General features: G+C 49.7%; 2 protein-coding genes and 1 long non-coding RNA gene across 4 annotated transcripts; all 3 read left to right on the top strand.

Annotated features, from left to right (window-relative positions):
- Nucleotides 1–27,245: 27,245 nt before the first annotated feature.
- Nucleotides 27,246–34,337, top strand: LOC127020056 (uncharacterized). 2 transcript variants are annotated; one of them, XR_007767007.1, is made up of 3 exons: nt 27,246–27,295; nt 28,413–28,629; nt 34,277–34,337. It is a non-coding gene; the product is annotated as an uncharacterized LOC127020056 (long non-coding RNA). The 2 variants fall into 2 exon arrangements; XR_007767008.1 differs by lacking the exon at nt 34,277–34,337 and adding an exon at nt 31,908–32,113.
- Nucleotides 34,338–38,381: 4,044 nt separating this feature from the next.
- Nucleotides 38,382–44,513, top strand: A4GNT (alpha-1,4-N-acetylglucosaminyltransferase). Its single transcript, XM_050902618.1, has 4 exons — nt 38,382–38,433; nt 41,464–41,684; nt 42,504–42,935; nt 43,902–44,513. Exons 2-4 carry the CDS (start codon nt 41,568–41,570, stop codon nt 44,511–44,513), a joined length of 1,161 nt encoding a protein of 386 aa, XP_050758575.1. The 5' UTR covers nt 38,382–38,433; nt 41,464–41,567.
- A 5,673-nt stretch (nt 44,514–50,186) lies between these two features.
- On the top strand, nt 50,187–62,321 carry DZIP1L (DAZ interacting zinc finger protein 1 like). Its single transcript, XM_050902617.1, has 13 exons — nt 50,187–50,663; nt 51,598–51,682; nt 52,590–52,714; nt 53,096–53,257; nt 53,490–53,627; nt 55,414–55,444; nt 56,277–56,321; nt 56,793–56,929; nt 58,098–58,290; nt 58,678–58,882; nt 59,676–59,827; nt 61,226–61,365; nt 62,193–62,321. Exons 1-13 carry the CDS (start codon nt 50,187–50,189, stop codon nt 62,319–62,321), a joined length of 2,019 nt encoding a protein of 672 aa, XP_050758574.1.
- Nucleotides 62,322–69,990: the final 7,669 nt, after the last annotated feature.

Below are 69,990 nucleotides of genomic sequence, written 5' to 3'. Positions count from 1 at the left end.
CGTGCAAAGTTTTCCACAGGAACCTGAGCTACCAATCCTTTGGTATCCCTGGAAAATCCTCCTTTCCTATACAAGAATAAGAGGATCACAAAGGAGGCGAGCAGAAGCTGGTTCAGACAAACAGAAGGACATGGGTTCCCCTGCATGCTGTCTGTGCCAAAGGATATGGTGACTGCTGAGAGTCTGCTTGGACTCAAGGGCAGAGTAGACAAGCTCATGGAGGAGAAATCCGTGAATAGAGAGAAACTACACACAAAGAAACCAGTGCCGTTGGAGTCTGAGGGAGTGTTTGTGGGGAGCGCTACCTGGCTCAGAACTTAATTCACATTGAAATAGATCCTTCGCCCAAACAAACTCTAATCTGCCAAGGTCTAGAGAGACAATTATGCTGGTACAGGCTTTCTCCCTGTCCCTGGTTGGTCCAGGTCCTCACAAAATCCACTAAAACTCCTGTGAAGGTAGGTTAGATCCTTGCTTACTAGCCATTATCTTCACAGCTGGGAAAGACCTGCCCTCCGACGGTCATTACACCGTATCCAGGTGAATGCAAGTGGATGTAGCCTCCTATTTTCAGTACACAGAAGGAATATTCCTGCCAAGTGGTATCCCTTACAACTCTTGCAACACCGCTCGCCGTGAGTGCAGTTCAAGCGTTCATCGCTGCACAGGTTGGAGGTCAGAGCCAGGAGGGGGACCCGATGCAAGCAGGTCAAGAAGACGAAACAAGTCTTGTCTCATTAATATGGAGCAGGGAGAAAGGTGGGTGGGAAGCTGGGGAACATCAAGGATTTGTTGAGTGCTACACAACGGTGTTCATGGCTCTGCAGAGAAGACGAGCAAATACTGATGATTTCAGGAGGCTGAGAGCGATCCTTTGGGGAGAAATGGGCATTTAAGAAAGCCAGATTTGGTCCTCTGTTAGTGAGGACCAGTGTCTCGGAGCTCATTCGGAGCTTGGCATCGAGAGGAGGGGAACGCCTGGGGCACACACGAGTATTTATCTAGCTGGAGAGAAGATGAAATCGTCCATTTACCACATCTCTGGCTTCTGGTGAGCCAACTGCTCCAGCGTCGTTTGTGTCCCTGTTTATTGACAGTATATTAACTACTGGGTGAAATGATAGGCCTCAGCAACTTCACAGTGGCCTTCACACTATTTGCAGTGACTGCTAAATACCGCAGCAGATAATGTTATTTATTCAGCACATTGCTAATGTCAGATTACAACGGGACCCCCGTCTGGAAATGGAGAGAACCCCCTGCAAGAGGCTGGCATGAATTCATTACAAATCAGTGCTGCTCGAATAAAGCATCTACGGAGAATATCTAAGCAGTGACCTTCATACAAAATGTATCGCATAACACTTTCTATTAAAATAATCATAAACACAGTAAGCAGTAAACAAAACAATCAAAATGTGTCTTGAAAATAAATGCAGAGAGGGGATGGTAGATGGAAGAGGGATTAAATCTCCATTTAGGTATTACAGGCAATGAAGGTTTTTTTTCTTTTTTCTTTTCAAACAATGTTTCCAAAATCAATAACGGGGGGAGGGAAATGGTGTGATTAGTAACATGGTGAGTAATTGCACCAGTTTGTCACTGCTCGTGTTCAATGTTAGAGCATCTATTAAGAAAGGAGGCTGTTGGAACCGGCCCCAGTCAATATTTGTCCATACCACAGAAAAAATCCTGCAGTCTGGCTAAATTCTGTATGCTTTTTGATCTGATGCTTTGCCTCTGCCAACATCTGTCCTTCTCATCGTGATTAGACCAACAGGCTTCAAGATCAAATCACCATGGTGCCAGATGACACACGTAGACGCAGAGCAAGGTAATGCCGTTCTGTGATCTACGTGATGGGAAAACAGAACTACAAAGCGACTTGCCAAAGGGCAGCCAAGTGAGATGGCTGAGCTGAGTGTTGTACCGGACCCCTGCACCCCTGCCGGGGACCGTGGCAGAGTCGAAGCCGAAGGAAGAGACCCTTTCTGTCTTTCTGAGATGCTACAAATGAGGTCTCACTTGAATTTTCAGATGCAAGTCTTACTACGTTCAGACCCATGCTGTTAGGAAAGGTGATGCCCCGGAGGAGAAGGTGAGCTGCCTTGTGGTTCCTTCATGCATTGTGTAGAAATACCAAAGGCCGGGATCTACTGAAAGTCTCAGGCTAGTGGCCGCTCACTGCCAGATACAGCAGGCTGTCATTAAAAATGGAGAGCTCGAGAGCATGCCTTGAGCAGGAGCAGTGGATGATGCCTTATTATCTAGCTTATGGGTTTTGTAGGGCTCTCCTTCACTATCAGTAACAACCATGTGGTTTTACCAGTGCCCAGCTTGCTTTGATCTCCTTAGAAGGCATTCTACCCTGAGCAGAGCCATGTTCTGTTTTTCCCTGATTTTCCATGTGTTTCTTCAAAATCTTCCATTTTTCCTTCTAGACCTGTTCTATAGCCTTGCGCACGACTGCACTCAGAATATCTCGCCTGTAGTTGCTCCAGTCACTGCTTTTCTCTTTCATACACCCAGGCCTTTGCTCTTCGGTTGGATGATATCCCCACCAGCTGGACATCCAGCCCTTGCCAGGAGACCTGCAAAACCACGGGAACGATATCAGGATTCGGGATGGAGACTGTTCCTGCTGTCTCAGTCCCCTCTCCCACCCTCATCCCACCAGTCTGAGTGCACCGACGTTTTCATTCTGCATCCCCCTCATTTCTGTTCCTGCAGCTCCACACCGCCTTCATTTCAGCCTTCAACATAATCCCTAGAAACACATTCATTTTCAGTTTGGTCGTACCTAGATTAGCTACAATCTCTAGCTACATGAGGAAAGAACAAGGAAGAACTGAGGCTCTAGAGACAGCCTTTTGTTAGAGGTTTTAATATATTTTGCAAGTTCCAGTTAAGTTTGAATTTCTCAATTTTAATTTTCTCTCTACAGTTCCTGACCTCTATGTCACATCCCTCTTTGATGATCACTCTTTTTTCTATCCTTTCTGCAGGTTCTCAGCTTACTGCTAATATATTTTTAGAGATGGTTAGTCATCCTGTCATAGCTGGAATTTTTTGCAGACATATTTTCCCTGTTACTTGTCAGACAACTTCCAGACTGCCTCCTAACTTGCAAGCCCCCAAGTTTTCCAGCAAGTTTCTAACAAGTTTCGTGCATTTCCCCAAGTTTGCCCTTGTGAATTCGAGAGAGATCTACAGTTACTGCCTTCCCCTCCACTTTCAAATGACCTTCTCATGGTTAGTCACCACAGTTATTTTCTATGACCAATTCATTAGCTGTAACCAAGTCTAAAATGGCAGTGAATTCGTTGAATTGGATCCTATCCGAAGAAACCACCTCATCACATCCAGTCCTATCTACAGATCTGGGGTTGTTCTCCTGACCTCCTCCTTCCTCTGTATGCCAGGAGGTCCCAGGCTGTCCTCCATCTCTGGCTGCATCCCCAACACCCACATCTTTTCCCCCATGAGATGCACCAGGCGATGCTGTAGTTACCAAGCAGTGCCCATCACATACCCGCTAGCAGAAATGTTCACCCAGCCCTTCACTGTCTTCTCTGTTCCTCACACCATCTCATCTGCTGCCATTATGTTCCCTCCTTTGCCCTTATCTGTAATAAAAATGTTAATGGTATGATCTCATCTAAGGGTTTTTTCCCTTCCTTTAGTGGCAATGCTCAAAGAATGAGGCAGGTTTGACATTTGCTTTTAGACTCTCTTTTCAGTGATCCCATCTCACTGAAAATCATTCACCCTAAGAAACCGCTTTTTTAACTGAGTATTATCAATGAGTAACCATAGATGCTTTCCTTCTGATTAGCACTAATGAATCTAATAGCATGCTTTTATCAGTATTCCTTCACATTATATAGTTTATTGATGTACTTTGGTACCTATTTTCTATAATGAAAACTATGAAATTGCATATCTATCATGACTAAGTAGTGATGTAACTCAGAGCCAACTTTAATTGTTGATTCTTTCAGTGAGAAGGTGATCTTAGAAGCTATAACTACAAAAAGCCATAGAGTTATTTTTTCCTAATAAATAACCCGCTTTCCCATAAAGGTAGAAAATTCAAACTGATAAAGGAAAATAAATTTTCATATACAGCATAATTAGTTCGTGGGACTTCTCACCACACAAAGTCATTCAGCCCAAGAACATTGCAAGATTAAAAAAGCTCAGGCATTAACTGGGTAGTCAGGAGCCCACAGTTATTATAGCTATAGCTGAGAAGGGTTTGGAAGTGATATGAAGCTGCATATCTCAAGTTTGTTACTCTCTTCCAGAGAGCAGGATGAGTCTTAAGGTGGGGCAGGAAAATACCTAAAGGCTGAGGGTCCTGTACCACTTTCTAAAGTATCTGGTGAGAAGCAAGGTCAATAACTAGCTGAGCATCTGACTTACCAAAGCGCGGATATCCCCGTTATCTGCTGTTTAACTCCAATCCGGTGAACATATTTCCACAGGGAAAAAAAGTCTCAATCATTTAAGCTGCCACTGCTGCATCCTTCTGTTTATAATGAAATAACTTCCTTTAGTTTCTAATACGTTAAAATGAGTTTTTTATAATTCTTATTTATGACATGAACTCAGCTTACAGTATTAGAATAAATGCAATAAAACAACTGGCACGTTTCAGAAAATTGTGCAGTTTCATCTAAACGCTGTATTTTACATTGCTTTTAATCTAAAGAAAACATTGGGGTCTTTGTAAAATCTGAGCTTTTTCTGACTTTTGTAAAATGGGAACTCTTTCTCACTTTTTTTTCCCCAAATCAGTAGGTTTTGGTGCTGAGGTTTTTAAGCAAAGGAGAGGATGATTTTAAGGGCTAAATGATACTGGGTAAAAAGGTGTTTCCAGCCGAGCAGCGGGGCAGGTGGACTGGGGGCTGAGGGGTTACGGTTGCTCACAGTCATGGTCAATGCAAAGGTGGGGGATTCAGGTGATGGCTTGACACGTGTCCAGCAGCTAATCCAAACCCACCCCGGCTATAAATGCACATTCCTGGCTGGGAGACCACCGGCAACCAATTTTTAAGACACTCATGACTCTGGGGACAGGCTTTTGACTATTTAGGGTGGCTGTTCCTGCGACATCAACGGTCAGAAGTTCACTGGACACACCAAACCGCGGCTGTCATTCAAGAGGCAGATGGTGAATAGACTGCTCACAATGCAAACAAGGGGACAAAGTCTTCGTCCCACTTCCTTCTGGGTTTTCCCCTAATTCCTGCTATGACTTTTGGCTCCTGTGCCTTGCTTGGCCCTGGCCTGCCCTGGAGGGACACAGGGGACCTGCCTCCTCTGGGTCAAGCCAGCTGTGCCACATCTGGCGGGTGTCACGGCTGTGACGGAGTAACCCTGACATCTAGTGGCTTCCAGAGCCCGAATCCTGCACAGCCCGGAGCCGAGCGGAGCGGGGCTGAGCAGGAGGCACCACAGGCCATCTCCGAAGGCCACCTTCCACGGATGCAGCCAACAGCCTTACCGCAGGGCAAACAAAGATGCCGGCAACCATCTACCGCTCCGAGGGACGTTGTTAATAACGGCATTGCTAATAAATTATTTGGTCCCCTGTTGTTTTTTCAACAGGCTGTTGGGTTTTGGCTCTCTGGCTCCAATCTTCCCTGTGCCAGGGCAGGCAGCCCATGCCAGGGCAGGCGAGCTTGCCCGGGGAGCTCATACTTGCCCGAGGGATGCTTTTCCATGGCCTCCTTGGGAAGACAAAGCGTGGGACAATGGGTTTCATTAGACAAAGACCTGTGCAGCCTCCTGTGCCTGGAAACGCTCCAGCGACATTACAGGAACAGGCAGAGGAGATGCCAAGCAGGGGGGACAGGGAGTTTTCAGTGTGACCTCTTCCCATATTAATAGGGAAGGAGAAAGAGGCACTCTGTAAACCTGAGCAGAGGCCCCAGCTTCCCGCTCGTGCTGCCAAGGTGGCTTTTGTAGGAGGCATTTTATAAAAAAGCCGTCTCCGAACAGAAACACCCGCTGTCGGCTCTCAGCCGGGAGTGACGGAGAGGTGCCTTTCGGAGATACAGGTGATCTGGCTGCCCTCTTGCAGGCGGTCAGGCAAGATGGTGTCTCAGGGCGCTCTGCTTTTGGCGTCCCTGTCCCCTGGCTGTGCCACCAGCTGGATTTCCAAACCCTGCTGCCTGCCTGCTGCCACATCCCCCAGACCCTGCCCGGGTCCCCAGATGCCATTGCCTGCCATCAGCTCCATCTAAGACAAGCTGGAAATCCTCCCCAAGCCCCATCAGACAACAAAATAATCGCAGGGGTAGAGACCACCCAGAAACAGAGGCAGCGAGGATGACCGGCTAGTAGGGATAGGTTTTTTTCACACCACTTCCAATGAACACAGCAACCCCTATCCACATAGAAATGTAAGTCCCGCAGTGTCCGCTGGGCAAAGAAATTCACACAACAGCAGCTTGAGAAGCAGAAAAAAGCAGCGAATAGTAATCACAGAGAGATTCATGCGGGCTGGCATTCTTGTCGCTGGTCCCCTGGTACCTGCACGCACTGCAGCATTGCAGGCAGGGGCCAGGGGGAAGCTAAAGGATGGCATTCACACTTTTGCCACCGTTTTTGCCTGCTGACACCAGATTTCTCAGCGATGCTGGAAAGCCACGACCCCAACGTTTCAAGGCACTTTCAGGAATTTGTAGCTGAGGTTGTGCTGCGGCGCTGCCCGCCCTGTAAGCCCTGGGTTTGGCACTGACCCTGTACCGTCAGCTGGGGAGGGCTGTCGTGGTGTCGTGGTCTTCCTAAAACTGAAGCTCTGTGCCCACATGGGCCAACACGGCAGTTTTGGGACAGTCAGACCTTGTGGGTGCATGAAATCCTGCTTGCACGGGCACCCACGGCAGCATTTCCACGGCGCTGGTTGCTCCCGCTGTGCTGAGGACAGTGGGACTCGCCACAGAGCATGAAATCTCGGTGCATGAGGGCTTTACCACAGGGAAAAACTCTCCGAGGGAATGCAGGGAGCACAAGTGAACTTGCAATTCGCCTGTTTTGAGGACACGAGGATTAAAATGAGGATTTACTCTGAGGACGGTTAAGGGATGCTCTTCCAGGAGCTTGCGCTGCCCAGCTGTCTTGTTTGCATCTGACCCTCAGCCTCGCCACGTCCAGCTCGTCCTCGCGTGGCGTAGCAAGGAGATGGTGCTGCATCTGCAGGGAATTTCTGCGCCTTGTTCCCGGCATGCGGAATGAGGCCGTGCATGTCCCGGGGGGTCAAAAGGATGGACGTGACGTGGCCAGGGGTGTGAACGTGGGCTTCTGGGCAGCCAGCGCTTTGCCCCATCCCTGCTGTCCTTTCCAACAAGGTCCCCGAAGAGGGTCCCCATTTCCGCAGCCGACACGAGCCGTCCCCCCTCTCCTCCTGCCGCTTCCTCTCCCCGTGCGGAGGATTCGCCGTGATTTTCTGCTTACTTCCAGCTGTGTTTACAGTCACAGGATTTCTTACTTCTCATGAAAGTCACTCCCAGGGTGAAATTTGAGTTTGTAAATTATTAAAATGTTATCAAGAGCATGCAGACTTACCCATTTTTTTTTTCCTGTTGGTGAATAAGCTGATGTATAATTCAATTTTCCCCCCACAGTTTCTTCAGTAATACTTAAAAATTATACACACACACACAGAGATCCAAACCTTATTTCCATTTATTTAGAAGTCTCTTTGGGCCAGAGGCTTTATCTTCCTCTCTTCCTGCACAGTGCTGAGAAAACTTAGGGTGTTGTCATTATATGAATAATATATAATAATAATAAATTCAGAATTCTTAGTTTCTGAATGTATCTTCATAATAAAGTATTTTAAGTGTTCGTTTCTGAGAGAGAAAAAGCAAATGAGAGCACATACATGGTACACAATTACTACTGTTCGTTATTACGCAGAGCAAGAACCAATACTTCTATTTACAGTTTCCTGACAATATCTCCTTTACAAAAAACCTGATTATAATTTTGCTAGATTTTAATTCTTTGGGCTGAAAATTCTTTGGCTGGGTGCCTAGCAGGGTTCAGCTTTCCTTGAAAAGTGAAGTAAGCAAAATCTTGGTTTTTCCTTCTCACATTTAAAGAGTTATAGAACCTTGAGGAGTTTCCGTGCTCCCAGGCAAAAAAGCCCACGCTGTTTGGCAGAGCGGCCGAGGTCAATGGTGGCCTCTTGGAAATTCAACCAAACTTAGTCCAAGCCAATAGCTCCTGAAAAAGCCAGTTTACACCATCCCTGTAGCTATTCGTTGGTGACTGGACGCTGAAACCTCAAAGGCTGGGCTCTAACCGAAGGAGAAAAGCAATGAAGAAATGGGAAGGAGGGAGAGAGGGCAGAAGGATGAAGGCTTAGCAGTGGGGCAGGGCAGAGGAGGAGATGGCACGTGGTGGGATAGGAGCTGAGGATGCCAAAGAGCATGACTTGGGATGAGGAGATGAAGCTGGGAAGGGGTGAAGGAAGACACAAGAACCATCTTTCTTTTGTCCTTCCTTCCAGGGAAGAAAAAATCACCTTCTGGTTTCTCCATGAGCTCCGAGGGGTACACTGGAAAGAGAGCGTTGTTGCTCTGTGCGTTGGAAGCCGCTCTTCCAACGCCCTGCCTGAAGGTTTCCTAAGCACACACATGCACACGCTCATGCAGGACCTAAAGAACGACTGCCATAATGAAATGTTCAGAAATCAGCAGTTATCCAGGCTCCTTCCCTAGCCAACGTGATGGGAGAGAAGCTCTTCCAAGAGGACTCATCCTACCCATTCCAGGAAGCTGTCTTCGTACTTTCTAGAGGCCAACAGGCTTTTCCCCACTGGAAATGACCCAGCTCAGGATATTCAGCTTTCAGAGGGCTACCGCTGGGTCTGCAGGGTGAAGAACTCCATCCTTGGCTCTGCAGATGTGCGAGGCATTTGCAGTCCCAAATAGGGTCTGCTGGAGCCGTGCTTTGAACCAATTGCACTTAAAATTGCAGGGACACGTGATGTCTCGGACACCTGGGTGGCAGAGGAGGCCCCCTCAGCTACTCAATGCTTGTGAAAGTCTGAGCTTTGCTTTCTCTGGCCGATCATTCACCCTTTATTTCATTTATCCTTCCCGTTCAACAAGTTTATTACACACTGTCTAGACCCTAACCCAAGGTGCTTTAAACAAATATGTTCTCCCAGCTCCACGATGCAGACGCGCTCCAGGTTGCCCTCCCGTGTGGGAGGAGACCCTCCTCGTTGGTGGCATTTCCCAATCAGAACTGCCCCGACGATTTCTACCTCAAAAATCGTTTTAGCTCATCAGCTTCATGCTAAAGTAGGACCTGTCACGGAGCTTGTGCTGGGAGGTTTAGTGATATCTACTCTAATCTCGTGTTCCCCAGGAAGCTGCTCTAATCCACTCGCCGCAGCTGTGTAAGCTTTCAGCAGGTCATCCAGCCGAGGAAGGGGATTTTCTCATCATTGTGAAGGTTTTCCTGCGCCCCGGGACCCAGATCTCCAGAGGCAGGCCACCAAGCGTTTTGGTGGCACACGTTTGCAGAGCTGACACATACGCTCAGCCGCTCCCCTTCCGAGGCCAGAACAGCATCCTGGAGGGAAGCTGGAGCATTAGCAGAAGCTTCCCCCATTACACATCTGGCAAGACTGGCGCTTTGGGAACATCAATGACACGCTTATGTGCGAACGCTACCCGGGAACACGTTTTATAGTGAAATGTAGCTTGCTAAATGCTCTCATGTGTTTGGTTTAAGAGGCTCAAAGACTGCCAGAAAGCTCACCAGCAAACGTGGGCTGTCCATCGACACATGGCAGTGTGATGCCTGCGGTAGAAGAAAAATTGGGAGAGGATGATGTGTGGGGCTGTAATTAATGTGAAGTAAGTTGTACTCAGCTTTCTGAGCAAAGAGCACCCGAAGGACAGCCAGCGAGGAACAACTCTCAGGTCAGCCTGACATTTGCTGTCCTGTGGGCAAACATTTCTAACAAAAATTGGACTCCTTGTCCAGAAGAGTATTCATAATCAAAATTGATGAGGAGAGGAGATTGTTGGCTGTCTCCATCAACAGCAATGGACACCGCCATTAAAGACAAGAAGTGAAGGATTTTTTTTTTCTCTTTCTAATGGAAACCAATCTAACGAGACGCTTCTCATGTTGCTGAAATAACAAATAGGCTTTTTATTGCATTTCCCATCCCGGTTCTGCCTTTCCCATCTCTCGTTAATGAATCTTTTAGTATATGATAGGAACTGCAAATATAGATCACCAGCAGGCTGGGACCTGAAATCCATATTCCTAAAAAGGCATCCTTTTGACCCAAACAGGTATCTCCTCCTTGTAATAGACTGTTCTCCTGTCAGGCGGACTTGCAAGAAGAAGGAGACAAATAACATTGATGCAAGCCATTAATTGCTTTTCTGTTTATGGAAGGCAAACTTGGATGCAGACTCTATCTAAGCATTTAATTACAAGCAGAAATTACTTTTCTCTAATGAACCTAGAAATGTTAAAGCACGCTGGCCGTCTTTCACGCAAAGAAAGTAAATATTTTTGCAACCATGTCAAATTTTTGTGGCTTTTTTTTTTTTTCTTCCACTCATTTGCTCCCTTTCTGTTTGTTAGCTTTTTGGCAGCGAGAAAAAATAATTAACCAGAACAATATGATGCAGAGAGGCATCACAAGCACTGAAGTCGTTTAGCCTAGAGAGGAGAATGAGAAGTGATTTGATTGTGAGGGATATCATGAGAAGTAATAAGAATATACTGTCGTTTCCTATAAGCAGTGGGGATGCTCAGCTGGAGTACGGTCCTCTGTTAGAGCAAAGCAACGATAATATTTTTAACTCAGAGCCTGGTGCTGGCATGGCAAATGAAGAAGACACCTAACTAAAATTCAGCACCTGCTAGGTGCAAGGTCTGCTAGTGTCCTTTCAGACTTCAGAATTGAGTAATTTCTACTGGAGGTGCAAAGCTGTTACGCCGAGGCCTGTCCTTCTACTTACTCTTCAGAAAAAATGCTGATTTATGGCTGTGGACTAGCCTCTAAGTCATTGTTTACTGTGATATCTGCTTTCCAGATAAATGAATAAATTGGTTAAATGGGAGTTGCTCTTTACGTGAAGAAAGCCTTGTCAGTAAACATGCATTATTGCTGTGATTAGCTCGAGGAATCATATACATTTTTCATGCTTTTCTAGTTGCACACTTCCTCTAATTCACTCCTAAAAGTCCATCTGTTTAAATGAGCTTGCAATGCCCGCTAATCAATAGTTCGCACTCCTGTGGGCTGCTGGCGGCGATGCCGGGGGGAGTGCTGCGGCGCGCCGGGAGCCGCTGGGTTGGGGGCATAGAGAGGACCCCCCACCCCAGCTAGGCAGACCAGAGGCTGCCCTGGGAAAGCAGGAGAGAGCATGAGACTGGTCCCTTGACTAAATTGCTGCTTAGCTGGGGCTTGACCCCAAAATCTAACGACAAATCACTGCCTGTCCGCTCTGGACTTCTCGGGCTCCCTCGCCGTGCTGTATTCTTGCAGGGCAGGAAAGCTTTCATTAGCTTTCTTGCTGATAGCCCAAAGTAATAGCCTGTGGCTTTTAGGGCAGCCTCGATGGGATTCGAGACCCCCAAACCTCTGCAGCGAGGGGAAAGCCTGTCACCTGCCAGCCAAGGAGACACCCCTAAGTCCCCATGGCTGAGTATAGCCCCAAACGCCAAGGCAGCCACCACCACCATGCCGCTCCAAAGAGGCTCTTGGGGGTGGCAGCCCCGAAAACGAAGGTCTGGAGGCAGCACGCCGGCCTGCCTGGGACCTGCAGAGTGCCAGGGACACAAGCTGCCTCGTCCCTACCCGGCAGGAGCACAGCCGGTGCGTTAGGGCAGCCGTACCGGGCTGTAGATGGATGGTTTTGCAAACTGACAGGGCAACTGCTGTTTCTTTTTGAGCCTGTTCCCACCTTCGGTTCAGCGTGAGCCCGTGTCCCAGCCTGGCGGAGGATCTTCTGAGATGCATGTTCCTTAATTGCAGGAGCATCTGCCTCACACCAGGAGCAGGAGGGAGCGTGATTTATTTCGCAGGCTTTTGGGCCACCATCGCGAACGTTTTGCTGCAGACAGGGAGGCTGCAGAGCAGCTCCGAAGCAGCTCTGCATCCCGCCAGCAGCAGCACAGATTTCTCTCTGCAGCCGCAACAGCTTCGAGCTGGGTGAGATGCGCTCGGCCCCTGCACCAGCGACCCTCATTTTCTCCAGCTGAACCTGCGGAGCCTATAAAAAGATCAACGTTGTGTTTACTTGAGGCTTTGTAGGGACTTTTAGCATTTCAACAGTAGTTATTTGTCACGAAAGGCTGATCGGAGAGGTGCTGGAGGGCACAGGGCTGCTGCTGAAATGTGCAACTTCGGCAGCATGAGAACGGGAAAGTTGGTCTCAGCTTGCCAAAGAGGCAAAAATTAATTTAATGTGACTGCAAATCTAATGAGAACCCATTTCTTTCTCCATCCCAATTTAGGGTTGCTAATACCGTGCACGTTTGCATGGACTTAGTTGAATGTCCTTGCCTCTGATGCTCTTTGACAAGGAAGGCAGTTTGCCGGAGTTTGTCGAAGGAACAGAGCAACTTTGGAGACCCAGACCCAAAATACAAACTTTCCTTTGAATTACAGCCTGTGCATAATGTTTGCCTCATTTGTTAAAAGCCCGGTTTATTTGCCTACTTGAGCTCATCAGTGTAAATATTTGCCCTCTCTCGTCACACTCATTAAATCCTTTGCATTTGATCTGGAAACGAGAGGAGGCGGTTTGCTATGGTGTACATGCCATCGCGTGTGTTTGCCTGCGCAGGAGGAGCTGGCCCAGCCCTCGGTTCACGCCGTGTTTGCTGAGCTGCTCTGCAGCGTCGCGGGTTTGCAGCCCCGAGAGCCGCGCCGCTCGGGGACCCGTTTCCTTGTTTATTCAATCGATTGGGTTTGTTTGGTGAGAAATCCGCGTTTCCTTGTACCAACACAGGCGTGGGCTGGGAGCACGCACGGGCTCGGCAGGGACGTGAGTTCCTTGGTTTTCCAACCACACTGCATTTCATGAGAGACTCAGGAGCCTCTTGAAGGCTCTCCAGAAGGGAACGGTGTCAAAACCTAGGTTTAATGAAACATGACTGAAGCCATTTCCCTCCCTGCTTTTCTGTCTCTTATGCACAGAAAGCTAGAAAGTAAGCCCAAATTCCACCCGAAGGCAGAGCGCTGCAAATGACATTCAGGCCAGTATAAAGCATTCACATTTCTCTGCTGGATGGGTCTTATTCTTGTTGGGGGAGAGGAGAATGAGAAGTCCTTTGCTCCAAACACTTCATGCTTTTCCTTCTCCACATCCCTGTTTCTTCACCGAGGAACGCCGAAATCATTGCTGGGGGCGGCAGGAGTAAGTGCAACATCACATCCCCCTTCTCAAAAAGCTAACGAGGACTCAGCGTCAGCGGGACCAGCGCAAGGGACGGTTGCAACGCAACCACCAGCACCCCACCGTGAAGAGGAGAAGAGACACGTGTCCCTGGTGCAGCCCGGCCCCGCGGCGAGATCTTTGCACGATGCCATCAAAAGCCCAGATGCCGTCTGTCCCAAGCAGCAGCGGGTTGATTCTTACACCCAAAGGTATTCAGGGCAAATTTTTTAGTATTAGAGCACTAACACGCTCTCATAACTACAAGTGGGCCGTAGCAGAGCGTTCCCAAAAGTGTTATTTCTCAACCCAGATCTTTTAAAGAACCAGTCACACTTTGAGGAGGGAGCGAGTCCATTTTCACCAGCAAAGATCTGAGGGAATACAGGATATAAGGCACTTTCTGATACCTCTGAGCTGCTGTTTGAACGCTAAGTCCAGACAAGCTTGAGGAAGGCAAGATTGTGGAGCTTACCAGAAGATGTTAATTCTCTCCCTAGTTCTGAAATTTAGCTGCAAAATATTTTAGGGGCATTTTTTCCCCTCACATCCAAGCTGCAAGCATGGATTCCTTTCTCTGATGTAACGTTTCGCTAAGAATAATTTGCGATGCAAGAAGTTCTACTCAGAAGACACTTTGAAGCTGAACAGCTTTTTTTAACTTCAGCAAAACCAAAGCACGATAAACAAGCTGTAACATTCGTATATCCCATATAAAGTTTTCAGCGCATATTCATTTAGTCCCTTTACGGCTTTCTTCTCATGCCTGTCTGCAAAACCATTTTCCGACAGAAGGTGTTGCGCAGCAGCCCCCCAGTCCCCGCATTCCCTGACTGTCAGTGGGTGCCTCTGCCCAAATCGGTGGGACAAACCGGTGTTTCCTGCAGAAGAAATACAGCTTAATAACATTTCAGATGATGCACTTGGTGATAACAGCGCCATTACAAAAGCGGGGAGGGAAGGCGCAGAAGTGCTCAAGGAAGAGAGAAAAGCTGTTAAGGAAGGTTTGCTGCTACCCTGCAGGCCCTTTACGGCTGGAAGCTAAACTGGTGCCTCCTGTCCTCCTCCCCACGACACATCTGCCGGCGCACGGGCATGTGGTGCTGGGGGGATGCCTTCCCTTTCCCCAGCAGCATCAGGAGCCACCGCCTGACTTTGTCGGCACACCACTCACGTAGCACACTCGCCATTTGACTTTCTCCTCCAGAATTCCTCCCAAGCCTCCCTTCCAGCTCCACATCTTTGGTGTCCGTACCCGCATCCCCACCAACCCCGACACCCACTTTCCTTCCCCGGAAAGGAGCAGAAGACCCCCTCTCCCACTCAGACTGATGCATTGAGACCAGCAGAGACCTGCCATCCCTCTTCCCCTTATTTTCTCTCTCTTTTCAAAAGATTTTAGGACCTCTGCTCCCCCTTATTTATCGCTGTGTTATTTGCCATCAGTGCTAACTCTCCTGGGGAAGTTTTGCTCTTGGTGGTTGTACAGGGGCGATTGATTTCTCCTGATGCAACTGTCTCCCTGCCCGCTGCTTGCACCACACCACGGGGAGGTGAGCCTCCTGCTTAGAGAGATGCTTCCCCTCCAAAAGAGGGGGGGTCCTGCAGACCCCTTCAGTTTTTCCCCATAAGCTGAAATCGCTCTCAGAGCCCTCTGCCCCCTTCCCGGCATCCCAGCACTGCTCACAAATTCCAGAACTGCCCCTCTCCGCCCTGTACGTTTTTATCGCAGCTCTTCCCAGTTAGCTGCTCAGGCACACCCGGGGTTGCTAACAGGCCCCATCATTCACCCCCGTCAGGGCTGCTGGTGCCTGAGATCCAGCTCCTTCATTACAAGCCGCCACAGGACCTTTTCTCCTCCACTCTTTCCTCTTTGTTCAAAGGTACCGTTTGCCTTCAAGGCGAAAGGAAGCGCTTTCAGGAGCACAGACATCCAGTAAAACTAATTTTGCATTGCTTACCAGGGCGAGGCAATGCAGAGCATCTTTCCTTTGGGGACATCAGCTGTGGCCCTTTGGGGACATCAGCTGTGGCCCTTTGGATAGAGTCCTCGCAGGTGTTTGCTGACCATGTGTTCCCCTCGCAGCTGATGGCCAGTTGCGCACAGATGTCACCTTAAACTTTTGTTCTCGCTGTAACTGATCCTGGAGAAGAAACAGTTTTCTTTTGTTAGACATGTGGCCAAAACCTCTCTGCAGGGACGCTTTGGAAACAGCATCTTCCGTGAAGGCTGTGTTCAATCTGATATAATATCCTCCGTTCCCCAGAGAAGGTATTTCACAGAGGTGTTTCAGAGCTGGCCAGTACCATGAGTATACAATTACTCTTCCCCTCAGTTGAGAAATGTTTGGTTGTCCTCCGCGTCCTGAGATTTAAGGTTTGCTACTGACTCCAGCCAGGTTTTTCTGCTGGCTTCAGGCCAGCTCTAAAGTGAAAGGTTAAAATTGGGTGCTCCCGGGGGTCTGCTTGTGTGCAGCAGGGAGGACCCGTGCTGTGCTACATGAGGATGATCTCAGTCTATAAAGCATCACTGTGTAACAATTGACAGCCTTAAGTGGGCTTCACCCGTTGATTATGCTCAAAATTAGTGAAAACTCTTCAAGATAATCTCTCTGTACGAGTCCCGCTCTCCTGCGCCCTGGGGACAAGCAGAAATGGGAGAAGGAATCAGCAAAGAGATTCTCCAAACGTGCAAGACAAGTTTCTGAGGCCGGTCCGTGGAGTCTGGTTTCAGCCGTGACCTCCTGGAGTTGCTCTGACCAAAGAGACGACCAGACGTTTGTCCATCAGTCCTGCAGATCCTGCTCCTGGTGGTGGTGGATGTGGGAGCCTTGGAGGAGTAACAACCCTTACCCACTGCAGTTGTGTCCACATTGCTCTGACAAGTCACTGCCTGGACTTTTCTGTTCCTTTTTGGTGGCTTTCCATCACTTTTCCCAGGTTCAACTCGCATCACCTCCTTTGGAGGTGGTCTGCAGAGCACGTTTCCCGTGCTTGCTGCTGCCCCCACAGCCGCCGTGTGATGGGATGCCCATCCCGCTTGCATTCCCACATCCCATGCCTTACCTTAGCCTTTCCCGCCCGCCTTGGGGGATAATCTTTAAATGACCATTCGGGGATTGCATCCAAAAAAAGCCTCGTTGTTATGCAGGAGCACCAGAAGTGCTTCTAGAATTAGCAGCTACTCCAGGTTGCCCTGTTCATTTTGAAATGTGCCACTTCAAAGCCCTTCAAGGGCTTGATTTGGGAAGTAAATGGGATTCAGAGCAGGTGAAACATTAAGTAATTACAAATTATTGGAACACTTCATGTTATGAAAGCCCTTCAAATAATTTTAAATTACTTTGTACTAATTGTGATCAGTGCTTCATTCATTTCCAAAGCCCTCTTCAAACGACAAGCCGTGGTATATTTTGGGAGCTGGAACCCAGTCCTTGGTTTAAAAAAAAAAACACAAAAAATTTCTTTTTGGAATAATATGCTTCTGAAAAAGATCTGAAAAATGCACTTACCAGTTGCATTTCACAGGTTCTTCCATGTTGCCTGGAGCAGCATACCAAAAACAAGTCGAGGCCAATCCGTACAGCTGATACCCCTTGAGTGGAGGATATTCCCCAATTACACCACTTGGGAATAATTCAAAAAATGAAAGGGAGGATTAGAGTAGAGAAGAAGACCAGACAACTGTGCTCCTGGCAAGAAACACAGGCATTACTGGAGTGTGGGAGACAGCAACGGGCAGCCTTCCCGGGCGTCCTTCATCCAGGAGAGCCAGGAAAATCTTTTTCATCATCCGAGCCAGCACCGGACCGCAGGCACTGATTTGTTTTCCATTCTGCCTTGTCAAAAACCCTGCCTCTGGGAACTGCTCTGGGCTTCCCCACGGGCCTCTGCAAATGGGGCTTTTGGTCAGACACGTTCATAAACCCTTGATGCTGATAGGAATACTTTGGCTTGGTTGGAGGCCTAGGCACCTCAGAGTTGTAAGAGTTGTAATGGGTGATTTCTCACCTGTCTGAGGTCTCCTTGTCTTACGATGGGATGAATCATCCTTTAGGGATGTTTTTCTCACACAAAAACATCAGAATCATCCCAAATGATATATCCAGCCAGCTGAGTACAGAGAGCTTGAGCTACATGAATGCATAGGACCCACAGCCTATGTGAAGCTGGTGTAGAAGTTGACCAGAAAAGTTGTTTAATGTCCCCTTAAGCTAATAACACACAGTATTTGCACTATCCTAACTGTACAAAAGTGTGTTACGAATCACTAATAATAAGATTAAACCATCATATCTCACGAATGCTTGAGGAAATTTGTCTTTAGATAAGCAAGCATGCAGACAGCTTATGCAAATTCATACCTGAAACTGTTAAAAAATGGTCCTGTAGTGTAATTACTGTTTCCTTCATTGCAGATTAAGTCATATTACTTTGAGCTTTTTTCCAAATCCATAATGAAGATGACTACATTGGGCGTTTTTGTCTCGTTGCCAAGCCTGGGATGGCCCCTGACAGACCCTTTATGGCACGGCGTCCCAAAGGGACAAGCCAGGCAGTCAGCGATGGTGCGCATTGTAGGTTTGATGGTCAGAAAGCACAAGAGTGGTTCATGACATTAAGGTGAGCACATTCCTATCCACCTAAAAAAAAGGAAAACCATGCAGCTTTTCTTTAGGGTTTTGTTAGTTTTTAAGAATGGCAACAGAAGAAAAGCCTGCAAAATCCCGGTGCTTCTGGCTCCTCACCATACCTCTCCCATCCCAGCTTCTTCCTGATGATCTTTTCAGTTCCTAGCTCTCCGGGTCTGACTGTCCACCCACATCCAGCCCCACGGTGTCACTGGGATGTTGTTCTTCACTGGAAGGCTTTACAGTAATGCATGGTTATTTTCCCGTTTAGCAGCAAAGGTCTGACTCAGGCAACAGGGGTATTTATCCCCTTTTTCATGTGTTTTTTGTGGCACTGTGTCAAATGGGTTACTCATGTCCCGACTCGCTAGGAGGGCCTTTGCTTGAGTGAGAAAGCATCTTTCTGTGTCCACTGAAAACGTTAATGGAAATCACAGCGTTATGGGTCTTCTCACCGCCCTGCACCTGGAGAAACCTCCTCTCCCTCCTGCTGCTGCTCCTCTTGGTGCTTATGCAGCTCATTATCCTCTCCTTTGCCCGTGAAAATGCTGAGGGCTTATGAAGTTGATGGTTTGAAGTACCAGACTATGTCGACAGGCTCCTTAATATCTCCTTAGGGAGGCTCAGCTCCAGGTCTTGAACCCTTGTGTCTGTCTGTGCCCCGACTCAAGGTGTGGAAGGGGAACCAACCTGTTTGCTCCTTTTTTGAGTAAGGTCTTCAGGGCTGGAAGAGGTTCACCTTGCTGAGCCTGTCCCTGCTGGGTTCATAACGCAGTGACCCCACCAACTACTTTTAAAAAAAACCTAAACAACATTTAGCTGGATGTTTGTCCCATGATCTGTACCCTGAACAAGTCATACAGTGATGGCCCAGGCAAGCTTTGCAGGCTGCAGGCTTTTATTTGGCTTCTCCACCCATAGCCCATGGGTCTGTGCCAGCTGTAGGCAGCAGATATTTGTGACAAGGTAACGTCTCGGAGTTTGCAGAGAGCCTGAAACAATGACGCTGGGATGTGAACCATCTTCATCTACCACCTGGAAATATTGACTCTAAAGCAGGATGATGCTTTACACGCCCCCACAAACACTCTTTTGGTAGACTAAAAGAGGTGATGCAGAGAGAGAGAGAGGAGAAGTAGGATGGGAGGAAGGACTGCACGTTGCTGGGCTGAACAAAACGGAGAGAAAAAGAAGAAAGCAAAGAAACAAGGAAGAAACAGAGAAAGAGAGGAGAGGAACCAAAAAGCAAAATGAATGTTTCAGAGGGGAGCGGATGGGTGGGCAGAGAACGACTGCACTTAAAACATCTGATCGCCTCTAACAGCCGCCTTCCCATGTGCCAAAAGACGCTTCTCCCGGTTAACATTATTTGCAACTCTGCTGAGTTGAAGGGAGAAGACTTCATATTATTTATTATCACCTAAATGCCTTTGTTAGAAATCCAGCTGCAGGATGAGTTTGGCTGGCCAGTTTCTCCAGGCTGGTGTGGGCAGCCAGCTGCTGCCAAACCCAATTGCCAAATCCTGCCACTCTTCCCTTTACCGGCGGCAGTGGTTGAAGTCTCTCCCCTCCTCTACTCAGCAGTTTTCACAAGGCTTGCAGGAACTTAATTATCTCGGAGACATCATCTGCACACCCAAACGCTGGTTGAAATAAGCCGCAGTTTAGAAAGGGTTACGGGAGAGCTTGCCAGCCAGCGTGCCAACCTCACTGCCTTAAGAAACCAGGCTGAAAATGTGGAGGAAAAGCAGCACAAAATCAAAAAACGGCTAATTTACTAATTACAATAACAATAAAACTCGGTCATCAAAAAAGCAGTTAAAGCTGCAAATGAACAACTGCTTCAACAGTTATCTATAACAGCATTTACAAGGCCCAAGTTCTCAAAACCCATGAAAACGAATAGCTCAGGATATCATAAATTTTATACTGCTCCCATAGCAAACCTGCACACAGTATACCAGAAAATGCATATTTCATTACCCCTCAACAGTCTTAGCTCCCATGCAGACTGCAGGCATTCTTTTCGGTGTAATTTTATAATATGCACACAACTCAAAGCCTCTTTGTAAAAGAAACATAAAAATGATGCATGCGCATATTAAAGACTCGTATTTATCAGTCTCAAATGTAAGTTCACGTACATGCTTAATGTTACCATAAATCAACAGCTCTCTCCGTTAAACCATATATGCAACCTTATTATCGAGAAAAGCTATCTATGAACACTAGAGCAAGTAATCCAACCATCGTTTGAAAAAATATTTGTTAAAAATATTTCCTATCATCAGAATGAATTACTCAAAGGACACATCATGAAAGCAAAATAAAAACAAACCCCACCAATTAAAAATATGCAAGGACTTCGGCTCAAGGAGATGGTAATTAGGAGGAGGAAGCGTTTATTTAATATTTAATAAAAGCAGCGCCCTTAGCTAATCGCACTCCTTAGGTGGGTGTTTGAGTCTTTGAGGATCTTCCGTAAAGTCTGGACAAAAGAACAAAACTCTGTCAAAAATAGTTTTGATGATGTTTCAACCAGAACAGTAACTCCCTTTGCTTCTGTTGAAAATCACTATTTCTTATTAAAAAAAAAGAAACACATGAAAAAGCATGATCTGTTCCTTCTTCATGGGGTGAAGAGGAGGCAGAAGCAACAGGCTGTCCACCTTGGGCTACCCTTTGCCACCGGGGACCCACCTCCTGCTTCGCACGCTGGCTAAGAAGGACTCCAGCCATGGTGAGAAGAAGAACCATGTCTCCCTTCATCCCTGTCCCAGCCCCAGGCAAAAGCTAATGCGATTTTGGGGGCTTGCAGGGAGGGAAGAATAGCTCCCCGCAACCTCAACCACAGCCTCTCGCTAATATTCTGCGACTGCGTGGCTAGCAGCTCGTTAGTATTGAAATTGGTTCATACATAGTTCACTTGCAATTTAGGCTCCAATAAGCTTCCTATTTAGACCCTGCAATGCTACGAATTTATGCCCAGCTGAAATCTGTTACAATGCTACAGCATAGGCATGCAATTTCATAGAGAGATAAGATATAGATCTGCTGTACTCTGGTGATTCTCTTTCAGAAGTGTACCTTGTCAGGCCATAATTTGATATTCTTTTACTATTTCTATAGGGGGGAAAAAGCCCTTTAATTTAAAAAAAAAAAAAGAAAAAAATCACATTTTCACCCTTTTGTTCAGTAATGACACAAATAGTAAAATGTTCAGATTACATCAGGGAATGGAAAAGCCCCATGGAGAAAAGACACTGACAAAAGCTTCATTTTCAAGTAAAATTGCATGAAGCTTGGGGCACTGCATACTCTTAGCGATGGGTTTTTTTTCCCCCTGCCTTTCATCCCCATGCATCCCTCTGAATGTTAATAGATTTTACAATGGGACGTTTAAAAGGACTGCAGAGAAATAGGGTTTTATCCGCTCTAATGTCTTCCAGAAATCTCAAAGCAATTTACAACTGTGAATAATATACAAGTAGTTTGGTGAGAGCTGGGGCCAGCAAATCGGATGCTGACTCCAGCTGCAGCTCGCATCCTGCTATAAAATCAGTTTTAATCAGGATGCTTTCGGTAATATATATATGTGTGTGTTTTATTTTTCCTAAAGCTCCTTGAGATTTTTTACTCCTGCCTTGATCACCATCGGAGAAAAAGGGAAGGGGGTAGTCCAAAGGATGATGTCCTTACCAGGACAATGCCGGAGGATGGCACAGGCTAGGATTTAAGACGTGCCAGCTCACATGTTGTGTATGGGGATGCCATGCTCTGAGGACAGGCTCCGCACATCTGCGGTGCCTTCGAAGCCAGAAACAGGCTGTACAGAAGGGGTACGTGACTCTTCATGGGAGTCAAGAGACAACCAGCGCCTGGTTATAAAGTGGGAGAGTCGTTTCGAAACAGCACCTGTAGGAAATAGCCTTCACGGCCATTGGGATTGGCAGGGCACCAGCTAAAGCGGAGCGATCCCAGGGTTTTTTGCGTGGTAGGTGAGTGTTTAGCAGTGGCCCCATACCCCACACCACCGTGGCCAGCCTTCAGCACCGCAATTCCCACGCTCACCCCCGCCTCGTGTAGTTGCAGATGAGGCGGCGTTGCAAACAAACACCAATTCAGAGCCTGGGATAAAAGAAGGGGGAGTCAGTGTGAAATCCCGAGAACAAAACACCGCACTGGGTGTGCAGAGGGGATGGTGAGAAAATGCACCGTGTACAACCCGAACACCACTTTGGTTTCATCTCCCTGGGCAGGGCGTGGGGACTTCTTGTCTTGCAACGGTGAAATTCATTGTGTAGGGCCCTTTTTCCATTTGCGTCTGGCCACAAGGCAAACTACTGGATTTCACTTCAGATCTACATCTTTTCCAAGAGTTTTCTTCTGCCACCGGATGGCCAGGGGAACATCGGGCAGAGGAGTGCGGTCCTGCTCATGGAGGCAAAGTAGCCAGGAGCTCCTTGATCTCTTTCCAAGGCCACTGCGCAGGTTTGGGTTTGGACTGCAGAGAATTTCGGTCCTGGCTTGTCAGGAGACTTCTTGCTCCTCGTGTCAGACTGCGTCGGCTGGGATCCCCCTGACATGAGGACGTTTAGGACTCAAATGGAAGAACTATGCCAGGATGTCATGAAACGAGTCTGGACTGGCAGAGAGTTCCTCGAGGCGCACCACCATCACTCTCCCAACCCAGTGGGATCTCCGGTAGCCCAAGCTCAGCTGCTCTTAGGAGAATGATGCCCACTACCACCACCCCACAAGCAGCACCCTATAGCCAAGAAGGGCCCACAAGGGATATGGTCAGGGAGCAACAGCCTCTTGACGGTTGTTTGCCCCAGCAACTTTGCATTTACAAACCCTCCTGAACCCGTTCACCTTATTCCAACACAGGGTCTAGCTCTAATTAGGCTTTATGTGACCAAGAGGTCCTTAGCCTGTCCAGCCTGGAGAGAAGAGCACCCCAGGTTATCCAAGCAGTATCCACCTGCAAGGTCTCACTGCACCTGAGATATTGCAGTACCGGGAGCTCTGTGTTATAAGCAGCTTCTTTTTCTTCTCCGTCTAGAGCTCGTGATTTAAACCTTATCAATGCTGCTAAACTTTTTAATGTATATCAATTGGGTAAAATTCACAAACAAAGCAGGAATCGATTGGTGGAATAATAAAGTATTGATCACGTTGACGCTAACCGATGAACCTTCAAATCAATAATGAACACAGATCACATTCCTGTAGCACATTCAGTTACTGTTCACTCAGGGGCACGCTCCGTGGGATGGCAGGTGGGAAGGGAAAGCCATTTCATAGCTCCACACGTTTTGCAAAGCACTGCAGCAGGCACTGCTTAATGAATATGTTTCTCTAGGCACCAAGCACTTCTCAGACGGGCTCTCCATTTCTGTCATCACCCTCTTAGCCTTTTCTAAGCCTGTTTCTGGCTCGAGTTTCTCTCTGAAATGTTGACAGGGAGAAATACTCTGTTGCAGTTGCCTGTACAATGTGTGAGTATTTGCCTACCTCTACCAGGAATCCCTCAGCTGACACATTTGAGGGCCACATGTATGGTTTCATGGCAGGATCGCCTGAAGGGTTTGCCATCCTAGACTGAAAACCTGGTCTTTTGTTGTCAGGTGCCCAGCTTTAAGCAGAAAGTTTGTTTCGGGGTTCCCAAGAGAAGAGGGGTATCAATATCAGTACTACTTTTGATTGCAATAATATGGATTGCACCATTAATAGCACAAGGACAACTGTGTACAAGCTGGACTTGGACAGGTTTAAGACAAGAATGAGAGGAAGGTTTCTAACCGTGAGGCTCCTGTGGCTTTAGCTGAGCCCTTCTGGGGAGAGAAACCTCTTACTTTCGCTCTGGGTACAGTGCAGCAGGATCCTGCCCTTGCTGGGGTGCACTACAGCCTGAAGTCGGCTGCGCTCAGGAGGTACGGGGGGACCGTGTTCCCTGTCATCCCCTGCCGTGCCGCAGTCCACACCTCCCAGCCCGCGCAGCAAGGCCGGGCTCAGCTCACAGCCGACCCCTAAAGTACATGAAACTGCTCAATTTCCGCCACCGATGGCTTGATGCTGGAGATTTTACACCTTATGCTCCCTGCAATCTCTGACACGTCAGTGCCCGAGTGCTGGGGAGGGGAGGTCTGCCCCAGCTGACGTCTCACCCACCGCTGTGGGGCTCTCCAGAGAAGCAGGGGCATGTTTCTCTCTGCCCTCCATTGCTCTCTATGAAAATCATGAGCAATTTTGTTTTCGTAGATCAGAGAAGAAAGCTGCCCCCCCTGCCTGATCCAGACAGGGCTGTGATATCAAATTGTTCTTTTTAGAAGAGCATTTACTCTTTCCAAAGGTTTAAGAGAGCAGGAGGTAGCTCATTCGGTTATTCGCTTGGACTCGGAGCTGTTAGACACAGATCTTAATGGATAGTATTGATTGAAAGAAACAAAGCAGCAGTTTTCTTTCTTTCTATCAAGGGATTTCTAGGCTAAGATGAGAAGAGTTTGCTGGCTTACACTCTTAACGACAAAATACCATATTACAAGGTCCCCAGAAGTCTCTCAGGATAGCATAGCGGTGAGAGAAAGAAATGTGCAAGGTGTTAATGGGATAACAAATTAATAGAGAATAGGATTAGAAAGGGACACAGGCTGGTACCAGGGCTCCCGAGGTCTCTGGTGTCGAGGTTTAATCCATTCTTGGCATGGTTGTCCTGGCTGACAGATGAACACAATGGGAACCCACCTGATTCCTGGTGCCATTGGGATCCCCAATGGCAGCTGGGACAGCGACGGCATTGTGAGCGGCCAAAATACAATTTTAGGGGAAATCAGTGCCTGCAGTACCTGGAAAGCCAGTGTAATTCTGTCCTGTAGCATCTGAGAACTGTGATGAAGCAGCAGGCTTGGAAACAGTTTTAAAATCATTACCTGACTCTCTGTTGTCCCATGCAATTTTGCCATCCATCTGCCAGTCATTTTGAAAGGTCGAGAGCAAGGACGTGCAAGTTTGGGGACCTGAGACTCACTGCTGCATCTAATTCTGGTTTGCTGTCATCCACAGGCGGATGGCTCTGGCCACCAAGGCTTCCTGACCAAACCGTCCCCACCTGGACAATTGCCTGGGCATGCCAGGCTCGGCCATCAGCCATCAGCCATCGCAGAGGTGACAGTTGAACCCAAAACCATTGGCATTGCCACCTTCCTCACCGAAAGACGTTGAGTCTCATCTCCAGCTTCAGGATCTTGGACTTGGCAGAGGCTAATTTTACCAAGAGAAGAACCCATGCCCTTTCTCATTGCCCCTGAGGGTACCAACCCCTGAGTATTTAGGAAGGCAGCGCGAGCTGTGATGTCTATGCCGCCTATTGTGTTCGATTCCGGATTTCCAACCACTTCAACCAGCACTGGGTGTACAAATCCCCTAGGCAGCTTTTCACACCTCAGCCCTCTGCTCCTGTCACCTTGGGTGCCTTTGAAAGTCCTCTTGCCTCTCGTAAAATATTGATCTTGGGCCTTTTAAAGGAGTGAGAAACCCTAATAATCACACCGTCCGCAAGCTGTTCAGTCCCTACTGGCATGAAGACACAAAAAAAAAAAAGGGCTTTCACGTCTACTCTGCTTTTGACAGTGAGAAGAGGGATGGGTCACAGAATGCGACCTTTCATTGCCTTTAACGATGATGCTGATTTTGGATGGGCCATGAAGGTCACTGAAGTTTTGGAGGGATAACTGCCCCCCCAGTTCCCTTGGCAGCGATGCTCGGTTGTGAGTGCAATGCTCTGCAATACTTCATCCAGCGCTGTAACACCTCCTTGACAATATCCTGTCTCTCCCTGACTTTGATGAGTCACTTCTTATTGCTGCTTTTTTTTTTTTTTTTAAGGGCCCCCTGTCTTTCCTAGATCATGTTAACAAGACAGCTATGGAGAACGGTGGCCCTAGGGGTCTTCATTACTTCCTCCCAGATTTATGTTCCCTGTCAGTTTAATACAGTGTTTTGGGCATGGCTGCACGATGATGGGGTCACAGTGAGCTTCCAGAGGTCAAGACCTTGATCCTTTTATTTATAGCTAAATAGGAGGGTAGCTCTACAACTGTTCAGTTGTTGCAGGGCTCCGGTAAGGAAAATGCTGACAAGAGGAGGGATATCTGCACAACCACGTTCGGGATCTACACAGTGCTCCGGGTGTAAGGAGGTGCCGCAGGATGGAGCTCCAAAGGATTTACAAAGCCAGTGTTTGGTCCTACAGGAGAATGTGTAGAAGGTGGAGACCGAGTACTCAGACTCACATTGCTCAAGGGTGTGAGATCGGTGTGGCCTTTCGGGTGGATCCCAGGAGGGGAGCCCCATTTCCATGGATCCCTTAGAAACTAAGATCGTGCAAAAGTTTTACCTCCGCCCTGCTTTGGAGGTGAACACGCAGGGTAACGTGCACTCCCTATGGGTTATATTCAGTCTTCTTAGAAGAGAGCTGAGCTGGAGACCTGAGCATGGTCTCCCACCCAGCTGACCTACACCTTCGAGCACTGAGCTGCAAAGCAGGCTGCAACAATAACTTCTATTCTCTTCTCACCGCTTTATTTCCCAGTACAGGCAGTTTTGCACTGCTCATTTCATCCCCGTCCTCACACCCACTTGCAAGGGCACACTTGGTTGGTTCCTCCCATCACCTTCCCTGCTACAGCTGACCCCATCTCCATGGGGGCACCTCCGGCACCATCCTTTTTTTTCAGATGCTCTCCCTGCTGCTGACAGTAAATTTGCTCTTGGTTAGCAATGGAAATGCTACCACCTTCAGGATTCCTCCACACCTTTCCTCTCCCGTCAGGACCAGGGAAGCTCACACACCACAAACGCTCTCAACACCAGGTCTACTGATGAGCCCAAAGGGTGATGAGCAGCTTACCAGAAAAAAAACCCTTGCCCCCATCAAACACTCAGCTGGGAAAAATAATCACAGCTGCATTCAAATGAATACATCTTGATTTACACTGCTGGGTCCACACGAATTTGGAGCAGCTGGGGCAAGGCTTGTGCAAGACCAGTATAAAAAGAGATTCTGCCTACCAGCCCTTCTTCTCTTGCAGCTCTAACCCATAACTTAGTGATAGATGACCTAAAGAAATTCCTGAGTAGCTGTAAAATGTAGAGGGAGAAGGAAACAGTTTTATTGTGTAGGCTACCGATGGCAAAGAAGTGATTGCACCGATACTAAAAAAAAAAAAGGTAAGAAATCTAGAAAGTAGCAATAATAATGCATGAATTTCAATATTCAGGAGGCACCATAATGGCTAATGACTGAATGAAGGGTTACAGTGGACTGCTAATGCCCACATTTCTCTGAAACAGCATCCTTTGGCAAATTCAATATTTAAAAGTCCCCCTAAAGACTTATTAAAACTGATAAAATTGTTCTAGGTTTGAGGAATAATGAGCTCCAAGCTTTTTTCAAAGAATTAAAGAAAATCGTGAGTCCTATCCTTGACTAAATCTGTTGTAGCACTGGTGAAACTTAGCATCAGCTGTTTTCCTATTAGGTGTCTTCAGAAGCCTCTTGTTTGCTTGATCTTCTCTGCTTTACGTTGGATTAAAACATCTCTAGTACACAGAAAGGACCCGAATGAGGTGTATTTAGCTCAGCCCAGGCAGAGCAACCCACTGCTGCCTTAACTGGTGAATTCATAAAGATTTAATGTACCTTCCATCCCTTCCCATTTGAGGAAGGAGCTGGAGTGATCAGACACGATGCACGGGGAGAAAAAGCAGCCCAAAGCATTTCTTTGGCACTCTCCAATTTCTTGTTTAATATTAATGGGAGCATTTTATGCTTATGTAAGTTAGATACACGCCAAAGAATATTTGAATCAAGGCGTTAATACTTAACGCAAACATATTCCCTGCTGTTTCCCAAGGTTTAAAAAGGTGTTCAAGACTTATTAGGATTAAGGGCTCATTTCAGCTGAATTGATCAGATGGCATTTGGGTGTAATTTAAGCTAAAAATAGAGGGAAAGGAGAAGCAGATTTTATTTCTATATAAAATTGTCTCCTCCTCTCCCTCTTTCTCTGCCATGCACACATGCGTACGCGTTCGCACTTACCCTGAGCAACATTGCCTGGTTTTGGTTTGGTGGGTTTTTTTGTATACTGGGAAAGGTTATTTGGACTGGATCTGCGGTGAAGATAGCGATGCCTTGTTTCTCATCTGACGTATTTAAACATGGTCCCTTCCCACGTTACCTGCGCCTTTTCAGTCTTGAGACACGAAGGCTGATTGTCCAGAGCCACGTTGCTTGGGCCATGCGGGGACTGATTTAGCTTCCACCATCATTGTTGTTTCACAGTTCCAATCACTGATATTTCTTGGAGTACGTACTGAAATGTGTCCAGACAGTGCAAGCTAGAGCTGGAAGATGAGAGGAGAAGCATGCTCTTTGGTGGAACAATATTGCCATCTCATGGTGCAGGTGCATCCCTACAAAGTCTGCAGTGATGCTCCCATCCACAGCATTCAAGGTCGCGAGCTCCGAGCGCATGTGAGTCCCACTGCAGAAAATCCAGGTAAGTAAGCAAACTTCACCAGTCTGCTCCCAGCCTTAGAGATGGAGGGCCTTTACCAGGATCAGTCTCAAGACAGGGTTTTTGGACACCCACCTCTCGCCGGTCCAGTTTCCCCTGTGACAATCCTGCTGCTGTCGCTGCGCCAGTCTCCACTTCAGAGTTCTTCTGTTAATTCTCATTTTCTCAAGCTTCACTAATAATTTCCCATGCGGCACCATATCAAATGCTTTATTGAACTCTAGATAGATTAGATCTACCAAATTTCCCTTGTCTGGAAAACCAATTATCTTATCAAAGGAAGATGTCAGCACAGTCTGGCACAAACTGCCTTTGGTAAACCTGTGTTGCACTTTATCTCATTTTTCTCGGTGCCTTTAATTAATGTTTCCTTCAGAATTTGTCCTACAATCTTGTGTATAACTATAAACGGGTTAACACATCCGTAGCTGGCTAGTTCATGCTTTTCATTTTCCTTATCTTCCTTTACTTTCCTTATAATCCATTTGCTTGTGGGGCTCAATCAGTGCCATTTGACCCGCAAAACTCATTAGAAATCTCTGCTCTCCCCTCTGCACGCCATGTGCCGCTTCTCCCCAAATGGGGTGGAGATTTCCCCAACCCCTCAGGCTTCATCTGGGTCCCCTCCTGGGTCCTGCTTTCACCGCAGATGTGGCTGCTTTCATTCCCCACCTCTTATTCCAGGTAGCTGTCTGTCTTCACTCCCTAATGCACATCACCTTTCCCATCAAAAACTAGTTATCTGTTTAATTTGGAGGGAATGCTTTGATTACCCTTTAGCCTGGTTCTGCTTTTGCTGGCTGGCTGTCCCCCTTTCTGCCTACATTTATATATTTCACTAGGGAAACTTTCAATGATTTTTTTTTTCCCCTTACATGTGCATGGTCACGCTCAGTCTGGCTCTAGCCTTCCCCTCACTTTGAAGACGTATCTTTCTGCTGTCCTGACATTTTTGTCCATCCCTGTCATCTCTCCGTCCACTCTCCCTGCTCTGGAAATCATAGGATGTGGGTTGAAAGGGACCTTTAAAGGTCATCTAGTCCAACCCTCCTGCAATGAGCCGGGACATCTTTGACTAGATCAGGTTGCTCAGAGCCCTGTCCAACCTGACCTTGAACGTTTCCAGGGATGGGGCATCTACAACCTCTCTGGGCAACCTGTGCCAGTGTTTCACCACCCTCAATGAAAAAATTTCTTCCTTATATCTAGTCTGAATCTACCCTCTTTCAGTTTAAAACCATTACCCCTTGTCCTACTGCTATAAGCCCTGTTAAAAAGTCTATCCCCATCTTTCTTACAAGCCCCCTTAAGATCTGGAGCCTATCTCAGTCCCTCATATGAGTACAAATTTCCAAAGAGTGGGGGCAGAAGGCAAGAAGGGATGGCTGCAAGTAGTCCATGCAGGATAGATTTTCATGGCTCAGAGACACCTCTGCAACTCCCAAGTAATTGCAAAAATTATTCTTACCCATGGGAGAGAAGAAAGAGGTCCTCTTCTAAAAATGCCAGTGCAGAGTGTTGCTCGTGGGAAGGTGTCACACTGTCTCTGTCATGGATGCACAAGTGGTCAGCAGAGTTAATGAGGGTAAGTTCCCTATGAATTTTAGCCACCAAAATGTAATTCTAATTTTTCTCATCAGATAATGACATGGCATGACTGAAACGAAGGTAGCATGGAAGTGACTGGTTCCTCCACTCTGTTGCAATAGACCAAGGGTCCGTATAATTGCAGAATTATTCCAGATTTTTGGAGGGAAAAAACTTGAATTCTGGATAGGCGTATACTGAGATTATTATAGTGTGGCAGCAGAGCAACTTGCCATCACACTCGGGCCATAAGTTTAAATTTTGCCTAGCACTTGTAATAAATGTCCCCTCCAGCTGACCCAGCTATCGATGGGTACTTGCTCACGTAGGCTGGGGAGCTGAAGATGCTCACAGTGATCCTCTTTGCCTTTGTGCATGCCTAAAAAAACCCCAAACCCTGGAATGTGCAGCCTTCCCAGCAGTCTGCTGGTTTTATTTTGGCAGATGCTCAACCAAATGTTACGTTTTGGCATGGTGGGATCCCGTCTTTTTTGAATCCATCCTGTTGGACTCATCAAAATATGCTGACTACTAGACTGGGCCTCTTGGAAAACCTTGTGTTTTGCTAATTTTCTATATTACAATGCCACGGCAGCTCTTTGGATAGAGGCACCCTGTTGATCATGTGAAAAGGGAGGTCAGGATGGAGCCTGACGGAGGCAGTGAGGGGACTTGCTCATCACCATGGGGAGGAAATAACTAGGGTGAAGAGGGACTCATTACTTCGACCATAAACCCTCCTGTGATGGCAGGGGAGACCGGTCCATGCTAGCATAGTCGCTGGAGTGCCTCCCAGGCAGCTCTGCAGCCCCTTCTGCCTTTTTTTCCATCCCCCCCAGGCTGTTGGCTAGCTGGAGGAAAGCCGTCTATCCCAGCTGATCTACTCTATCCACTAGTTATCTAGATTTAGCTTGCAAATTTACGGTCAGTTGGTTCATCTCCTCTGCTCTTCGTCAACGCCCGGCATTTTATGGGCGAGACTGTGAGAATAAAAGCTACAGTACCGAAGGTGCCCACGAGCAGGGACGGCCCCACCTCCAAAGTACACCAGCCGAGGAGGCACACGCGGGCCATGGGAACAAACAGGCTCATAGGTGTCGATAAGGGGTTTGAAGCGAGCGGCCTCGTCGTCCTCCTCCGCAATCTTTGGATCAGGAAGTCATTCTGCCCAGATTTGTTTTGCTTTCCTTCCTCTGTACGTAGGCTAAAGCAGGCAGAAAGTGTGAAGCTGTTATTAGAGGCAGAGCTCCAAGAAATCAAGAAAAATCTCACAGAAGCGTGAGTCATGTGCCCCAAACTAAATTTACCTGAAAAAAACTGGTAGTGTTATACACAACCTTATAATGACTTTTTTCTGTTATGATTGTTGCTGCTGTTCTGGTTAATACCTTTCTCACTAAAAAAAAACCCTAACACAACCCTGTAGCAAACACTACAGAAATATTATTTGCTTGTATTATTCTTTAGGTGGTTCCTGTGCTGGAGGCAGTAAGTAGTTAGAATCACTCAGTACATAATAGAGACATTCATTCCAATAATAATAATAACAACAACATTTATTATTTTTGAAATATGAATCTGATGAATTCATGAATATAGAAAGCTCTTGTTGCTGGCTGTCCACAAAATGGTAATAAAATCAAGCATGATTTTCTGACGGACTTTTTCTGTAGGTTCCTAATGCACGTACTCCAGACGTGCATCCATCCCTGCTCAGCGCCCAGCTCCTGGCCCTGCTGCGTGTTTGGATCCACCTTCTCGCAATGACAGCGGTGGGATCGGGCACACCGGCTCACCCTGTGGCGCAGGCAGTGTTTTCCTTCTGCTGTGGTTCAGGGGATGGCATCAGCCGCTCTGTCCCCATTGAGCAGAGCACGAGGAGGGCAGGGATCAACACGGGGCAGATCAACCTGTGCTAACAGAGCATTTACGAACGTTTGTTGTGTTACAAACCCCCCTTTTTTTTCTTAGAGGCACAGCAACCACTTGTCTGGAGTTCTACCATTCTCCAGCGTTTCTCTTTTTTAGGGGCTGGGAGCTCTGTGGGGTTCAGCAAAACCAGGCTTGCAGCAGTGGGTAGGACCTGGGTGGATTTGCTCTGGACCACCCCGCTCATGTGCGAGCAGCCTGCAAATTGCTGATGGGCTCTGCTTGGTGGGGGGTTTTTGCCTTGCAGGGGCCGCAGGATTGACACAGCCTGAATCTCGGTGGCTGAAATATAACCTGTAGCATGTAAACTAGTAGTTTACACTGGCTGTGGTCAGAGGAAACAGAGCTGTTTCTAATGAGAGGAGATTTTTAGAAAGTGTTTTTGCCAAGTGAGGCCCCCAAGGTCTCATGGTGTTTGCACTCTGATTACACCGGCACAAAAAGCCTTCGTGATGTAAAGGCAGATTTAGAAGCACCCCCAACTAAACCATCTCCCTCTACGCTGTACCGACAACATCATATCTTCAGTTAACAGCCTCTCGTAAAAAAAAAAAAAAAAAAATGAAGGCTGGCCAATGCAGAAAACACTTAGAATCAGTTAGTTCCCCGAAGTCCTGATATTACGATGTATAAATTAATATTGCAAAGGCTGACTAAATTAAATCGGAGGAAGGCTATAATAATGCACATGTGTTTGCAGGGAGTAATGCTTTCACAAGCTGGGAAGCTGCAAAAAGCTTAACAAAGTAGAACTAGGCATATAAAAGTAAACTGTTCTTATATTGCAGATACGATGGCTGCCTTTTTAGGCATTACACTTGCTCTATCTTATCTGCTGTATGGACATTGCAAGTATTAGAAATACAAATATGGAAACCTTTTAGCACAAATATATTGCTTTACAATTGCTTGTAATTTGGCACAATTCAGCTCCTTGCATTCCTTCCTCTGGTATTTTTTCCTCTGTGCGTTAGTGCCTATGGCCCTGCCTTCCTCTGAATTGACTGACAAGCTCGCCTTTGAGAGATATAACTCTGGGTCCCTCTGTTTATAGCAAAGTGATATAAGCTTCACTTCTTTTCTGCCCATATGCATGTAAGGTATAAATGGTTTACTGTTTCCCAAGTGACAGCTATTGATTTTTGGTAAAATAACTAAGAAAGGATGATTTTATAACTTCTCTGTTGCTCAAAAGGAACAAACGAGTTTTCTACCATATCAACATAATTCTAAAAAAGACACGAGCTTTCAGTAAATACCAAAAGATATACATGTTGGCAGTTAACAGCAGCAAGTAGGATGCCTAAAGGGATTAGTGTATGAAGGGAGCAAATCCAGGCACGTTTCTTCCCGTATTTGTGAATGTTCAGACTGGTCTTCCAGAGGTCTTACTCAAAACTGAGCACCGTGGGGTGAGGAAGGGTTTGCTCCCCTTGTCTTGGCACTTAGGAGGCCATAGCTGGCTGCTGCGTCCAGCTTTGGGCTCCCAGTATAAGAAAGACATTGGAAAACCAGAGAAGGCATAGTGGAGGGCCACCAGGATGGTTATGGAGGGCCACCAGCAAGGGTACGGAGAATGTGCAAGGAGAGGTCGAGGGAGCTGCATCTGCTCAACCCGGAACAGAGGAGGTGAGGGGGGTCTAGTTGCTGTCTCTCCCTGTTTAAGAGTTTATAGGGAAGGCTGAGCCAGACTTTTCTTGGAAGTGCCCAGCAAAACAGTGAAAGGTGATGGTGAAAAGCTGGGCTGTGCACAGGGCACCGACCACAGCTCCTGAACGACGGGCACCCGAGTTGAATTGCTGTAACTTCCCGAGATGGTTGTCAGACGGGCTGAAACTTTCTAGAAAGAGGTCTTTGGAGCTATTTCAGCAAACGGTATCAGTTGGCTCGTTTGGGACAAGCGTCTGTGTTTCAGAAGGGAGATGTGGGAAGTGTGAGCGGGTGGTAAGCCCCGAGGAACTTATCTAACCCCTGCGCTGGGCAGTGGTCACAGGCACAGACCTGAGCAGAACTTTGATTTAGAAAACGAGATATTGTTTAATATTATTTAATAACCTGGTTTGGGTGATGCTGAGAGTATGTATGGCAATATTATGATGTGTTGTGCTTCTAGGGGAACGCCAGTGCCTGCGTGGGATGCTTGCCTTCAGGCCCTGGCTTCTCTTCTGAACAGGTGAGAAATCATCCTTTTGAATGTTACTGGGGCCAAATCCAGACCAGCAGCTGGTTGGGCTCATGGGGAGCCGCGCTCAGCCATTGCTGGAGCATCCTCGAGCAGCCACATCGACGCACCTCCATTTTTGGAGGAGATCTCCAGAGCAGATATGTTCATCCTTTCATGGAGCAAAACTGAAGCAGATTCCCAAGCTCAGGAATAAAACGAACCTCATCTCTGAGTGGAACAAGGGTGATTTTGTAGGATTACTGTCTCTAAGGTTATTCAGGATAAAGAGAAATCTCCACAGGGTCTCTGCTATGGAGAAGATGAAGGCTTGGGTGGGCTCTAGAGCAGAAAGCCAGGCTGTCCCAGTGAGCGCTGTCCCTGCTGCAAGAGCATCAGGCAAAACAGTTGAACATCTGCAGCCCAAGACACTGGATGTGCCACTAGAAGCAGCCAGCATTGCATGTCACCCAAACCTGAGTTCGGTTCACACTTTGGTGTGAAAGTTGGTGCAACGCTCTCCCTGTAACTGTGGTGAGTCTCCCGTGGTGTTCCAGGCTGAAATGTTGCTCTGCCCTTGTTGGATGCGCAGCAGCGTGGAGAGGTGAAGGGAAAGGGTGACTTTGTCACTAGTCGCCTTGCTGGGAAGCTGGGGCCTCAGTCTGCTGCAGACTGCTTGTGTGACACAGGGGGGTGATTTCTGCCTCCCGTGGCCATGCCACCAAGCCCTGGGGGATGCAGGGGGACCTGGCACAGGCTCTGCCTCCAGGCTCCCAGTTTTCTGGGCTCCCCATGCAGCGAGGCAGAAAACAGGCTCCCGTAGAGGGCAATGCAGAGCAGCACCAGGATTTTGGCTACTCCCTGTATTTCATTTTTTTTTTTTGTATGGGTATGAAGCATGCAGCGGTCTTAGTCCAAGTAACTTGGCAGTGCCGCAGCCCCCAGCTCCACGCAGACTGGGCTCACTGGTGTGTGTGAGCCTGCTTGTCCTCCCCCGTCGTGGTTTAACCCCAGCCGGCAGCTAAGCACCACGCAGCCGCTCGCTCGCTCCCCCCACCCAGTGGGATGGGGGAGAGAATCAGAAAAAAACCCAACTCGCAGGTTGGGATAAAGACAATTTAATAAGACAGGAAGAAAAATAATAATAAAATTACAATAATACTACTAAAAGAATTAGAATATACAAAACAAGTGATGCACAGTGCAATTGCTCACCACTCGCTGACTGATGCCCAGTTAGTTCCCGAGCAGCGATCTGCCCCTCCCAGCCAACTCCCCCCAGTTTATATACTGGGCATGATGTCATATGGTATGGAATATCCCTTTGGCCAGTTTGGGTCAGCTGTCCTGGCGGTGTCCCCTCCCAGCTCCTTGTGCCCCTCCAGCCTTCTTGCTGGCTGGGCATGAGAAGCTGAAAAATCCTTGACTTAGTATAAACACTACTTAGCAACAACTGAAAACGTCAGTGTGTTATCAACATTATTTTCCTACTAAATCCAAACCACTGCACTATACCAGCTACTAGGAAGAAAATTAACTCTGTCCTAGCTGAAACCAGGACACCCCCCACTGCCTTTCCAGCAAGCTTTTGGGGACCCAAATTCACATGCCGGGTTGGCAGGGCACAGGCGAGGCCATGGCAATGGCATCTGTCCCATCGCACCACGGAGCAGGAGAACGGGGCAGAGTCCCGGTGAGATGCTGGCAGCTCACGGCACCCAGGTCGGGGGCTAAGGGGGTACAAAGAGGTTTGCTTCAGTTCATCTGACGTATTAAGAGGCAGGATGAGTCTAGCCCTCAAAAGCATGTTTCTGGGGCAAAGATGCTCATTTTGGAGATCAGAGCCCAGCCAAACCCTGGGGCTCTGTCTGTAGAGGTGCAGGGGGTAGACAGAAGACTCCCCTAAGATAAATAACCCCATTTCTGCCTTAAAGTGCTTTCCCAAATGTTCCCACCAAGCAGCCAGGGCTGTGGGCAGCTGGCATTAACGCACAGCCCTCTCACTTTCTGCTGCAGGCTGAGCCTGTGCATTTTAGCTCATAGTTTTGTCATCTCCCCTATATGCTGGTGACACGGGCCGCTCCGGGCTATAACTTTACACCATCCCTTCTGCGGGAGTGGGTTGCATAGAAAATTCCCCTCCTAACTCCAGGGGCAAGGGGCTCGGTGGCACATCGAGGCGATGAGGGGAGCTGGTGCAGGAGGGGGATGCTTTCATATTGTGCAAGGTGAAAGCGGGGCTGAAACTTTTACTAACGGCTGCCATCTGCTCCCATGCATGCCCCTGTATTAATGCATCCTCTAGGCTCAGCAGACACAATGTATGTGCACTGGGAAGGGAGGGATGGATGGATGGATGTGTTCATCCCTGGAGGAGCTCCCAGCTTTGGAGCTGGACACTGGCCATCCTATTTCCTTGCAAGTCAGACCGCAAACGACGGACCTGAGCGAGTGTTTGCCAAAGGAGAGGGTTTCTCACAGAGAGGTGTGTCGGGGCGCGGGGGGTCCTCACCTACGTCATTGCTCGAGGGATTTTTTTGGAACTGGAGCCCTCCTTACGTTTTCGCCCAGGGCGCTATCTGCTGATTAAGCCCTGACTATCTCGATAGCTTTCCGTGGGCGCTGTTTGCTCTGCCTGGCTGCGGCAACGTGAGCTGCTCTTGCATCCTCCGCCAGCTCAACGGCAGCAGGAAACACGCATGCAGGAGCGCAAACAAAGCCAGGAGCAAGCCCTTTGTGGGGGCACCTGCACCCTGCAGTGGGGTGAGGTAGGGTGCCCCTGAGCTGGCCAGGAGCAAACGGGCACGCCCTGGCGTATTCGGTGGCTAATTTTTAAGAGCAGGCAGGCTGGCTTTTTGCTGCCATCAACAAGCTGTGGAGGGGAGGAGCGGAGCGCTTTTTGGTGGCTTATAAGCACTAAGTGGTCGCTGTTGGTGGAGAGAGATGGTTTTCTGAGTGGCAAATGAGTGTTTTTGCCATGCTTGCATGTGCGCAACACGCGGGGCTGCCGGCACTCATTGGCTGCACAAAGCTTCCAGCCCTGCTGATAAATCTGCCCTGGATATATAGCCTTGCCAAAAATCAGGAGGAGAAAGGAAAAAGAGCAGGAGGGGAGTTGCAAAGAGCCTGATTGCTGTGGGTTTGCTGATTGCAGCCCAGCAGGATGCTCTGGTCTCCTTGCACGGGCTGAGCGGCGCTGGTCCAGCACAGGTCAGGGTTGCAGGAGGGATGCTCGGGGGAATTCTCTTTGGTGCTACAGCTCCACCTCTCCCTTACAAATCCTGCTGTCCCAGCACAGGATGGCCACTGAAGTTCATACCCCTTAGACCCCAGGGCCAGAAAAGTGCTGGGGGACCCTTCCAATCTGAGGTGAGTCACCCCAGTCCTGGGGGCACCGGACGGTGCTCCTGTACCCCTCAAGGCATCCTCCTGGGGACAGGTTGTGGGGACAGGCAAGAGGCTCTGATGGATCGGCAAACCTCCCCGCCTGCCTGATCTCTAACGGGGAGCTGGGCAGGCATCTGAGCTTGTCAGGCAGCCAGTTCAGGATGCGTGGTGTTATTTGGGATGTGTTTGTGTAGGAGGCCCTGTTGTTGCCTTCCTTGGAAGTATTCAGAGCATCAATGCCCCTCCAGCAGAGTTGTTCTTTGCTATAGGGCAAAGAACGGTAAAGTAGCCTCCATAAACGCGTTCCAGATACAAAGAGAAAAGGCTTAATATGCTGCAAACCACCCCCAAAAGGTGCAAACGGTCTGCCTTTTGGCACCCACTTTGCTCAGTTCCGCCTGTCTCTTGTGACCCTCGCAGGGCGGTGGGGCTCACGTTTGGCTGCTCGAAGGACCTCGCACTGCGTGCTCCTGTGCGCCTCCACCTCTGAAAACACAGCCCTAGCTCCTTGCTCAGCCTTATCTCAGCGCACCAAGAATGCAAACACCAGAGCCATGAGGCTGCTCCAAGCCCCGGCAAGGCAGAAGATAGTGAAGAGGCAGTGCAGCTCCTCTGGCACAGGCAAAGGGCTCTCCACCGGCTGTGGATACCTTCCAGCGTGGTTCAGCTTGGCTTTGCTTCGCAACAGACTGCGTGCTTTGCCTGCTTTTTGCAGCCAAGAGGTGAGTTTTGCTTTATCTCTAAACGTGTCAGGTTGTAGAATCAGAAAGCAGGTGAGAAGCCGTGCAGTAAGAAGCCCCTTCGTTTGCATGCATTGCTGGAGGTCGGAGTGGCTGCATTAATTCCAGGCTGCAATGAATACGATATATTCTTCTACAGGTTTTCCATTTGAAAGAGGTTTCCAAATGTGCCTGGTGTTAAATCTGTGAGGAAGTTGGCTTTGAAGTGCACGCACGTGCGCTAACTTGATTGTAGCTGTAATTTACTCGAGCAGATTCTGTAAAGACACGAAAATAAACCGGCGTAGGTTCAAGAGACGCTGTGTGTGTTACAAGCAGGGACTGCCTTGGGGTTATTCCCTGCCAGGAGAAATAAGGACAGTCACCCAGTTGGATGGGTACAGACCCAAAGGCAAAACCCACTGGTTCTCAGAGGAAAGCCGCAGCGTTGGGGACGGACAAGAGGATGGGAGTCTCTCTTTTGAATCCCGAGGGAAGCCCAGGAGCCGTGGGAATGAGGATTCAGTGACAGCGGAGTTTGGCATCGCCAGAGGACTGTGATTTGTGTATTATTTACCTGCGGTGCATAAACTGTAATTCGTAACGCAGGTGACTCGCTTCAGATATAGTCTAAAACTCAAATCAGATTTGAACTCAAGGTCTGTGCAAACTAAAAGCTGCAGGTGCTGTGGGGTTTTTTATTTAAAAAAAACAATCCTTTTGGCAAATGAGGAGAAGACTCGGTCCCCGTACAAGCTGAGCCCGTGTTCCGAGTCCCTGCGAGGCGGGTTGTGCCCCGTGGGCTGCCCTGGGAGGGGATCCCTTTGGCCAGGCTGCCACTGCAGGGACCCCGGCGTTTGTGGGGTCAGGCTGTGATGTGCGGGGGGGTGCGCACGGCTGCCAGCACCCCGGCAGTTGATTTACTCCCTTCGGTGGCATTTACCGAAAAATCCCGCCGCACCTTCCCGCCGCGCGTGGCTGGCGGACACCTCGGAGGAATTATCGCACAGCAGTAACGGCGCTGTAGAGCACTGGCATTCGTAGTAATCTCTCTTGTAGTCTCCCACCCGTTTTCATTCTGCGCTTGAAATACTGAAATTGCCCTGAGAAAAGAAATATCTTTACAAGATGGGCCATCAAGCCAGCGGGCTGTCTGCTGCATCCAGAAAAGCAACCCACTCAGCAGGGTAATCTATTCAATGGCTGGGATTTATTTTTAACATTCGGTTCTGCAGTCCTTTTAACTTGAGCAGGGAAGTGAACATTTTGATAACAGCAGCCTCCGGGTCAAATGTGATGAGAATTCATAACTCACCACAGAGGGGTTTTGGAAAACCAACCAAGCAAAACAATTTCCCAGAATGAGACGATGAAGATTCGCATTTCTCTTCACAATGTCGTACACAGAGCTGGTATCTGTTGGAGTGTCTACTTATTCTCTCCCCACACTTTGCAAATAAAATGCCTCCCGGGCTATTTTAAATTTGAACAACTATTGCGAGCATGGCTTTGCTAGGCTGCTCATAAAGACCTGAGACGTCGGATCTTTAGGCCATCAAAGAAGAAATATTAATCCGGTAATGGGAATGTCCTGATGGTCCCATTTCTAATCAAAGCAAAGCCTGGGTTTTCTGCTTCAAGCAAACATTGCCAAGAGAGTGGCGTCAAGATTTTAAAATTGCAAGGAACAGAGGGAGGGAGCTCCAGTCCCTGGACTGTACTGGAGCAGCAGCACAGAAAGAGCGGCAGGCACGGTTTAGGTCAGAACTGGGACTGGGGGAAAAAAAAATAAGCTTGAAAATCTGGCCAAGCTGAGACTGGTGAGGGAGCTGCTAGGGGACAACTTTTTCTTCCTGTTTTATTTTCAAATGGCTGGAGTAAGTCAGAAGCACGTGTCTGAGAAAGAGGCAGGAGGGGAACACGGGAGGAAATTTCGTAGTTCAAGTCATGTAGTTTATTTTAATCTCGCTTCTGCCGGTGTTTCCCGAGCCCCCTCGTGCTGGGCTCGGCAGCGGGCGTTCGTGCCGCACCCCATCATCGCTGGGGCCGCGGCGCTCTGCAGCACAGGCTGCTTGATCTGCGGGCTTGGGAACAACTCGTTTCCAAACCGCTTGTATTTGCTCTCCGTTCCCTGTCTTCCGTCCAAATTCGATATCCGCAGGGAGGCCCGGGGCGCAGGGTGCTGCCTCTCACAGCAGGGGCTCCTCTGCGGAGTGCCGGGGCAACGAGAGAAGGTGGGAAAAAGACGGGAAAAATAATAGTAATAAAAAAAGCAGCATTGCCTCCTCTGCGGGCTGCTTTCTCCAGCAGCAGATCGTACCCGCAGCCACATTGGTGCCTGGTGGCTATAGCATTGTCACCCACTTCACCCCGGCATCTTCTCCCATGCTGTCGTGGAACCCAGGATATAAAGAGAAACTCTGTGCAGCGGCAACGGAAAACAAGAAAATCCGCTATGCAGCATGGAAAGCTGTACTGATGGGAACAGTCATTGCTTTAATATTTAATTCGATGAGATCTAGCTCTGAGAAATGGATCAGGAGCTGCCACAGCTTCAAGCGTGCGCTCAGTGCTTGCAGGGGAATTTTCACGGTGTTTGCTGCGCTGCGGACTTATCTATATTCTGGCTGGGTGACATGGTAATGCGTCTTGCTAATTATCTGAGCACACAGAGCTGTGTTTCCTCCCATTCCCTTTAATTAATCAAGCTTTAAACGGTTCCAGGGGTCGCTTGGACGTTGGGTTGTCATTCAAAGTGTCTCCCCTCTGTGGGACCCTGGCTCGTGACCTCTGCAGAGCAACCGTGGGCTGCTCAGATGCAACCAGGTGGCATTTCAGGAGGGAATTTCCTTGCGTCACGAGCCTGTCAAACAGTGCCATGCAGATAAGATTCAATCCTGCCTCTCGCCGGCAGAAACTCCCCAGTGCTATAGGGGCTCCTTTTGTGGTGAGACCAGGAATAAGGAGCTGGGCCAGGCTGATGTAGGCATGAGATGTGTCTCACTAAAACCTGTCCTTTCTTTGTCCTTTTAGGTGGGTCCCATTGGCCCCAAACCGTTGCTGGGACTGAGATTCAGCCTGCAGCAGAGCCAGTTTTCTTCTGTGCATCAGTCTCCTGCCTTCAGAAATCCCTTTGCATGCTCCAGATAGTTTGGGTGTCTTCACCAGGGAGCTGGGTTTTAAAGGAGCCTGATTGCCACCATGATGGCAAACAAACAAGCTGGAAATGTGGATTTGTCAGAACTATAATCCAGGTAGGTCCCAGTTCCTTGCTTGTACAAACCCATTCACTTTCTATCCTTACATCTGCCTCTCTCTGTTCCTCCTGCAGCCCCCATCCCTGCAGGACCCGAGTCCCTCATGACCTTCAGGGTTGAAGCGTGAGCAGAAGGGCCAGATTGGGAAAAAGACTTTGGTGCCTACATGCTAATGCTTTAGCTTTGGCTGACGCATCCCAAACTGTAATCATGACCTTCGCCTCACTGGCACTAATTTGCTTGGCCCACCTGATTCCACCGGCCACCTAATTCCACCGGCACATTTTGCTCCTCGGATCCCCTGGACATCTCTTGCTTGTGGACAAGCACGTGTTGGCATGATGCTGCAGTGCTTGGGAACAGTTTGCTACACCAGCCTGCCCCAGGGATGGGCTTGGGGGTCCTTGCCTTGGCATGGGGCGAGGGCGATCCTTCTCACCTTGCTCTCCCTCCCCTCTCCCTTGGTCCTTCCCTCTCTGCCAACCCAATGGCTGCATAGCTGTGCCATGGGACATAGCTGCATGTCCCCTCTCCAAGACCTCTCCTGGTCCCCCCTGCCTGGCTGGGGGTGAAGAGGTGGGACCCCAGCACTTCACCCCACAGGGCAGAGCCCTCTGCACCGTGACACACCTCACCAGGCTTGTCCTGGGGAAAAGGCATGAGCTTCGCCAAACTGCCTTCATGCTGTGGGGTGAAGGCATGAGCTTCACCAAACTGCCTTCATGCTATGCTGTCCAAAGCCATGTCCTACCATTTCCCAGTCCTGCTAAGTAATAACACTGGCATATATTTTTGTGGTTCCTTGTCTCTCCTTAGCATCCATGTCCGAGGCATGACCCCAGAATGTTCAAGAAAATCCAGATATGCCTCTGCTTCTTCTTTGTCTTGGGCATTTTGTACGAGATCTCCCTGCTGGCCGGCTGCTGCTTCTCCTATATGCCTATGTCCAAACACTTCCTGACGCCTGAGCAGGTCTTGAACCTCGGCAAAAGCATCATCTTTCTGGAGACGACGGAGCGCCTGGAGCCGCCTCCGCTGGTGTCCTGCTCCGTGGAGTCTGCCGCCAGGATTTACCAGGACCGGCCCATCATCCTCTTCATGAAGGGACTTAAGAACGACACGGCATTGGAGTTGAACTCCAGCTATGCAGGCTTCTCGCTTTTGTCTTCTATGAAGAATGTCTTCATTTTTCCTCTCCAGATGGAAACTATCTTCCAGGAGACCCCTCTGCTCCAGTGGTACATGCAGGTGAGCGTTATAATAAGGGGAAAATAGGAAAATAGTTATAAATAGGGGCGGGAAAAAGGTCTGAAGTAGGCTTAAGATGAATGGAGGAACACAGGACTGGCTACGTGAAATTAGTAATTTTTTTTTTTTTTGGTTCAGAGTAGATTAGTTTTTGCCGTGTTTTGCAGTGTATTCATCTATCTGTTTATTGAACACATTATTAGCATTTTCCCCCCTATCTGTCTGGAGAATCAGATTTTTTGGCAAACGAGACGTTGGTAAAAATAGATTGCATACGTGTTTTGATAAAACATCGCTTAATAACCTTTCTCAACAGAAGCTGGTTGAACAAAATGTGCTGCCTGAGTCATCTGAGCGCTTGTTAATGCTGTCACACACGAACAGAGCCCGCAGTAGATAAGATGCGGGAGAGAATTCGGTTTTTGTAATGGCAATATGTAAAACCAAGGTGGGATCTTGTGAGCTCCACCCTGGAAATAAGTTCCTGCAAAACTGCTTGCAAGTAGCTTTTGTCACATTTGTTTGGCTCCACCTCTGTGCAGGACAGGCATATTTCCTCCAAACTCTTCCTTCTCCTGAGAAAAAAAATCACTCCAAATACCAACAGTGCCAATGAAAACCTTCTGTAAGCCTGTTTCAAAGAGGTGGGAGTGATCAGGGAGTGTGTTAAGTGGGTTGTGTCCCACTGAAATAGCAAGCAATGATTCATGGAATCATTGATTTAACATTGTAGGTTCCATCAAAACACCCGTGAAATGTTCCTGCGTTCATTTATATTAAGAAAGCATTGCTCTGCACTGCCCCCTTATCTTATTCCAATAAAATTCAATAGCTGGAGGAAGAAAAGGCAGGCGGTGACATTTGCAGGCATGCAGGTGCAGTTTTACGGTGCCATTTGCATCTGACGGATGGATGTGGTCTGTTCTCTGCCGGCGGCATCGCTCTCTTGCCTTTCCAACTCTGCAGGTAGTCCCGGAGCAGGAGAAGAACTGGGTCCACGTCAGCTCTGATGCCAGCAGACTGGCACTCATTTGGAAGTATGGGGGCATCTACATGGACACAGATGTCATCTCCATCCGGCCCATCCCCGAGGAAAGCTTCCTAGCAGCGCAGAAATCGCAGTTCTCCAGCAACGGGGTCTTTGGCTTCCCTGCCCACCACAAATTTATTTGGGACTGCATGGAGAACTTTGTTCTCAAGTACAATGGGAACATCTGGGGGAACCAGGGGCCCTTGTTAATGACAAGGATGCTGAAAGCCATCTGCAATCTCACAGATTTCAAAGGCACCGAGGACCACAGCTGCCAGAACATCTCCTTCCTCAATCCCCAGCGTTTCTACCCCATACCGTACCCAGCCTGGGGCCGGTACTACGAGGTGTGGGACAAAAGCCCCGATTTCAACCACTCCTACGCGCTGCACCTGTGGAACTTCATGAACCACAACCAGAAAGCCGTGGTCGCGGGCAGCAACACGCTGGCTGAAAAACTGTACAAAGCCTACTGCCCCACCACGTACAAGGACCTGATCCAAAACGCGGAGCTGAGGGATTTCACACGCTCTGAGGATGCTGCGTGACCGTGGTGTAAGGAGGAGGGGGTGATCCTTCCAGCCTTCCCCGTCCTGGGGCCAAAACACAGCCACCACTGGTGCCAGTAGCTGCCTTTGTAGAAGACAGACAGACCTTTTCATAACCACCATCCTTACTCCCTTGGGACACTAAGGAGTATGTGCAGAACGGTGGTGGGTATCCATCGGACGTAGCCTCCAGTGACACTAAGGACACCTTTGCCTCAGTTCTCTTTCCTGGTAGGTGCTCATGAACCACACTTTCCTGAATCAAACGGACTTACAGGCCTTGCTAGTGAGCTTTTCCAAGGGAAAAGTTCCTAAAAGAGATGGATGGCCTCCCAGGAGGAATTTCATCTCTGCACCTCTTGGCACTATTGGTGGCTACCCATGTCAGAAAAGTCGCAAACACAACAGGCTTTGGACTGGGCTGAAGCCTCTGAGGCAAGTGTAATGCAAATGTATAGCAGAGGATGGATGACAGTAATTGCTAAAGAAGAGAAGCCCAAACCACTGCCTTTTCATTAATCTATGTTTTTCTCACGTGAACTTTACACCCTACGTTTTTGAGAGGGACCTTACCAGTGCAAGTGAAAATAAAATGGTTAATAAACCACTGCTCCTCTGAGCTTGCTTTCCCCTGAGCTTGCTTTCCCCTGCACGCCCCTGGAAAATGAGTCCCATTTTTCAAACGTTTGTGCTCCTGCGCTTTTACTTTGGCTCCTTCCAGGAAGAGGCTGCACTGCTCCATCCTCCGAGGCCAGTTCTGGCTGCAAAGAGTCGCATCTCCCCCTGGAAAGGAGACGCTGAGGCACCAAGAAAGGCTAGGGCTGGCCCTCCAGGGCTCCCAAATCCCTTTGAAATAAACGGAGTTCAACTACCCTGGAGATGCAGCAGCTCTGGTCACCCTTGTCTAGCTGTGCAAAAATCCCCATTTAACCCCAACAGGGCACCCAGTGCCTTATTTTCTGCCGGAGACCAATGCACCCCCTTGCATTTTACTTTTTTCCCCAAGGTAATGCCGATCCACCTAACCCCCTGCAAAGAAGCCCAGCTTGCGAATCTCTTCTGAGTCTGTCTGAGCAGCTGTTTGTAACTTGGGACCAGAAAGGCGGGGGCGGATCGGTCGCCCGTCATCGAATGTTTGCCATCTGCACAATGCTATCTTCTGTAAACACAGCAGCTAACGAGCACGCTGCAATCGGCAGCCCGGTTTCTGCAGCCAGAAATCGCAGCAAGACCAATGGGGAGAAGAAAACCCTCAGCACGCAGGGTTTATGTGCGCTTCGTGCGGTGTTCGGACGTGGGGCTCGAGTCTCCTTCCAGCCCCGCGTCCCCCCCCCAGTAACTGCCAAAGTCAGTCGAGCTGCACCAGTATAAGGGCAGGCGGTGCCAAGCCGAGCGCTGCGGGTTGTCAGAGCAGCAACGTGGCGTGGGGGAATGTTTTCCCGTTCCCTTTCCCAGGGTGAAGCTCTCAGGGCTCAGCCCGGGGCCATGAGTTTCACGCCCCGGTGCCGTCCACACTGGGTTAGCTTTGCTCCCCGCTTTGTTACGGCGGGTTTTGCCTGCCTGTGGCATCGGGAGCTGCTTTTCCTCCATGCCTTTGACTTTCCAGGGCTGAGGGGATGCAGGGGAGGAGTGTAGGGTTACAGCCCAGAAAGTCCTCCCTGTTTCCCACACGGCTTTGGACAGCCCCCGGCTGCTCCCAGATACCTCTCACCGCCCACGTTCATCGCTCCGCTCCCATCCTCGTCCCCTCTCTTCAGTTTCTCTCTCTGTCTCTGGCAACAAGTGAGTATTTGCCTTTTTCTGCCCCGTGGCTCGACTCTCCAGGCTCCCCTCGCTGGGCACGGGCTGTGTCCGTGGAAGGAGAGACGGGGCTGGGCGACGGGCAGAGACTTGACTCGCTCGAGCTCCCTTTGCAGATGAGCTCAGGCGAGAAACATTTCCGAGGCTCTGCTGTGTTACGTAGCGGCTCCTCTGCAGATGAGGTCCGACCCCGTTTCATTTCTCTCTCCTGCTGCCTGTTGTTTACTGTCAGGACTTTTAGCAAAGCAGGGCTGACGGCGGCAAGCACGGCTGACCTCAGCGAAGGTCCTGCACGGGGGCTTTCTCCTGCAGCCACCTGAGCGAGCCGCTGCTGCTTGGCACGAGTCCCAGGAGATCACATTTTGGCGAGAGGAGAAGCTGAGAAAGGGAGGGAGGTGATGGCTGCTTTTGGGAAGGGTCTGGAGAAGGTGGGGAAGCTGCTGGAGCAGGTCGCGAGCAGAGTCTGGGTCTCCTGACACCTCTCTGCTTCGTGGTAAGGCGTCTCCCAAAGTTTGCAGGCTCCCAGATCAGCAGGGGAGCAGAGGGATGCTGGCACCTGGGGCACCCTTAGACTTTGCAGGGAGTGAAGAAGCCTTGAGGAGTCCAGGAAGGTGAGGAGGGTCCCAGGGTGGCAGTGGGAAAGGGTGGAGGAGAGGGAAACAGAGGTTTCCCTGCCAAAGGCTGAGGATTGCAGAGAAAAGGACCATGCAACAGCCTGACCCGGCAACTGTGAGCTGGGACAGCAAACACGCCGTCTGCCAGCCTGGAAAATGAAAGCCCATTGCGCTTTCTGAGACCCGGCTCTACCAGCACTTCGGCGGAGTTGGTTTTTGCCTAGCGGAGTGGAAACGGTGCCGGTGACCGCCCTCAGCTCTGTGCTCTGCTGTGCGGTGCTAGCTGCTACCTCTGTGATGGACCTGCACCCCTCGAGGCCAATGTCCTCATCACCCAGCGGGCAAAATCTCAGTCCTAGTGAAGGAATACCAACACTTGCCTTGTGAGCGATAAAGATGGCTTTTGCCAGCAGCTCCATCGCATCAGCTGATGTTGCATTACATTGCAGCGGGGAAGTCAAAATACTTTTACTGCTTTACACCACCTGAGGACCCGTCCTTGGCAAACGCAAGTAAGAATTGAAGAGAAGAAATAAATCTTCAGAGCTGGGTTTTCCCAGGTTGCCTAATGTGGTGGTTTTACTGTGCTAACATCCCTCTGAAGCCACGGTTGCACTGTCTGAGACTTTAAATATAGCATTTTGTAAGAAAGAAATGGAGGGGAAAACCCGGCAGGCTCCAGCAGCCACAGGCACGCCTGAAGCAGGCGATGGGGCAATCGCAGCCGTGCTGCTAAGCAGCAGGTCGGCATCGGTGGCCAGGTGAAACACGGCTGGCTTTGGTGCGTGAAGAGCTTGTTAATATTAACGAGGTTATGCAACACAAGCCTACCCCCTGGGGTATGCAGTAGATCGTTAGGGGATTTTTAATTAGTGGTCCCTGCAAACCCCTCCTTTTTAGGAGTGGTTAATTCATGCAACAAAACCTCACCTGCAGGGACCATGCACCGTCACCCAACAAGTCTACATAACATGCAGCTATGAGTCAGGGCTATATTTACACCTGTAGATACACATATGTGTATATATGTCTATGCATGTATATATATGTACACTTTACTTTGCCTAATGCAATGAATCGGGTTGTTTGACATTGCAGTGCTGCTAACAGTACACATATCACCGACAGTAACAACGATAATGATCTTTGCTGGCCATACGAGCCTGGAAGGGAAGGGGCTTGCTGATCTGGTGTTTTCAGGTAGGCATCAAAAAAGATAAAAAAATGAGCAAACCCTAGAGGAAAACTATGGTTAACTACAATAGCACACCGATCCACAGCCATTCCCGGAGGCTTTCATGCTTTGTCTGCTCTTCCTAGGTTAGCTGCAGCCCTGAATCAAGGCTTTCCTGTCTCCCGCTGTATTGAGGCAGTGGAATAAAGAGAGAGAAGGGTGAGAAAGAAGAGAGGGTCAGGTGAAACTGGTGTAGAGCTAAAAAGTGCTTAAAAGAGCCACCCAGGTCAATCCAGACTGATTCAGAGCAGTTGTTGACCCCTAGTATTTACATGCAACAGGGAGAGGCCCCGGTGGGAGATGGGACTACAGGCAAAAAGCTATTTAGGTGCTTGATGAGCTGACTCAGCAGACTAGAGAGAGGCAGGGATAGAGGTGTGAAGGGGCTTATGCAGGGCGGGAGGAGACCCGCTGTCTCTGAGAGCAAGAGAGGACTTTGCAGAGTTTGCAATAGGTTCGAATGCTGCTGAGCCGGACTGGGAGCAAACCAGCCTGGCAGGGACACAGCAAGCACCATGCAGATGAAGGAACCCTGGCGGTGAAGGTAGCAGAGACCCTGGGGCAGGGGTGGAAAAACAGTCTCGGGGGATGGAAAATGCTCACGGGCTTGCAGATGTCACTGGCTGCGGTATCAGCATTACACTGGCTGCACCCTGCGCAACCCCAGAAAACTCCTGGGAAATGCTGTGATTGCTCCAGCATCAAAAAAAGGTGAGAACAGGATCATTTTATCCCAGGATACGTGCAGGCACTACGAAAAATGTCTCTGCTAGGCTCTCGGTTGGAAGACCCTGCATGCAGGGCTGGCTCAGCCTGGCAGCCCCTTGCCCTTGCTCTGCCCTGCCCATGCCACCATCACCCTGTGTGCCTGGTGGGACTGAGCCTTGGAGCCTCCCACTCGCAAACAACATTTTGGGGACTGAAATTAGGGCAAAAAAGCTGATTTTGGCACTCTTTCTGCTGCAAACAGGCAGTGATGACCACTGCCGCCTCTTCCTCTGAGTTAGCAGAGGAGAGCCTAGGAAAGCTCGGCTTTCTTGCACCATGCACGCAGTGACTCGGTGTCTCCCTGGGTTTCCTGACCGTGTTTGTCCTCGTTTGGTGAGCACAAAAGTAGCTGCAGGCTGTGCAGGAGGCACGGGCATGTGCAGGGCGGCGGGCTGGTTGGGACTCGCGTTACCACCGTACACAGTACACCCAGCAACGCACCGACATACCAACACCGCTCTGGCTGCTCTGCTCCGCGTCCCGGGGCGCTCGGCCTGTGCGGGAGCCCCGTCTGCATCCAAAACTATGGTAAGTGGCCTTTCAGCAAAGAGCGTTTTTAAAAAGCGAAGTATATCTTAAAGGTGGCAGGTGGGTGTCGCAGAGGGGAAATTGTAACACGTGAGGCGGCAGCAAATCCCTAGCTAGAGACTAAGAACAATATAGGTCTATTTCGCAGATTTAAAATTATGTGTTTTGACTATATTTGTTTATTGTTTAGGACGCAGCTAGGAAAATGAGCAAACACCACTTCTGGAAGCGATCTAGGTTTAGGTCAGAGCAGGGCACCACAGAAAGCAGCAGACTGGTGTGATATTAAAGCGTGTCCAGTGTTTACCAGGCATTGTTTTCAAAACAGGGTAATTCTGTTTCCCTGAGACAGGTACACTCAGGAGGGATTTACAAGTCCATTCAGAATGGGTTATTGTAAAGAGTTCCAATGCAACACTGCTAGAAGTCTCCCTTACCAAAAGCAGATGGTGAACAAACTGGCAGAACGTTTTTTTTTTTGCACAATTTGGCAACGCGGTAGATAGCAGTTCTGGATGGGGAGGGAAAAGGAAAGGTTTTTTGTTTGCTGCCATGTAAGATAAACTCTGACCAACTCCCCGATGCCCGCAGAGTGTGCAGGCTGGCGGGGGCTGCAGCGGAGCCGGAGGATGGCTGCGGGGTCAGCCCTAACGCATCCCTTTTGCCTTCCAGCACTTTTCTGCAAACTTTTACCACCCGCTCCACCAGCCCGTGCCCGGGGCTGCGGGGATGCCGGGGGCATCCCCAGGACTCACCATCCCGGTGGACATCCCCCCCTTCCGCTTCCAGCCCCGCCGGGTCGGCGTGGACTGGCGTCGCTTCAGTGCCCTCGACGTGGAGCGGGTGGCCCGGGAGGTGGACGTGGCCATGCTCCAGGAGCACATCGCCAACGTCACCTTCTGCAACCTGGATGGGGAGCGGTGCCCCCACTGCGGGCAGCCGGCGGACCCCGTCCTGCTCAAGGTGCTTAGGATGGCCCAGCTGAGCATCGAGTACCTGCTGCACTGCCAGGAGCGCCTGGGGACCAGCCTGGCCGTGCACACCCAGTGCCTGCAAGCTGCCCACGCCGAGCTGGCTTGCACCCAGCAACGGGCGGCAGAGCAGGCGGCGCAGCTCCGGGGGGCAAAGGAGGAGAGCAGGAGGTGGAAGAAGCTGATTGCCGTGCAGCAGCTCCTCCTGCAACCTGGCCCCAACGCCTACTGCAAGGTACGTGGTGGAAAGGTGGAAGGGGTGTAAAGCGCGTCCCCGTGCGGGATGCTCTTTGTTGCATCCTGCCTTTGTAGCCTGCTGTGGTTACACCTTGGCCCCAGAAAAGGTGCTGGCCAGTCCTGCTGCTTTCCCTGGCTCTGGTTCATCACCTTCATGGAGACTGCAAAGTCCTTGCCAGCCCAGAGGGAAGCTCCCTTTTTTCCGGAGGTGCCAACTGCGGGCAGTCAGAGCTGCACAGAGCGTGGGAGAGCGGGGTCTGTAACGGGCTGGCTGGGGAGATCTCATGAGATCCCCGTGTCCTGGGGGATATCTCGTGCCAGGGAGACTTTAAGCATCCTCCAGACCAGTGAAAGGTTTCTGGATGCTCCTGGATTTGATGGTGATTTTGCTTTTCCTCCCCCCCCACCGAGCTTTTCCCACCCCTTCAGCAGGAAGCCTGCTGGCTGTGCCTTTTTTTCTGCTTCTTCCCCATTGCTAAATCAACCCTCTTGCTTACTCCTGGAGAGTAAAAGCCAACCAGCCCAGATGATTTAGGTTCATACAGCCCGGCCATCCCCGCAAGAGCAGCTCTCCTTTCCTCTGGGGCCAGAGCAGGACCCTGTTATAAGCAGGACCTCACTGATGCTTTGCCCGCCTTATTGCACTGCTCTGTTGGGGAAAGCGGCATTTTTCCCCCCCCCGCCCCGAGCCGTATCCCTGCACCATCTTGGCTTCTACCTTCTCCTGACCTCTAAACGGGTTTTCCTTTGGCTTCAGACAGAAGAAACTCCTAATACCCTCCATCTACGTACCTCCGACACAACAGCTACATCTCTTGAGGTCTCCCCTTTCGTTTTTAAAGCAGCAAAGCTTTGTGTGCCTTACAGAGGAGGTAGGGAGTGCCCCTTTCTGCAGATCCCAGTCCCTCCACTGACTTTTCCTCCCTCTCCAGTGCCACCTCTGCGATAAAGCCTTCATGAACGACTCCTTCCTGCAAGCCCACATGCAGCGCCGGCACGCGGAGGCCACCGAGGCGGGTGAGCACTGGGACGATTTCTCCCTTCGCTTTTCCAGGCAGGTTTTCCCCCATTGGATGTAGATGCTGGAAACCAGAGTGACCATAGGAGGTTAAAGATGACTTCTTATAACTTCTTTCTTCTTCTGCATTTCCGTGAATATTGACTGAATGCTTTCTGCTTGCTGCCTTTCCCTCAAGCACAGGCAGGACGTGCAGTTGAATACGAGGCTGCGTGTGCATTTGCAGCTCATCTCTGTGCCTCGGTTTCCCTAAGGATCTTCTCCACTCAAAGATTCTGCGGGACTGTCGGGATGGAGCTATACTGGGGAGTTTGGGAGAGTGTTTTGCTAGAGTAGAGAGTTCGCCTTCCCCGTGCCCCTTTTTTGGCAAGGAATTGATGCTGCTTTGCAAAACGCTTTGAAAGCTGCAGGTGTAACGTGCTGCGTGAGAGCTGCGGAGCCTCATTACAGCTTCACCTGCACTCGGCACTTGAACTCGGCAGATAAAAAAGCTGCTTTTGCTGTTTGCTGGCAGGTGGAAACCCTAGCCCAGGGCTAATGCAATGCAACAGGTTGAGCTTTGCTCCAAGGGCACCTTCCCTGGTGCAGCCTGAAATATCCAAGCAGAGCGCTTTGGCTGCTGGAGAGAGCAAGCCCAGTGCAAAGCCACGCTGCTCCACAAGCCACTAATCTCTCCAAGTTTACAAAAATAAAAAATCAGAATAAAAATAATAATCAGAGGCCACATGGCCACATTTGTCATGGTTTTTCCTGCAGCTCAGCTACCTGCTTCTCCACCCTGAAACGCTACAGCGGTTTTGCTCGATGCTTTAGTAGGATTCTCCACCCCACCCAAATTAAAATCCCAGTAGGAGCTGGCAGATCCCACCCTTGCTCACTGCGCCTCTGTTTCCCTGAGCTTTGCAGAGAGGCAGACGATGAAGCAGGTGGAGCAAATGGAGGACGAGGTGGAGGAGCTGAAGGCGAAACTGCGGGAGACGCAGCAGCAGCTGGAAGCGGAGAGGGAAGCGGAGAAGCGGCGCAGGGAGCAGGTAAGGGGCGAGGGCACCGCTGCCTGTTTGGAAAAAGTGGGGGGAGGAGAAGTGATGAAACGCAGGAGGTTTTTAAAGCACGGGTGAAAAAGGCGCTGAAAAATATTTTATGGTGGGGCTCCTGTTTATTTCTTCAGAAAATTTGCCCCCAAAATTCCCATGGGAAATGTCACATGGAAATAAGGACTGTGTAAGCGTGCCTGCCCGGGAGGCTGTGCTGCCTTGACCTCCCCGTGGTGGGCAGGCAGGCTCTGAGCAGCGATGGGTGTAATGAGAGCGTTGGTGCTCATCCCACTGGCGCCAGGGCAGAAGCCCAGCCCTTGGTACTTCTGCTCTGAAGCCAAGACATCTCCTGCCTCGATTTTTTTCCACTCCCTGTAGGAAACAGAGAGGGCTCGCCAGCAAGAAGAGGAGGGCAGGAGAGATTTGGAAAGGTGGAAAGAGGAGGAGAGGACAAAGCTGCATGAAGAGATAGATGGCCTGAGGCAGCTCTTCCTTGCAGCGTTCAAGGACATGGCCAACAGGAGCAGTGCCTTGGAAGGGGTGAGCAAGCACCCCACACGCTCCTCAAAGCAGGCGAGGGGATGTCCAAGCCTACTGCTTCCACTGGTCCAGGTGGCATCACAGGTTCACAGCCCAGAGAGGCCTCATGTCGTTGCTCCTCGGGCACGCAAGCATTTTGGGGTGGGAAGCAGTGGCTGGCCAAGGCTGGGCTCCCCAGGAGGAAAGCGGAGCCTCCTATGGGGGACACAGCTCCTTCCTCTCCCCACTCCAGAAGCTGCAGGAGCTTCAGGCCAGAGAGGCGGTGGAGTCCAACCTGGGGACCCTGCGGGACGATGACACCGAGGAGGCACGGTGGCGGGCACCAAGCCGGGCAGAGCGGCGGGGCGAGCGGGAGAGGATGGCAGTGCAGGTGAGCAGTGCGGTACTCGTGTCCTTACTCCTGCTGCATGTCCCAGGAGGTGCGTTTGGATGGAGATGGACCCACATCCATGCACCTCTCTGTGTATCTGCTTTGTGGATGTCTCAGCTCAGGTTCAGGTAGCAATGGGCTCCTGCTGGTGTAGAGCCTTGACAGTCTGAGTCCAGAAATGGGACCTGGAGGGTGCAGAGGGCATGTGACAGTTCTAGGTCAGCCCTGCTTACTGCAGGGAAATCCATCTTCACCGGAGCACTGCAGAAGCTCACCATATGGAAAAACACTTAAATAAACAGAAGAAATTTGTTTACCTGTGCCTCAGCCTCCTTCTCGACATCTGAAAACATCTGAAGAAGGCTTTACCGTGCATGGTACCTCTGAGGATGGAGCAAGTTGGGAACAGCACCACCGTTACAGTGCCAACCATCCTTTGGCACCCAAAGGGAAGCTGAATTTCTCTGAGCACGAATGCGATCGGGTGCCCATGCCCACAAGAAGCCCCCAGCTCACCACCCGAGGAGGGAAATGCCTGTGTGTGTTTAATTTGGCAGAGGGCAGAGCGGAGGCAGGCGCTGAAGGATCTGTGGAGGGAGAACCGGGCACAGGAGGTCCAGGTAGGTGCCAGCTGTCCTTGGCAGCTCCCAGGCACCTCGCTCAGAAAAGGACGCATTTCCTTTACGGTTCAAAGCCCAGAGATGTTAGGTCTCTTCGGAAGAAGCGGGGATGCCCTCTCTGCAGATCAGCCCAGCAAGTGGTAGGTGGAAAGAGCAGGGCGACACACTTTAAATGAGCCTTGGCTGGACTTCAAGGCCCAGGACAACAGAGCATAGTTATTATGTTATCAAGGGGAAAGAATAAAGGAAATGCAGCGACCAAAGCTGTGTCCTGTCGCGGCCGATGAGAAGACACGAGCTCGCCACCAGCAGACTTTGAAGCTGGCCGTACATCTTCTGCAAGGCCAGATCTGCCCTTTGGAGGACATCTCAATAATGAATAAAAATCTAGAGAGCTGCCCTTGCTGGTGAAGGGAAGAGGTGGCTCCAAACCCATTTTTACCATGTTCGAGTCTTCTTGTTCCTTCTTTGCCCCTTTCAATTGAAGAAAGAGAACAAGACGCTCAGTGCCGCCCCATCCCAGGACCAGCGGGCAGTTATGGACTGTGTCTATCAGCAGATGGGTGCCCTCAGCACCCGTCTCGGGGAGCAGCCCAAGGTCACAAAGTCCCAGGAGAAGAAGGCAAGTGAAATAAAAAAAGGAGGCCTTGGTTCATCAAGAGGGTTTAAGCAGCTGTTTAACTTTAAGCAGCCTTAAAACGTTTGCTGAATTAAGACTAAGCCGAATTTCCAGCCCATTCTGTAATGCTTTGCTACATTCGGCTCTTTTTTGCACTCATTAAACACGAAGCATTACATGCATATCGTCGGCACGAACCATACCCACCGGGGTGCAGATCACCAGAGCAACACTTCGCATGACAGTTTGGAGCATCTTTTACTTGTTATCAGATCCGTGAATAGCACGTGGGGTATAACAGGATGGCATCTGATGTGCTAGTGATCATATTATGGAAAGGAAAGCCCCTAAGCTGACCCCTTACAGGTATGGTCTGCTTAAGGGAAATAGCTCTTGGGGAGTGTACGCGCCCACTTTAGGCTCTTGCTATTTTCTGCTCCTTTTTTGAATGCATTTAATAATAATACTCTGCAGAGAGAGGAAAAATTACCCAAAATTATAGACAAAGAAATGATCTTTGAATGATGCCCAGTCTATTTCTTTACAGATCAAGCTGCTTTCTGCAAGCAAACCTGAAGGTAATGATTGCATTTTTAAAGTGAATCAATTTGGGTCTAGATAAATTTTTCATAGCTTTTCATAGCCCTTCAGACCACAATGTCTTCTCTGTCTCCCTCTATGAAAGTGTGCCGTGGAGTCCTCTCCAGGGAGCTGGCTGTATGTCCTCTCACACGATGCCGTGGAGTGGCCACCTTCCAGTCTCTTGACTATCTGCTGCGACAGCATAGACCACAGCTCTGGTCGCTGGCACAAAACTAACTTGTCTCTTGGGTGGGTTTTGCATTGTAGCCGTACCCCAAAGGAGTGAGATTTCAATCAAGCGCTCACAGCAAACGGATGACCTTGCCTCCTCCAAAATGATGCCGGTGGTTATTTGCATAAAAATAAGGAATTGAGGCATGCTGTGGTTTCTCCTTTACAGTCTGGGTTTTCTATAATTGAGTGCCAGGGAAAGAAAACGGGGACCCCTCAGCTCCCTAATGCCTGCGGCACAGCCACAGACCCGGCTGGGTGCTGCTGCTGCTCAGAAAACAGCAAAGGCCATAAACCAGGGGTGGCTGTTAGCAAACACCCCAGGGGTACACCGCTGACCCCAGCCCCGAGGGGTAGCAGAGGGCTGTTTGCCCACTGACATCCTCCAGCTGGTGGCCTTGGTGGGCGAGTGCCCAGGGGTTTCCCTTGGGGATGTTCTCCAAGGGCTGGTGCCAGACCTGGGCCAGCCTTGGATCCCCAAAGGGACAGCTGTGTCCATACTTTCCGTATAGGAAAACCAGGTGGTGGTCAGCGCTTCCTTCTGCGCTGGGGCCTCGGCTCCTCTTTGACCCTCACAGGCTCCTTTCTTCCCTCCAGTGACCCGGGAGGTGACCAAAGTGGTGGCTGATGAAGAGTCATCAGGTGGGTACCGGAGTTGGGACCATCCCTATCCCGAGAGCACCAGGGTGAAGCTGGCGTTTGGCTTGGGGTGTTTGTGCGGTGAGGACGAGGGGGTGCTGGGCAAAGCTGGCTGTGATGAGGTGCTAGGCTGGGGGCAGAGGGGGATGAGCTCACCGGTCCCCTCTCGGCTGTGCAGAGTACAACAGCACCCATGACCAGCCCTGCTGCCAACGCTTACACCCGGGAAAGCTGTCCCAGGCAGCTGCTGGGCTGTGGGTGGGATTTTGGAAAAGCTGTGGGCAGGAATTAATCAAATTAGAGGAGGAAGTTTGCCCCTTCGTAGAGGGATGTAGTCGGCTGAGAGCAACCAGTTGCTTGCTCTGGGACTGGTGGGACCCGTGTCCTCAAAGAAGAGAAGGGTCCCACCAGTCCCCTCCCCAGGGCACAGCCCGTGCGTCGCTGCACTGGTACCAGCAGCCACCTTTACTCCAGACAGGGAGGATGCCACCCTGGGCGGGAAGCAGAGGCTGCTGGAAGCCCTGCGGAGAAACCCAAACCTCCTGAAGCAGTTTCGCCCCATCCTGGAGGAAGTGCTGGAGGAAAAGCTGGAGAGCATGGGGGTCAAGAGGGTAAGTCTGTCCTTTCAGCGCCAGCATTTGCGATGCCAGCCCTGAGCCAGTGCAGGGACACAAAGACTGCTCTGAACTGATTTTTTTTTTTGCGGGGGGGAGCAACCGAAACACTAACAGGCAGTAAAAAAAATCCCCATCTGGAGCAATCGCACCCTGAGAGGCAAATGGGAAGGTGGAGGCAGAATCACACAGTAGCACAGGGAATAAACCTCTGTGCTCCCATCTCTGAGGTTGGTTATTAGTATCTCTCCAGCAAATCTTTCTCACAAGCAGCCTTTCATATGCTAAGTTACACAGGGCTCCTGCTCTTCTGGGGAAGGAGAGTGTTTGAGGGCACAGCAGCCCCTGTCACGGGGATTTCAAGGGGACTTTCACTGTCCAAGTTCTTTTCATGCCAAGCATATTAAATAGTACCTCCTACAAGTCTTCCTGAGCTCCCGGCAATGCAACACCACCACCTAGCACCTTGCAGAGCTGGTGCAAGGGCAGTGAGCAGGCAGGCAGCGGCTACGGCTGCCGGGGACCCACGTTGCTCCATCGACCCGCGTTTCTGAGCAAGGTAGCATTTCTGTTTTGGGTCCCGAAGGCACAAAGAGAAAGCAGTGACTGAATGACTTCTCGTGTGCTTGTTTCCTGGAGATGCTTCTAAGGAGCACTCCTGGGTTCATTTCACATAGGCTGGAGCCCTGACATGTCCCTCCTTTCCCCGGCATGTTATTCAGGAACACCGAGGTGCTGTCAAAAGCAGCAGAGGTGCCCAAAGCCAGACCCACAGGCGTACAGCCCCCTTCTTCTCATCATTTTACATCTCTATAAGCCCAGGACGTTCATGGTCACAAAACCTCCTTGGGCTGTAAATGCCTCCCAAGAGAAAATGCTGCACTTACCCTGTAGCCTACAAATTGCCCCAAAAAGCTGAGATTTACTATTCAGCAGTCATTTACCAAAGCAGATGAAGGCTTTGCAAATGTGGGCTGTTTGCATGGGATACATTGTGTTGGGGAAACGATGGGTGTCAGGGCTGGTGAGAGCTTCCTTGGGGCTTGGACAGGGCTTGAAGCTTGCAGGATGCCCTTGAGATACGGATAACGCTGCCGAGGGCTTGTTTCACCACCCGGTGCTGTGGGAGGACAATGTCAGGCTCCTCAGCTGCCCTCTGCTTTAGGTTGCGAAGGGAATTTCCACTCGGACATACAAAAGCCTCCAGGCTCTGGTCAAGCTTCAGCAGCAACAGAAGGCTGAGAAATTTCCCGGTCTCCTCCACCTGAGGGACAAGTTGGTCCGAGCAGTGATGGGAAAAGTCAGGCGATGCAAGAAGCCCAGCAGTGCTTTGCCTCGACAGCTCTCCGTCATCCCAGGTGAAGTGACCTCTTGTCCTCTCTAGATACCGACTGTGGGGACCTGTGGCCACCCACTGATGGCCACAGGATGCTGTCCCCTTACCCAGTGGGGCAACAAGACAGAGAAGGGCAGGAAAGGGCGTTTAGGGTGATGCAAGTCTCTGCAATCGCTCTCTGCATATTGACCTCACGTGGGTTGGCCTGACATATTCAGGAAAAAACATCAGCTGTCCCTAAAAGCCCCAGCAGAGCGAAATACAGGTTTGGCAGTGCTTGCAAATCCCTTTTTCCCCCTCTTTCTACACAACCCCGTGTCGGGTGGGCTGCGTGGTTCCCCCGAGGGCAGCCCGCAGCGCTACCAGGAGGCGGGTGGTAATTCTCCTTGCTCTCAATATTGCCTTCCAGCTCAAAGCCCGAAGAGCCCCAGGTCCTTTCGTGGGTCACAGCCCATGGCAATACCAGCTGCGGTAGAGCCTGAAGCCTCGGTGATCCCTCAGCCCGCTCCTCGGAGCAGAGCCCGCTCCACCCACAGCCCCCCGAGGACTCCCTGGGGCACCCTGCGGACCTCCAAAACCAGCAGCCCCCACCGAGGACTCGTCCCACGGCGGAGGTGAGTCCCATCGCCTCCTTTCGGTCTCCCGGCAGGCGGGCAGTGCCCGGGACCCTCAGCCACAACCTGGCCCCAAGTATGCCGAGTGCTGCCCAAACACCAGCGCTCTGCCGAGTGGTGGGTGACGTGGGACCCCAGAGGGGTTTGTTTGGAAAAGGAGTTTCCTGTGGTCTCCCTGCCCGTGCAGGCTGACTCAAACAACTCAGCAAAGTCAGACCTGAGGGCTTGTACCCACCACGTGGTGCTGGAGGCAAACACGGGGCATTTCCCACTGGTGTTCGGCTCCTTCTTCCCCTCCCAGAACCTCTGCAAGGGGATGAAACAGTTCTTTTGGGGTTTTGGAGCAAAAGTAGTAAAGATGTAAAAGAAAAGCTTGGAGAAACTGTGCATACTATGCAGAGAAGAAACAATGTAGAGGGGGTGTGAGAAGGCAGCAGAGAGGAAGAGGAGCTCATCTGTGACCAAGAGCAGGTGAGGAAAAGGAGTTACTTGTTTGCTCCAGGAGCAAGAGAAAGCCAGATCTAGGTTTTAAACTCAAGCAAAGCAATACCAAACACAGGCAAGGTATGGGTGTGAGTATTTGTTGGAGATGTTAGCCCCAAGGTGTTTGCAAGTCTGTGGGTGTGATGGACCTGTCCATGTCCAAGGGGAACGCGGGGCTTCTCCAGGGGCTGCCCTGCTCAGGGCTGGATCATAGCCCAGGGCATCACAGGGCTTCCCTCCATCTGCTTCAGGAGTGGGGAAGGTGGACGGCAGAGCAACCCCATGCCTGACCCATCTCCCTGTGCCCCAGCTCAGAAGCGATGCTGGGAGGGAAGCAGCGCACCCCGTTCCCCGTGAGGCTCAGCCCTAAACGAGAGCCAGCGCTCTCCGCAGTGATGCCGGGGGATGAGACTGACTCCGACGGGTCGGACCTGGACTCGCTGGAGGAAACGGCTGGTTCAGGTACCGCCTGTTCTTGTAGCAACCGCTTTGGGTCGTCGGGGTGGTGGGGACAGTTCTGGTTAGCACTGTCAGCGCTGCCGTGTCACCTTCTTCCTGGGGCTGAAGTGGGATGAGTCTTACCCCGCTGTCCCACATACCCAGCCAGGCAATGGGGCACTTGGTGGCTTTATCCATCGGCAACATGTGTCCCCAACCCTGCCAGGGTATTTTCCTAGGGCGCAATAAATCCTGCGGCCCTTTCTTTGTGCAGGGGGAAACCAGGCTGTCTAGAGCATGCAGGGAACCCCACAGGACCCAAAGGGCTGTCAAACACATGGAGGAAAGCTTGTTTTAATGGTTGGCTATATGCCTGTCCTGGTTTCAGCTAGGACAGAGTTAATTTTCTTCCTAGTAGCTGGTATAGTGCTGTGTTTTGGATTTAGTAGGAAAAGAATGTTGATAACACACTGATGTTTTCAGTTGTTGCTAAGCAGTGTTTATACTAAGTCAAGGATTTTTCAGCTTCTCGTGCCCAGCCAGCAAGAAGGCTGGAGGGGCACAAGAAGTTGGGAGGGGACACAGCCAGGACAGCTGACCCAAACTGGCCAAAGGGGTATTCCACACCATATGACATCATGCCCAGTATATAAACTGGGGGGAGCTGGCTGGGAGGGGCGGATCACGGCTCGGGAAGTAACTGGGCATCGGTCAATGAGTGGTGAGCAATTGCATTGTGCATCACTTGCTTTGTATAGTTTAATTCTTTTAGTATTGTCATATTATTATTATCATTGTTTTTCATTCCTTTCTGTCCTATTAAACTGTCTTTATCTCAACTCACAAGGTTTTTTTTTTTCCTGATTCTCTCCCCCATCCCAGGGGTGGGGGGGGCAGTGAGCAAGCGGCTGCGTGGTGCTTAGCTGCCGGCTGGGGTTAAACCACGACAATGCCGTAAAACCCAATGTGAACCATGGGTCGGGATGATGTGGGGACTGCCCCACAGCCCCTCAGAGAGCTGGGGGACAGCAGGAGGCACCTCTCACCTATGCATTAACGGCAGACAGCAGCAGGTACTTCTTGCACATGGCTGTGGTGTGTCCCAGGCCAAAAAAGAGCTGTCGGTGCTGTGTCACACACCGCTAGCACGAGCTGCGTGTGCAGATGGAGGTTTCTTGCACACACTGGAGCGTTACCCACCCAGTGCTTGCTCAGGGAGGGAAACGCCTGTGGTTTATCCTATGCACAAAACATTTGCTTTCTGAAACGGCTCCGTTGGGATGGGTCCAGACAGTGCTAGTGAGTTTAAGCTATTTAGAAACCAGCTCGCCCTGGGGTGGCTGGTGGTCCCCTCCCTTCTCACCCAGCTGTGCCATCACCATGCCTTGGGGCTCCCTGTTTAACCTGCTCTGCCCTGCACAGGGACAGCCACATCCACGATGGTGAGGCTCTTGGAGAGACGCCTGGACGCAGTGGCACAGAGACCGCCTGGCAGGGTGAAACGCTTCCCAGCTGTGAGCTCGCCATCGCCCAAAACCAGCCAGCCCACCAAGAAACTCCAGGTATCTTGTGCAAATGGCCACTGGGATATTTCCTGACATCATTTCCATTTAAAAAAGGCGTGTCATACCCTCTTCTCAGCTCCCACCCATCAGCAGTGCCACGGGGCATAGTCTGTGCGCAGGGAGTTCAAACTTACAGCAGCAGAGACTTGGCCCTCGGCCCCTTCATCCAGTTGCAGACGTCTGTCCTTCCCCTAATGTTTGTCCGTCACCCTCTTTTGGGGGGGGGGTCGGGGGAATCAGTATTCATGCAATTGGGAGCAAAACAGAAAGCGCCAGAGAATCGAACTGAGAAAAGATCTCTGGAACAAATCCAGAGATAATTGGAGTGATGCAAAGGCGAAATGATTAAATTGCTAAAATGGGACTTAAACATAACCTCAATTTACGGGGGAGAGCCGATGTAATTAAAGTGGTGGCAGTGTCAGAATCAAATTGCTTTTTTAGGAAAAAAAAAAAAATTTAAAAAGAGTTTACCTAAGGAAGACCTGGCACAAATACTGGGAAGACTTTTTTTTTTTCCTTATTGCAATGACAACGAAATTCTAGGCCTTCATCTGGCAAAGTAAAAAAAAAAAAAAAAAAAAATAAAGTGAACCATGAGGTTTATGGGACAACTTGCAAGCCGTGGAAATAGAGGAAGGGTCTCCTGTGTGGTGTGCTGATGCAGCCGTGTGTGGCCCTCTTTGCTCTCATTTTTGCATCAGCCTGATGGAGAAGAAATCCCTGTTGATTTGTAGCGGGGAGGGGGGGCGGCCCGGGGTGCAAATGTGGGCTGTGGGTCTGGCCCTGCTGCTCCCCTTCACCCTCTCTGTGCTCCTCTCCAGTTTGCCAGTGACAGCAGTGACCTGGAGACCTCCTCCCTGGCCGAGCCACCGCTGATGATGCTTGGGGGACCACCTCGGTCCCAGGGGAGCCGGGCTGCAAGGGGACCCATGGTGGTGACAGGGAAGTGACAGTCCTCTGCCAGCAGCCACTGGATGGTGCCACAAGACCAGAAACGGACAGCAGCCGCTCTGCAGCCTCCCCAGGGCTGCTCCTGGGCTCCCGCCGCCCTTCTTTTTGGGAAGACCCCAATATTGGGGCTCTCCCAGACAGCACAGCGGGGTTGGATCCCTCCCTGGCCAGCCGCTGTGGATCGTACCAAGGAGGATAAATGCTGCGTGGTCTGAAAAGGAGTGATTTCTGCTCTCCCCTCATCACGCACGTGAGCAATAACACAGTGCCTTGAGTTTTTGGAGCCTCTGGACTTTGCATCTCGCAGGCTGGGGCCAAGTCTCCGCACCGGACACAGCCTGGCACTTGTGTGTGGCTTTTTTATTCTTTAAGCAGTCCAGAAAACAGAGTCACGGAGGGGAGAAAGCAGCTTTCCTTCTCGTTGCTTCTCTCTTTCCTGGTGCTCCCGAGGGTGATGGAAAAGGTCTCGTTTTCTGCTCTAGGAACCTGGCCTGAATGCACTTGGACAGACTAAGAAGCCAGAGCTGCTGTCTCCTTCCTCCTTTCCTTTTTGAATCGGTGGAAACTCCAACCCAAAGGACGATTTTTTGCACTGTAAGCATGACCACATAAGCCTGATTCCGCTGATAATGCTCATCTGTGTAAATTAAGTTCCTTTTCCTAATTCTCTTTGTGTTTTGTACATTTGTAGCAGTGCATTTATGATCTTGATCCCTTAAAAGTAGGAAATTTTGGAAAATGCAACAGGAAAAACTGGCACTTCTCAATTTCGCTTCTCTTTTCCAACCCACTCCACTGCTGGTTCAGACTTCTACCATTCCCCGTTTCTAACATTTGCACGTGGGTTTTAATGCTAGGGAGCGGAAAGCCCAAGCAGGGCTGAGCAGAACAGGGAGAATTAACTTAATTTCACCAAACAGCAAAAGTGCCTTCCGGATAACTGTTCACAAACATGCAGAAACCCCCCCATATTTTGCAAATCCCTGTGTCCCCTGGTGTATGTCTGTAGCTGCATACCTTGAAAAGGGCTTTTTTCCATTTTAATCATTCAAGTTTAAGAACTATACCTGGCTTGTGTTGTTCATTGCTTACAGTGCTATTGCCAGATGTGTTACTTCATGCTTGATTTAACGGCTGTTGTTCTTTTTGGTGAGTGTCGATCATAACAAACACTGCTTTTACTAAATTAAAGAAAGGAGGGGTGTTTTCACCCCTTTCAGAGCACTGCTATTGGTAACCGGGAAAAAGAAATGAGCTTTTTACCTGTAAAAAATTACAGGTGGAGGTAGCAGCGAGCATTTGCTCCTGGGAGGAGAGGGGTGATAGGCAACCTGTCCCGGCTCACGTACCTCTGCCCTCGCTGCCTGCCGTACAGCAGCCCTGGGCTGGGCTCCGGTGCTGGCATGGTCCAAAACGAATGGGGAAATAAATTTCTGCCCCAAAGAGCAAACAGGTAGGAAAAGGGCAGAAAGCAAAAGCTGTTTTGCCTTGACTACGTGGCAAGCTCGGTGCCAAGGCAGGCGCCCTGCCCAGTGCTAAAATCTAAATCGCAACCGTTCTGCCGGCAGCTGACCAAAGCCTGCCAGCCCCAGGTCTGGCTGCTCTTGCTGCTCCTGTACGTATTCACCTGCCAACAAGTGCAAGAATCACTCTTACATGCGTTTTTTACCAGCAGTTTTCATGCCTGAGGTGCTTTCGAGCCATTGCGGTGAGCTTCACGCACTCAACACCAAGTCCAGATGGTGCCAGAAAAGTGGGGGGAAAAACTTCCCCTAAGTTTGGGAAACTCCAAAAATAGCTGACAGCCTTGTGCTAAGAGAGAGGTGACACTCATACTCTGACAAATAAATAAATATAGATACAGACAAAACATTTTTGTTTCAGACTGGACATTTTGAGCCAGCATGTCCCATGGGAAGTTGTTCTCTGCGTGCTGCAAGCTGCAGCAAGCCACATGGCAGAGGATGTGTGGTGGGCATGGAAAAGCCACGAAGATTCGCCTTGGGTTATCACGGGTGATGGGCTCTGTCTCCAGAGAAGAGAAGAGGAGGGGGAGAAGTGACTCCAACGATATCAGCTCCATCAGTGTGTCTCATCCAGAAAAGAAATTTTACTCAATTTTTTTTTCCTGTTGTTTTGTGGACTCCTTCCCCAGGTAAGGCAACTGCTTGTGTACCCCTTTTTAGAGCACTGTCCTTTTCCTGATGGCACCAAATTGGGCCACATCGCTGGGTACCTGGCATGAGTCCTGTGCCCATTGGCACTGCCAAGTGCTCGTGCCGTGGTGCACGATGCCGAACCAGCGGCGAGCAGCAGGGATGCTCCCCGAGCAGACGGATTACTGCAGCCAGGGGAATGCAAAACAAAGGAAAACCAAACGAAGCCAGCAGAAAGCACACAGTGGAAAAGAAAGTCAGAAGTGCAAGCGGAGACTCTCGCTCATAGCCGGGGTTAAATAGGCAGACAGGTGTCCTGATATTTCCTTCGCACGAAGATTTCTTTGTGTGACTGCATTAAGGAAACAAATTCGGCTTCATCCCGCAGGAGAACAACAACGGAACAAGAGCCGCCTCCAAAATTCATTTCCCTCACCCTGTAAAGGTGCGATGCTGCAACGTCACGAGACAAAGTGACTTTTTGTTAGCAGCAAAAGCAAGGGGGAGGCTGCTGCAGGCAGAGATGGCCCGTGCAAACCACAGGCATCCTGCCCTTGTGCTGCCAGCACTTCTTAGAGCCTGACGTTGCATCCTTTCCCTCTCAAGCCTTTGTGCCTGCTCCTCGGGTCAAATCCTGCCCACCGGCAAGCTGTGGCTGCGCACCGACAGCCTGCTGCTTGCTAGCGGGTGGTGGAGCAGGCTCGGTCCATGGGCTGGAGCACACATGCCCGTCTGTGCTGCTTAACACCCAGAGGCTTCTCCTGAAAAGGTAAAAAAAAACCCCAAACCCTAAAGTTTTGTTAAATGATGGAAGATGCAACCCTAGCATCACGGCATGATTTGGAGGAGCAGGGTACCCATGCTTTTTCCTGGGCATGGTTTTACCTTTCCTCCAGTGCAAGCTGCCCAGTCCTCACCCCTCTGCCCTGCCCTGCGTCCCCCCCCCGGGTGTGTAACCCCATCCTTCCCATACCCAAACTGCTCCCCTTAAATTCCCACAGGTTTTTATTTTGCTCCTCCTCCTCCTAATTTTTCAACCTTGTCTTCAGTTCAGCACAGCATGAAGGGTTTTCCATGGTCTTCACCAATTGCTGACACCTCGTTTCTCCTACCAGAAGTGGCTTCTCTGGCTTCGTTCTCTCTGGAGTCTCTGGGAACAGTGAAACAAGTTCAGAGCCAGCAAGATAAAGAACTAGCCAATTTGATGAAGGAGAAGCCACGCAAATCAGGGTTTCCCTCTGAAAAAGGGACCTTTGCACTGCGATGACAAATGGAAGGATTGGCTTTACAAACACTATCCGAGGCTGATGCCTGCACAACCAGCTTCCAGCTTGCAGGTACTGTAACAGAGCCATACCATTTATTTGGGACACCCATGGGGCATAGGCATGACCCCCTTCCCATGGGGGCAAAGCAGCACAGCTACACTGAAATTGTCGGTCAGGCCCTTGCCGAGCGTTTAATGCCGTTGGAGTCTCATGCTCTTCAAAATAATATATTTTGCATTTTGTTTTTCTCAATGACATTTGTCTTTGTGGGGCTCCAGTTATTGGTAATACTTTTATAAAGCATGAATATGCGTGGAACAATTAGTAGATATTCAAACCACAGCACTAATAATCTCTGAATGTAGCGCAACTCTCCCAAATAATATCAAGCTGAAAAAAATAAAGGAAAAGAAAAAGCCTATCAAATTTATTCAGCTGGAATATCTCACCCAGAGAGCTATTCTCCCATAATATTTGGGGCAAGCACAGTGTCATAAATCTTAGTGCTATTAATCCGTAGACTCATTCATCTCTGTTCAGCTATATAAAAGCAATAACCTTGTCACTATAGGAAGGAAGATTGGGCTTTTAATTGCATATAGATTTCAGGAGAGTTCTTATCTCATAGTCCAATTTGTAGCTTCAGATATGTGTCTTTGCTTCCCTTGGTCAAAGTCCATGCAAATCGGCCGTGCTCTCACATACTTATAAATGTTGCGGAAGCTCAGAAAGAACCTATATGGAGCTCTTCTGGCAGATAATAGACACAGCCTTTTCAGCGTTTGCTTTATTAGACAAGCCTATATTTAATTAACTCCTCTGAAATGGGATACACATTTTTCAGAGGACGATCAAATTTATGGAAACCAAACCATTGCTGAGTGCGGGCACACATGCACCCACATGCATCACCAGTCACCATTTCCCTGGCTGATCTCCCTTGGCTCTGCAAGTGCTGCCGAATGCATCCTTTGCCCTGCAGTTTATTGTCAATAAAGGCAAAATAATCGGCAGCGAGGGGGCTTCTCTCCCTCACCAGTAACACCGGCAGGAGGAAACGCTGCATTTATTCACGGGGCCAAGAGATCTGCAGTATCTGAGTTCTAGTTATTTCCAGGCTTTACTCAGCCAAAGAAGACTTCTAGAAGTGCAAACCTCCTTGTTGCTGTGCAATTGGTCAAACCAGTGAGCCCAGTTCAGCCCAGCAAGTATTTAAGTGCTCCTCGCAAACTGCAGCCAGGCACCAAGGCAGGATTGGTGATGGCTTTGCTCTGCGTGCCCTCCGTGAGTTTCTGCTGCGGGGTGACCGGGTGAGAGCAGCGTCTTGCTCCTTCAAGCAGGAGTTTCAGAGCCTAAATTCACACGCTTTAGGGTAAAGTGCCTCCCTGCACTGCTGGGGGGGACCCAGGCACAGCGTGGGGTGCAGAGGCTGTGGTTTGGGTGGCCTCAGGGTGCTCCCCAGGCAGCGTATGGACTGGGTGTCCCCCTCCCTCCCCATGCAGCTGGGGCTTAGCACTGCGGGCTGCGGCTGTGGCACGGGGTTTTGTGTCCTTTGCATGTGGGCATTGGGACATAACAGCACTGGGACACAACGAGCTGCCACCAAAACATCGCTGGGTCATCCTGGGGGGGCTTTTGGATCTCGCTTTTTTCTCAAAGTCCAAGAAATAATTAGGGTATCCTCGGGTTTTTTTTAGCCTACGGGGCTGCAGAGGAAAGCCTAGAAATGGGAACTTTGTTCTCAGTAAAGACCCAGAGCTTTCCCTAAGCAGGTGGTTTCAGCTGCAGAGCTTTCAGGAGACAAATCAGTGCAGCTGGAAAGGGGATATTTGGGTCCCTGTCCCAAAACAGGGAAACGCCAAGTGCTTTCTGCAGCAGGAATCGCAGCTCCGGGGCTGCGGATGCCGGTTCTCCCCATGCTGTCATTCCCCTGATGCACGATGCTCACCACTCGCGGTGGTGCCCACCACAAGATAAGGCCCTTTATGGCCAGAAACAGAGGGGAGCAGCTGTAATATCAGGTGTTGTGACACCCCAAACAGGCTCATAAATAAATGATTCTCTGCGTCGGAATTTTATTTTTTTCAGCAAAGTTCGCTGCATTAAAATTTTTCGTGCTGCAAGCTTTCGGCCGAGGTAAGGAAATGAAAACTGATGTTGGAAGATTAGAAATCTACACGCTTGCACACATCAAAGTGAAACTGAGAGACAGCCAGCTCAGTGAGTTTGTCAGAGTATTTGTGTTGCATAAAAATAAACTGTAACTTTCAAAGTCGCTTCCTTGTCATTTTACCCATGCGCCTTTTTTTGTTCTAATGCAGTTGGAAACTTGTATTTCAAATTTTTCTGGGTGTTTTTCTGTATTTTTCATTATCCTGTGTACCTTTACCTAACCACCACTTACACATTTCCTATCTAAATTAAACATTCCCGTGCTTTTCAGACCCTTTCCAGTGGAGGCTGGCAGGAGTGAGAGCATACCAGCAATTTTTCTGCCCTCCTAAGAACAATGAAGTATTTAGAAGTGTTTAATTGCTACCTTGAAAGTTGGGCAGATGCTGGCCTGACCAAAGGGGCCTCAAACCCAAAAAGAGCCATGTACTCCTCAGCAAGCCCAGGGTCCCAGCAAGGACCTCGGATTTCATTGCATCAGTGAGTTGGGATCCCCTGATGCTTACTTATCTGCTTTTCTGATATTTTGTCTCAGTATATAACTAACTATATCTTACAAAGGGAAAAAAAAACCACCCTCATCTTTTATTTCCCCCCCCAACCGCACATACTTGTCCGTACTGCTCCCCAGAACCTGCAGAACCCAAAGCTGGGGTGAGTTTACCTGAGCAGGAAAGTTGGTAGCTGCTGTTTGTGACAAGGAGAGAACAAGTGAAAACAGTAATTTTGATCTTAAAAAAGAAAAAGTCTTTAATATTCATGTAAAAAAAAAAACCCAAAACCCAACAAAACAAACAAACAAAAAAATAAATCCAGCATGCAAAAAAAAAAAAAAGACAGAAAAGCTAAGTCTATACCGAGAGATGGGGACAAAACCATTGTAAAGAATATCGGCATTTTAAAAATAGAACAGGATTTACCTCTGCAAAACTAAATTGTCCTCCTCTAAAACCAGATCCTTAAAACGAGTCCTTCGCTAGTACGAAAGGGAGAGTCAGCACCGACATCCAGCAGAGGTAGCGATTTATCCCAGGTGGCCGCAGAGGCCAACGTCCAGCCTGAGATGGGACCAAACGCTTCTGTTGGCTGGAAGCTCTTCCCACCTCTCTGCACGGTGGGCATCTCCTCCAACCCTCAGCCCCTGGCACCGCACCCTGCCAGGCGTTCCCTCCTCCTCTCGCTGACCTGCCCGAGGTGCAACCTCTCTACATCTCCTGGACGTGCGCTGGAGATGTGCCTCCCATGCGGTGGTGGAGAGCTGGTAGTTATGGAGAGCTGATGGTCATGGAGAGGTGATGGTTATGGAGAGCTGGTGAGGATGGTTTGTACTCACTGGGAGCACTGATGTTCGGTGAGACAGCCTGCCCCCCCCCCATTCATACAAGCCACTGGAGATGCCAGCTAGACTGGTAGCTTGACCTACTAAAGGTCCAACTCTGGAGAAATGTTCAGCTCTACCTCTGATCCCTCCAGGACATGAAACCACTAAAGGGAATATCAGCATTTCACAAAAACAATTTTGCCCGTGAACTTCTGCGGAGAACATATGATCGTTGCAAGTGGGGCTAAAACCTGTTGCAGTTATCTGTCAAAATGACTGCTTTGGAGGTTTTGGACCCCTTTTTTCTCTCTAACTTGTCCCTCAGTACCTTTTGCTCCGCTCATAGGCGCTTTCCAGAGCTTCACTAGGATGTGCTCTGGAGCCAGGTGGGAGGACCTGGTAACGGCATGCAGCTCTCCCCTCGCACGTAAGCGCTCGTGTCTCTTCCTCTGACCCTTTGAAATAAACTTCCTCTCTGATGGATTGGCTAGAAGAGGCAATGTCCCACTAAGGAGTTAATCTTCACATCATTGGGGGAAGAATTAACAACACAGGAAAGTCCTGATGTCTGTGTGGAGTTACACATCTAATGCTCCCTGGGATTTCTGCTCCAAATGTAAGTCTAATTAATTCTAAATGAGAAATTCTTCTGGCTTCGTTAAAGATGGCATCTGCAGGAACACCGGTCGCACACAGAGGTTTTCAGCTATTACAGCAAATATCTAGCATAGGAATAACAATGGATTATACA

Source organism: Gymnogyps californianus, chromosome 10, assembly GCF_018139145.2.
Source record: "Gymnogyps californianus isolate 813 chromosome 10, ASM1813914v2, whole genome shotgun sequence".
In the NCBI taxonomy this organism is placed as follows: domain Eukaryota; kingdom Metazoa; phylum Chordata; class Aves; order Accipitriformes; family Cathartidae; genus Gymnogyps; species Gymnogyps californianus.
This window is presented reverse-complemented; position numbering and strand designations above follow the sequence as displayed.

Bases quoted from the DNA above. Each gene is read 5' to 3' on its own strand.
- DZIP1L (XM_050902617.1), top strand. From the start codon at position 50,187: ATGCCGGGGGCATCCCCAGGACTCACCATCCCGGTGGACATCCCCCCC. The intron at 50,664-51,597 runs GTACGTGGTGGA...CTCCCTCTCCAG, and splicing joins GCCCCAACGCCTACTGCAAG to TGCCACCTCTGCGATAAAGC. The intron at 52,715-53,095 runs GTAAGGGGCGAG...CACTCCCTGTAG, and splicing joins AGAAGCGGCGCAGGGAGCAG to GAAACAGAGAGGGCTCGCCA.
- A4GNT (XM_050902618.1), top strand. From the start codon at position 41,568: ATGCTCCAGATAGTTTGGGTGTCTTCACCAGGGAGCTGGGTTTTAAAG. The intron at 41,685-42,503 runs GTAGGTCCCAGT...GTCTCTCCTTAG, and splicing joins TTGTCAGAACTATAATCCAG to CATCCATGTCCGAGGCATGA. The intron at 42,936-43,901 runs GTGAGCGTTATA...CCAACTCTGCAG, and splicing joins TGCTCCAGTGGTACATGCAG to GTAGTCCCGGAGCAGGAGAA.